Source organism: Larus michahellis, chromosome 4 (assembly GCF_964199755.1).
Source record: "Larus michahellis chromosome 4, bLarMic1.1, whole genome shotgun sequence".
Taxonomy (NCBI): domain Eukaryota; kingdom Metazoa; phylum Chordata; class Aves; order Charadriiformes; family Laridae; genus Larus; species Larus michahellis.
In genome coordinates, this window is record NC_133899.1 from 73,597,108 (window position 1) to 73,668,117 (window position 71,010).

A 71,010-nucleotide genomic window follows, 5' to 3' on the forward strand; every position below is an offset into this window, starting at 1 on the left:
ATGAAAATCTATGTAGAGAAAAAAAGGTTTTGTTGTGATTTTGTTCCTTTGTGGAGGATTCTGGTTAAAGGGCAGATCTCAAAGTGCTCTTAGGAAGAAAAGGATATTTGCCTGGATAGCTCTTCTCTACTGCCCATCCTGTCCACAGGGTTGGGGATGAAAGAAGTTTTCAGTTCTACTGTGGGATAGAGGAAGCAGCCCAAGTTCACAGAGCCCAAGGCTGGCATTTTTTGATACTACCAGCTGCCACAAAAGCCAATGGCAGGTTCATCCCTGACCTCCACGGTAGCAGCAGAAGGCCAACATTATATACTCCAGAAAATGGTTCCTCCAGGGTCTGTAAATCCTGTGCTGTTTTCCTGCTTCTGGGGCAGTGAGAGGACACCTTGTGTCACTTGCGCTCTGAGGGCAAACTATGCAGCAAGGGTGGCAATAGTGCTTTAAGCTGTTAAACTCAGTGTGCAGGGATGGAGCTAAATATCTAATTGAGAAATAGCCGTGGCCAGACCGCTGCCAGCCAGTGAGCGCCACTGTCTGTTTTGGTATTTGCAGAAGTTCATGCTGCCGCTCTAGCTGCAGAACGCAGGGTGGTGGAAAATGGTGTCTTCTTGACCTGTTAATGAGAGAGAGAAACACAGCAGCTGACACTACGGACTAACCTTATTCTTGGTCGGTGTATTGGGTCTGGTCGAGGTGGAGTAAATTTTCCCCACAGCATGGGGAAATCCCCATGGTGCTGTGTATCACACTGGTAGCTGGAAAGGCGTTCATAACACACCAGTATTTTGTCTTCTGCTGAGCCGCGCTCACACAACTTCGAGGCTGTCTCTCCAACATTCCCCCTGTCACCAGTAGGCTGCTGGAAGTGGGCGAGATCTTGGGAAGGGACATAACCAGGACAGCTGACCTAAACTGGGCATTGCCTGCTGATGAAGAGTAGAAAACAGATCTTTTCTTTTCCTTTGCTTCTGCACACGGCCTTCACTTTCGCTTTCTAAAACTGCCTTTATCTTGACACACAAGGTTTCTTTCCATCTTGTTTTCTCCCTGTCCTGCTGAGAAGGGGAGTGGCAGAGCGGCTTGGTGGGCACCTGGCACCCAGCCAAGGTCAACCCACTGCAGTTGGAAATACTGTTTGCCGTGGTTCAAGCTGAACACAGCCTCCCAACCCTTTCTGCTCTGTTTCTCATCTGCCATTATATTCAGCGTGCACAAGCTTTTTGTTATGAACTGGGACGCTACGTGAGAACACGACGTCTTCACCCAGAGCAGAAGGGCAACAGTTTCTCTGCAATGACTTCCACTTACGAGGGACAGCAAAAACATCGGTCCCGTAGCCAGGTTTGAAGGCTTTGGTTTCTCCAACTTCTACCAATTTCCTCTCTTTCAGATGCTCTGGAAATGGGTCAAGGCCAGCTGAGTTAGCAAGTGAGACGACAGAGGGGCCTGAGTGGCACTTGCATGAAAGATGGCAACAGGAGAACAGGGGAGGTAGAAAGAATGGGACCCGAACAGCGGTAAGAGTGACCTTGACAGGAGAGAACACCAGGCAGTGATGGCCCAGGAGAGGGAAGTGCAATAGGCAGTGGAAAGCGGAGACTTTGGAAAGATTAACAAGACTAAACTGTACTGAGGAGGAGGGACCTTGCATGGAGATTTCCAGGCAACTGTGCAACCATTTTGTTATGTAGTGAAGGAGATAAACACACACACCCCGTGTGACAGAGAGCAGAAATCTAAGAGTAAGGGATTTTTTTGTTTCCTGCCCCAATTTTGTGAAAAAGTTTGCCCTTTCTCTGGAGTTGCTGACTTTTCTTCTAGAAGCTACTTCTTCAGAAGGCATAGTCAATTTTGCAGTTCCCCGGAGCATGGACTTTAATTACACACGTCTGTGTAGTGCCTTTGTTTGGAGAAGTGTTGTGCAAAAAGAGAAATCTGAGTTTTTACAGCTGGTCGAGTAATAAAGTAATAATGATTTAAAGGAAATTCCCCTCTCTGTACAAATCAAGGCATGCCGAGTTCACCCCTCCCCTGAAGCTTGTGCCACCACCCGTGCAAGCAAGGCAACTAGTTGGAGCAGGTGACATTTCTTATCTGCTTTGAGGTTCCAGTCAGCGGCGGATCAGACCCACTGAGGGACTGAGAGAAATCCGTCCTGCCAGCTCTGCCACTCACTTAGCAGGTTCACGGAAGACTGCGGGGTCGATATTGCTGCACCGTTGACTCAGTAAAATTTTGAATTGCCCTAGTTTTGCTGATTTCATTCTGTCTTGGGGCCCAGAAGTGGCATGTGAGAGCTCAGGTGGTTGTTTCTTACCTTTTTCATCAAGTTCGCTCGGGTGCACATGGAGGAGTGGCCCTACTTTCCCTTTGGCGATCTAGGAAAGGTCCCGTTACTCAGCTTTGCCTCAGGGAAAAGTTGAGGATGGATTGTCTTGCCTGAAGGAGCACAAAAGGAACATGAAGCACCTGGACTGGACACTGTCCACCCTCCATATCCAATACCATCTCCCTTGGTATTTCCAGTCAGTCTCTACACTGAAAGAGTTTGGGGGTGGGCTGACGCAGCCAGAAGAAAGCTGGAGATCATTCTAGCAGCTACTGACAGGCAGTGCTTTCCTACAGCATGTGTCCCACATGGGTCACGGCGGCAGCTCTCAGCTTGCTCTGGTTTATGTGACAGCTGGCACAATCCAAGCTCAATCCAAGATCTGCAACTTCTGGGCTGCCTTTGGCCAGATGCTTCTCAAAAGCAAGATCATGAGGCTTGGTTGGATCAGAGTGACCTCAGTGAAGGCCTCAGCATTCAGAACAGATGGTCCTTCTGGCTTAAGAGCTTTGGCAGATGCTCCTGCTTTCATGTTCACTTACTTTGCGTAAGAGGGGTTGTTTAAAAGAAGACTTAAAAACCTGGACTCTAAACAAGGTGCTTTTGGTGCTGATACTTTTACCTTATTAGAAAGCTCTTTTGCCCCAAATAATGGAGGACTACCCCTCACTTCTTAGATCCTCTTTGCTGAGCTTTTTGTGATTACTTCAGACCTTGGAAGTAAAAGGAAGGCTCCTGTTAATTTGAATGATTGCTAGCTTTTGCTAGCTGAACAGCTTTTGCTGTTCAATGTCCACTACACCCTAGTCAACTGAAAGAGAACCACTGATGGCGGGAGCACCTGGTCCAAGAGGGCTGAAGAGCTGGAATCCAGGCGTTACTGATCACCACAGGCTCCGAGAGAACTTGGCCGTGAATTGTCAAGGGTTTTGCACAAGTTGTGAACATGAAAGAATAACATCATTGGCTTTATCTGCTAAATAACAAACTCACACAAGTATCATAGAGACACCCAGGACCTGACAGAACCCTTAATCATCCACAGCATTGGCTGCAGGTAAAGTAGTGAGTGCGTGACTGAGGTGCAGAGAGGAGTAAGCAAGGGGTGCTTAGGACTCGCCCTTTCTTACGCTGAATTGCATCAGAAGAGCGAGTTGGCTCTCTAGTACAGGATGTAAGAGCCCTGGGACACAGCACTACAGCGCGTGCTGAGAGCAACAAACAAGCTGTGTGTGTTTTGGCTGAGGGGAGTTGCCTCACTAATCTCAGCTGAGACCGTGGAAGAAAAACGGCAAGAGAGTTGAGTAAAGAATGGGACACTGGGAGAGAAGAAAATAAGAAAGCAATCAAATTACTACAGGGCAGTACAGTAGGGTCGAAGGGCGTACAGTAGCAGTGTGTAATCACAGCTAAGCAGCTCTCATCAGGCAGATCCACCTGCCTTTCAGCCTGCTTTTGGTTTTCGTCTCACTTATTTCCTCCTCCCCCAGCTCTTCTTGAGTCATGAAATGGACGCTCTGTTTACAGAAGTGGACGTTTCCTCAATACGAAGTGCTAAAGCTGCACGCCACTTCTCCCGGCTGCTCCCCTCTCCTTGTGCATTTGTTTAACAGCAGCAAACACTTTTCATTTAGAGATGCTGCTGTAGTTCAGAGTTTCCCTGGATGTGTCCTTGGCAGATGGATTTCCCCATCTTGTGTGTGACATTGGGTCCCAGAGGAATAGCTACTGCACAGCTGTAGTCTTCTCTGCACGGGGCATGCTCTGTAGAGTCTGTCTCTGGGTACAGAGCGTTTCAGAAACCTGGCCAAGGCAGCTTTCCTGGCACGCCACAGCCCTAGGTGTTCCAGCAAGAAGTAGCAGCCCACCTCTCGCCGTTGCTGGGGCTGCAGCTTTGATCTGCAGGCTGCTGGGCTGAGGTCTGGAGCTGCATCTGAGTAACTAACACGGCCACTCCTGAAGACCCTTGGTCCAAGTACTTTGTCAGAGCCCCTTTCCTTCTGAACCCCAAGCAGCAGCTGCTTGTCTTAGGATGGGTTTCCTCCTACTGAAATGGAGGCATCCTATCCAAATAGCCTTTCGGTGCTCTACACGCCTGGGGTGGATTGAGCTGCCCTCTGCCAGTGCTATAGGTTGGCAGTGAAGATGAATGGGTTGAACATTGGAGGAATCTCTCCTTTGAACACTGAGATGACTACCTTTTAATAGACTTCCCAACATAGAGAAGACTTGCGTCAAGTGAATTTACTTCTTCCTTCTTCTCATGTTTATGTGTTGAATTAGTATTTTCTATTCAGCAAGTCAATTAGCTGTGCCTGCCACTGTGCAAGAAACATTGGAGTTTGCTTTAATTCTTCTTTCAGAAAGTTCTGCTTATCCTGCTGATATACAAGATACCTACCTACAGCTTACTTAGGAGACCTCTATTTGCCTGCAGTGACCAATAAAGTATTTTGGAATAGCTGGTTCGTTTGTCCCTGGCAGCGTGTTCCTAACACAAACTTCATGAATGGGGCAGACGGTGGATATAAGAACTCTTTCAGAACTTGCAAGTGTTTGGTTTGGCTGATGGCATCTTGTCTTAAGTGACACAAGTGAACTTAGAGACAAGAAAGGAGATGTTATTCACTGGTGTGTTACCGGAGGTTTACACTGCTGAGTTGGCAACTAGCCCTGCTTTTATTTCCCCCCAAATCAACGCATCTACACTTCATGTCAGTTTTAGTGTCAGCTACAGTGATTTACTATCTTCCCTTCCAGAAGTGAAGTTTCTTAACCAATTATAAATGAGCAAAAGATGTTTCTTGCCAGTCATTTTATCTGTCCAGAAGTGATAACAATTAACACTTGAATGAACAGAGAGGTATTTCGCACTTGCGACAGTTTGGGAATCTTGCAAGGAAATGTTTCCTGAGGAAAAAGTATATCTTTAGGATATGGTATTAAAAAGGGCTTCATACTGTATCTCCTTCTTTCCCAGAATAGACACTGGAGTGCAAGACCTTGCTGTTCTTGGCGGTCCTGGCAGTGAGTGCAGGTCTGGTGGTTAGTGTGGTAGGGACAACCTTCTTTTACCAAACATTGCTTTGTAGAGGTGGGAAGTTTAAAAAACATGGAAAATCGGAAAAGCGCTTTGTCACAAAATTTTATTCATAATGTCTCCGAGGTGTTGGAGAGGTGGAGGAAGATGAGGACAGCATAGGGAAGATTACTACAAAAGGGGAGATGATCTTTTTTACAACTATGGTAGTTCTACCTGTCTCAGACAGGCAGCTTCTTTTTCTGGCTGTTTGAAGCTGTTGAATTGATGGGCTGCAGATGTTTGGCCTCGCTGCTGCGGAGGAGACCATCCTCTAAAAGCAGCCTGCCGTCCAAGGCACTGTCCGGACCTTGCATGTTTGGAAAGGCACTGGTATGTTGCTGACTTGTGGGATTTCCATTTCCCGGTGATGATTTTGCCTCAGAAAGGGGAACTGGAGAGATTTTGATTTGCGTGGGGCTCGGAGGGGGCACTGTTACTGTCTCAGAGAGGCAATGGGCAGGAGGACTATTTCTGTGAGAAGTGCAGACGTTTCCTAGAGTGAGATCTCTGAAGTACCTGCTGGCTGAAACATTCCAGGCGTTCCTGTGCCGTGCGGCGAAGCTCACACAGCGGCAGCTCGTACTGCTCAGGCTGCAGCAAGTGGCTCTTGCTCAGTCACGGACTCTCAGATCCACTGCTCTAATTAGCCAAGTTACCGCGTGGAGTAGCGCTGCAAGCTGTGGATTTGCAGCTGCAACTGCAAGAGAAGATGGATGTGGTTTTAGCACATGCAGTGGGATGTCCACCACGATGTTTTCTCCTAAGGTTTCCTGGGTGCTTGCTGCACCGTCCAGAAACTGTTAGTTCTCCACAGCCCTTATCCCCTCCCACAGGTGCTGCGTCAGGTTGTATTTACACCTACTGTAAGGGGCAGAGATTCACACCATCTCAGTGTCAACAAGCTTATAAATCTTCTACTTAATAGTCACAGGTAAGAAAACACAAGAAATACTTAAGGCACTAAGAAATCCGTCCCGCCTCACTCACCCTCCCCACCAAGTACTGAATCTTGTCCAAAGCTGCACAAACAGGATTCTAAGATAAAGACCTTGGGTAAGAATTAGTAAAACAAACAGAGTGTGGAGTGGTTTGTTAAGGGACTGGCCTTCTCAAGGCCAAAGGGTGGGTGTGGGAGAACACACCTTACGGAGAGGAAAGCTCAGAACGTTAAAAGAATTACATCTTGGAACAAACAAAGCCCTGCCCAGAAGTCTGTAATATTTTTATTAAATCCATGCTGCATAGGAGGAGAATCATACACGTACCGTGCGCCCTGTGCAAAATATATTGCCTGGGATTTCAGTAACTAGTAGCACAAAAACTTTCTAGAAGCAGAGGGATCCTATTCTGCTTAGCGTGACGCAGTGCAGCGGAGTTACTCAGACTTAATGCAGCTCTAGCAAGGAAACCACACGCTCCAAACTACATTTCTGTCTTTCCTTTAAAAGTGCTTTAAGAGACTTGACCAGTCATCTGCAAAGTGCCTGACTGTGAACGCAGAGAAAAGAGCAGAAATTTCCCAGTTTACCTCTTCCCTGCTCTGCCATATGCAACAAACCCTTCTGTGGCGGTATAGACCCTGGGAGCACGTTAGTTCAGTCACCGTGCGGTGCCTGTCTATTGATGACTGGCTTGATGTCAGAGTTTTTGCTTTTCTATTTTTGTTGTCGCATGGGTGAAATCCCCTGTTAGAGCACTATCTGCTACTGATGGGGGCTACATTATGATTCAAATGCACAAAACTCCAAATCTGTTCTTTTGCTAGCCTGTGGTAAGGACCTGGGGGAGATATTTGTAGGCGGAACATGATGGACCACAGGGCTGTTCCTTTTGCAAATTTTTTCCTAGAAGAGTACGTGGTCTATAGCTTTAGTCAGACCACAGGGGTAATGGCTACATCCCCTTGACTTAAGGCTTGTTTAACTTTCCCGTGCCGCTGCAGAGCCATTGTTAGTTTGCAGATAAGGCGAGTGTTATCATTTTAGCACAGTCTAAAAGAAAAGGCTAGGAGGGGGCTATTAGATTCTCCACTGTGTTACACTCTGCTTGGTAGCAGGGTTGTCCTTCACACTGATCTCTCAAATGTGGTAATAATAACAGCAAAGCGTTACTTTTACCGGTTATCTGCCGAAAGCAAAGGCTAGGCTAAACCAGAAAATGTCACCCCTTCTGCTTTTGCAGCACGTGTGCTGGGTCTTTGTGCTGATGCACTGACGCTTCTCTAGATCTTTCCTGAGGAGGCAAAGGGACCCAGAGACCTTCAGCCCATCCCAAACAACCTGGTCTACCTATCCTTGGCCTCCTGCCCTCTTCCCAGCAGGCTGATGCTCTCCTGCCCTCCCAGTGCAAACCAGCAGTACCTCCCTTCTCTCCTATCTTGCTTTTGCTATTAAGACGTGGTAGGTTTTTTACAGCTGTCTGTATCTGCCTCTAGCAGTTGCTACCTCTTCTTCCTCTGTGTGTGTGACAGTCTTCTGCCTTTTTCAAGGGGCCCCTATCGCAATCAAGTTGCCAAGTTTGAAAGCAAGGAGGAGAAAGGACGTGTGTCTGTCCAAAAAGTCCCCGTAAGGGCCAGAACTGGGAAAATACACGGACTTCTCATGCGGGCATTTTGCATCGTTCCGGAGGGCAGATGCTCCTTAAGGAAATAACAGAGACTGTCTCACCCACGGTGTTGAGGACTATACTGGATTTGTGTGTATCTAATCTCATTTGTTTATGGCGTGCTTTTAAGGAAAGAGTCCCTGCTGCAAAGGTTACAAAGCGAAAGGAAGTCTCACCCTCCTACTGGGAAAAAGAGCATGCTCCTGGCGTGCTGCCGGTGTGTGGCTTAGTGTTCCCTTCATTTGTGTGAACAGTGGGAAAATAATCAGGAGGTCAATCCTGCTCAGGCAGAATTCAGAGTCACTTTGGATGGCATTCATCTTCATTCTAGACATCCGCAAAGTACATATGTACACCCAAGCTGCCCGGTCTGGGTTCCTTTAATAGCCAACGGAAAGAAATTAGCACTTGTTTGAAAAATTTTCAGGGGTAAATGAACCTTGCCTTTGGTGCTGTTGACTGTAAACAAGAGTTTGGGCTGAGCTGATTTGCATATGTCTGTGGTGAAATCCCACCCTTGGTACAATAAATTCTTGGAGGAGATCCTCGGACCTGAGTTGTTCTGCACTGCGAAAGGAACACGTGGAGCACAGGAAGACTGTAAACGAACAATCTCTTAAGAGGAAGAAAGTCCTGTTAAAGTTGTGACTCTACCAAGCTTACACAGAGAGGGATGGTTCTCCAATAGGGAAAAATAAGCGTAACAGGCCACTGTAGTCTTCAATATGGGGGACAAAACACTGCAGACAGCAAGTCATCCATTTCAGGGCTAGCTTGCTGGATTGCGTAGCCCTAGGACGCTGATCGAAAGCCCCTGTTGGGCTTGCCAGTAAGAGTAAATGATGGAAATAGGATTTTCTAGGAAGTCAGGTGGTGATTGAATAGTGCTTCTATTTTTGATTTTTGAGGTCATTCTGTTTGTTTTGAAGTCATTCTAATTCAGGGCTGGAAGGGAGCAGGAGTTCTTTTTTTTGGCTACAAACTTTGTTTGAACTTTAACTAAGAGGTATCTTTCTGTGGCAGTTAGCCATGCAGCCACGAGGAAGGATTCCGAAGGGCAGTAAGAGGCAGCACTGGCAGTGTCCTTTGGGCTACGCTGACAGACCAGTCGTGCACAAGTGCCAGAATGGCCTGACCCAGGCTGGGGCCACCACCGCTGAGCATCTGCCTCCCATCTCCATGGGATAACAGGACGGCTGGGGCTGTACCAGGGAACACCAACTGCCTGGCAGGTACAGGGACACTGGTGTCCTCTAAGGACAAACACACAAAGTCCCAAGCCAAACAGGCTAATGACAGGGAAGAGATGGCCTGGCTCTGCTCTTCTGTTGACATGCTACGTGGCTGTGCTTTTGTCTGTCAGGCCCTTGAGAGCGGACCTCCAGGAGAAGGGGAATGGTAAGGCACAAGAAAAGAGGATAGCTGCATGCTTCAAGACGTCTTAAAACATACTTGAGGAGCATCTTACCAAGATCCCGCACAGTCTGTCAGTGTGCTAAGCAAATTATCCATCCTTGCATCAAAACGTTTTTTTTCGCAGTAACGTTGGCAGCCATAGCCTTGGCAGGCACATGTGAAAGAAGGAAACCCCTTATGAAGGCTTAAGTAGGCCTTTTCATCCATTCCCCAAGGAAAAGATTTCTTGTCCACTAGCTCCTTGCTTGGCAGAAACACTGGTTTCAAAGAGCCTTGCAAAACAATGTCTGGCAAAGTCTATGATACAGGAGTAAGACAACAAATTACCTACTTGTCTTAGAAGAGCTTATTCTTGTTTGAATGTGTCTCTGTAAGAGAGTCTCCTGAAGACCTCAGAGTGCCAGTGATCTTGCAGATATTGTGCTTCGAGTCATAATTAAGTTGGATTTTTTTCTGTTGATGCAGAGGCCTGTAATCACAATAATTTTGAGTCTACGTTGTCGACGATCTAGAATTATTTCTTGTAGTAGACCCAGTTGCTGAGATGGACAAGTATCAAAATAGATCTCTATGTCAAGCATGCCCAGAAAGCACGTCTTAACTTTTACATGTTATTGTTTACAAGCTGGGAGAAAATCCTCTAAATATAGTAATGTCTGCGACACCGGTACAAAATTGCCGCCTTTCCCTGAATCCAGGCAGGAGAGAAGGACTGAGAGGGAATTACACAATAACTGACCACACCTGGCTCACGACACTTTCTCTGCCCCAGTCTTGCACTGAGAACTGCAAAGTGGCTGAGGAGATCTTTTTTCCCCGAGCAGGAAAGGTGCACATCGGGTCCCGAGCAGCCCTTCTTGAAGTTACTTCCTAAATTAGTCGGTTCAGTGTACGCCTGATGTGGTTGTCGTTCTGCTGGGAACCACACAGCTCTAGTTCCCCCAAGCCAATGCTCACCGCCACTGAATTTGCTGCTGTGGCTTCTCCGAATGGCAGCACAAGCTTTCCCAGAGGCATCTGGGGTGCGGATGCCACAGTAATATGCAGAGGGATGGGTGCTGTGGCTGCCCTCATCCTCCCACTCAGATGCAGCAATGAACCACCGGTTCATCAGGATCTGATGATGGGCTGTGAGACACACCACGCTTTGGTGAGGTGCGTAGCTGAGGTCCCTGTCCTCCCCTTGGAAGCCGTACCAGGGAGGTCCCACACGCTGCTGGACGTCCTGTGCTCCTTCAGGGCAGGTAGATTCACCGGGCTCATGTCAGAGCCTGTGGAGAAGCTGAGGCAGATCTCCATCTGGCCAAATCCTATCCCAAAAAGGAGACTCATTTTGAAGAGAACTGGCAAACTGAACTCCTGTGGCAGAAAAGGCAGCTTCTGTAGGGCAAAAAAAAGTGGCTAGAGACCAGCTGGGAACCAAGAGAAGTTTGTTTCAGCCGCAGCAGCTAGCTTGCAACAGCAAGAAGGTCCTTAACACTAACTAGTTTGTCAGCCAGTGGACAAAAGAATTTCTTGCACGATTCCAAGCAATACGCTAGCTAACTACACGTGTAAGGAAAGGGTTTAAAATTGCACAATGTGCTGAGGAATGATACGAGTGGGGATTTTTTCTCACAGCTATTGGCAATTAGAAGGAATGGAGAGATAACTGAATTCACTCTGTCCTTCATTCCTCGGAGCGCAGGGAGGCTCAATCACAGCAGATACTGCAGGCCAAAAGTATTCAGTTTTGCACACGTGGGATGTGTCCATGGCAAGGAGAGTCTGTGCAGAGAGAAGTTCAAAGCACAGGGGTTTTTCTGCATGTGCTATGGCATAGTGGAAAGCATACCGTAGTAAAGATGTCACTTGGAGAATATTTTGGTGGGGTAATTGGATATTAGGAAGAAGTTCCTCACTGAGGGCATGGTCAAGCACTGGAACAAGCTCCCTGGGGAAGTGGTCGTGGCACCAAGGCTGTCGGTGTTCAACAAGAATTTGGACAATACTGTTAGATACATGGTTTAACTTTTAGGTTGCTTTGTGTGCAGTCAGAAGTTGGACTCGATGAGCCTCGTGGCCCCTTCCAGCTCAGGGTATTCTGTGATCCTAATTGCTCTGAAATCAGTGGCCCGTTAGGTATTGGTTCTTTACTCGCGAACTTTTAGGACTGATGTCATGTCTCATGTGGTGCGATGCTCTAAGCTTTGATGCCAGCCACTCCTCTTACAAATTTAATTAAGAAAGCAGTGTTACTCTATAAGATAAGATCACGCATAGGTTTATTTTCTGTGCCTTTAAAAAAGAAAAGCAATGAGCTAATCTAAGAGACAAAGGTGTGCCAGGCTTCCTACATTTAAAAGGTTGAGCTCTTTTGATGTAAACGTACTTATCTTAAATTGCTCAAAACAAGAACTTCATTTCTGTGGTGTAAACATTGTTCATAACAATTTGCTTAGTGAATATAGCAACTAAAGAGCCACTCTTAAACGTGAATATCCACAGGACTTGGAGGTTTAGAGCAGCTGGCTTGTGTTATTCACAGTCCACTTACTCAGACTGGTTTGGAATGGAGCATACATGCTCTTTTCTCTAGTTGCTAGCTTATGACTTGCTAAGGCAGAAGTTCCCAGGAGGCTTGGGGGAAGCTCATTCTTGTTTAGATCCGTAACTGTGAAATGTATCCAGAAGGATCTGTGTTGGTCCTGCTCAGAAGAACAACTGGGATTCAAGGCTAAGCGAAGGAGATGTCTATATTGCAGCAGAGGAGTAGATCTCTAGCGTGGATGTGGCTCACAATAGTTAGTGTAGAAACAAATGAGATGGACCACTCCTTTTCCCATGAGCTTCTTGCAGCTGATGATAGACTCCTTCTGTTTTCCAAAGCGTGGAAGATGATAGCTTCTCATTTTGTCGTTTCCTTCACCTCATATTCCTTCTTCTGGATTTTTTGGGTAGCAGTTGTTACAGCATCTGTATGTCAGGAAAACACCTGCGTGTCCCCCTCTCCTCCTGCTTTCGGTGACCCATAAAAAAATAACTTCTCGTGTCTCACTCCCCTCTTCCCAGATGTTACCTCTGTCTGGAGTGTAAATAACTGAATAACTTAGTACTTGTACATGTTGTGGTGCCTTTGGTTTTATAGCATCAAAAATAGGTTCTGATATAGAGAGTGTCAGCATCAAAAGCAAAGGGAAATGCTCTGTTCCCGTGAACTCAAAGTGAAGTGAGCACTTTGATGTGAATCTCAAATGAACAGGGAGGGAGTGGTCCTCTCTAGAGCGGTTCGGACGGCACCTGCAACCTCTTAAACTGCACTCGTATCTCTCATGTGAATCAATATTTGAACCAATATTTACTTAGGACTCAGGCATGATTTATATGGGAGTCTTGGTATTGCAACAACTGCTGTGTTACTCAACCGGATTCCCAGATGACTGGTTAATACATAACGAGCCAGATTTGTAAATTCAGTTGGCACAAGTTATCATCAGATTGGAAAGGAGAAATTCATTATATCATGTTGTATTTAGTTCATAAATCTCTTAAATACCTGTAGTGGAGTACAACATGCTCTGTTCAAAGAGGCAATGGGTTCCATTCTGTTTCCAGAAGATTTCTAACCTGGATTAATTGCTTGGTGACTGTTTTCTAGTTGTCTTGAGTAATTGTGTTATTCCTCTGTGTCAAAATGGAAAAAAAGTAGGATTAAATTAGTTAATTTCGAAACACCACAGTAAAAAAACCTTTATAGTGTGCAACACTATTCCAGTAGCAATTAACAGTGAGTTTAATTCTGTGGTCAAAAACCAGCAGCTTTGAAGTTTAGGTATATCACCAAGTCACTTTGGCTGTATATAAAATTACCCTCACCTTCAGGGCATTACCAGTGATTGTTTCTGAATGAAGGCTGTTTGTCTGGATGACATGGAGTGAATCACAGAAAAATCCACTCATTTTCACTCATTCAATAAAAAGAATATTGAAAGTCTATAAAGACCTTACAACAAGAAGATTTTGTTAGCCAAAGATACTAGGGCAAAGATACTTTGCAAATGCTATTTGATCCTTTGGAAGTGATTTTTTTTTTTTAATGAAATAAGCTAGCACAGGAACTTTAGGAGTGACGTGTTTCCTCCTATAAATGAAAATGATGTGTTAAAGCTCTTCAGACAGGCTAAGAAATCTTCAGTGTCTGTGTAAAACAGACAAGACCAGTCGTTTTCCAGGTTTTAGCCTGGAACACTTGAAAATCACCGTGTGTGTGTACGTCAGGAAGAGGAACACAGCCAGCTCCCTGAAATGCTTTGACTTCTTTACTCTGCTGATCCTCCATTATTTACCCTGTCTGCTCTTCAGCACGTGTATGCATTAAGTCCCACGACAACTTTTTTGGCATGCAGTTCCCGATGAATAATCATACTGCTGCATATTTGGAAACATTTTCTAACGTAATGACCTTCCTTTAACCTCGGGCTGCTAATTTTTAGCACTGGGAAGGAACCAATGCGTCTGGGTGAGGCTGATAAATGAAGCTATTGCCTGGAACGTGTGCCTTGCCGTAGGCTCTGCCAGCAGAGTCCCGTTGCTGCCATTGCTGCAGCTTGGCTCCCCAAAGATTTGGAAGGTCCTCTCTGCCACCTCCTTACTCTGATTGTGCCCATGATAGAGGTTTGATGATCCACAAGGAAATAACCAGCTAGAAGCCGTTCTTTGGCTTAATAAACTCTGCCAGGATGCCATAAAAACTAAGCCAATTACTTAAGTACAATCATTGCCCAAGTTGAAACTACAGCGTCTGGAATCCATATCTGGAATCCACCCTTTTACATCCTAACATAGGAAAAAAACTGCGGCATGCTTGAATAACCAGCAGTACTGGAGTTGCAAGTTCCATCACAAATCAGTTATTTCAGCTTGGTATTAGTCCATTGCTATGCATGCTCAGCATAGCAAATTGTTGCATAATGAGCAAAAGGAGAGGGGGAAAAAAAAAGATATTTTAGAAGTCTGAGTCATTTTCAGATCAGTCTGTGACCTACCTCATTGTTTTGGTCAATAATAGCTTTTAAAACATTTTAGAAATGTACGCATGTTTTTATTTTACTACTGGCTGTTGTTCAAGCAACGTATTGATGTGGGTGTGCTCTTGGATCTTTTTATTGCGTTGTATGTAAATATAGAGCATTTACTATTGTGTTAATGGCAGCTACATGAACATAAGAAGGAGGTTTTCTAATTCGCTTTGCTCCTGCTCCGTCCATGCAAGTGTCCAGTGAACGCTCTCGGGTTCTTCACAGCTCTGAGCCTTTAACACAAGCAGTGACAGTGCCCGATGCCTTGTTACAGCGCATTACCAGCTTCTTCCCACAGGATTCTCTGCAGCCTTTTATTAGTGGCCGTTATTACATCCATGGTAATTAATTCTGTGGCTTTTTTTCCCCCTCCCTAGTCACCACATCATACCCACCTCATGCTAGTCTGCTTGGTGTCAGGGGAACGTGCCCCAGCTTGCGCAGGCGATTTGCCTGTGTTGCACACTTGAAACAGCTCGAGGTGGCTCTGGCACGTTCTTCCTTAGAGCAGGTTTCTTTGGCTCCCAGCTATATACTTCCGCAGTGGAATTCACAATGCAGAAAACTATTAGTCCAAGGCCTGGCCACAGTAGACATATTGGAAAAGATGCAATTTAGCACAGTTTATGACTTTGTGAGTGTTTTCAGTGATTATTGTGGTCACTTTTAGCCCTAGGAAGAGTTGCAAAAAATGTGCTATCACAGAAAGGAGACTGTATACAGTTTCTTTTTCCACTAGCAGGCTGAAATCTATCCCAGTGAGGCTGCAAAGGATGTGCAGGTGAGCGTATGGACCAGTGGCAGGTCTGCTCTCGGACAAGGCTCCACCGCAAGCTGGGGGCAAGAAGGTGAAGCAAAGAGCTGGTTCTTCTGCAGCTTGGGTGGCTCTGTCACAAAACGACAGCGGTGGCAACCCTCATGCAGGACATCTTCCAGCAGGCGAGGTGAGCAAGCAAGGACCCCCTGATGGGTGGGAACTGCTGGAGAGGGTGCAGCAAAGGGCTACAAACATGATTAGGGGACTGGAACACCTCTCTTATGAAGAAAGGCTGAGGGACTTGGATCTTTTCAGTCTGGAAAAAAGATGGCTGAGGGGGGACCTTATCAACGCTTATAAATGCTTAAAGGGTGGGTGTCAGGAGGATGGGGCCAGGCTCTTTTCAGCGGTGCCCAGTGACAGGACAAGAGGTAATGGGCACAAACTTGAGCATAGGAAGTTCCATCTCAACACGAGGAGGAACCTCTTTCCTTTGAGGGTGGCAGAGCACTGGCACAGGCTGCCCAGAGAGATGGTGGAGTCTCCGCCTCTGGAGACATTCAAAACCTTCCTGTGCAGCCTGCTCTAGGTGACCCTGCTCTGGCAGGGGGGTTGGACTAGATGATCTCCGAAGGTCCCTTCCAACCCCTACCACTCTGTGATTGTGTGGGTGAGGAGCCCGCGGTGCCTTCCCAGAGCTCCTCCAGCCCACAGAACCGAGCGCAGCCCTGACCTGACGAGCTGCTTCTCACCCAGAACTAATAAAGCCAGAGAAGATGAAGAGGGAAGAGAGAGCCGATTCAGTGCAGGTAGAGAACCGGTTACTATAGCAACTGTTTTCTTCTTTGAGCATAGCTTGGGAGGACTCCCTTGCGGAGGGATTTCTGCAGAGTCCCCAGGCTGGGAGGGGAGGTTGCTTCAGGAATCTCGTTTGACAAAGGCTGCGTGGCTGCACTCTTGAACTCTGCTGGGGAGCTGGGAGAGGTTTGCAGAGGAGCTTGTCCAAAAGGAAAACAGATGTTGAAGTGCCTGAACTCATGGGAGAGATTACTGAACTGGGGCTGTATTAAAAGTGATATCACCTCATGGTGTATTGTTCTGTGGGTTGCAGCTACGCCTGAAGCTGTTACTGTACTGTGGTACCCTGTACAACCAGGAGTTTCAAAGCTGGAGCTTTTAAAAGAAAGAAGAGAATATTTAGCTAACTCCTACTGGATTTTTAAATCTCTCTGAGGTCCTGAGAAAGCTCCCCAGCTGAGTACCTTCAATGAGATGAAATCGGTACGGAGTAAGAAATTAAGTAACTTTTGTAATATAATAAAGGCTTGGTCAGTCTGACTCCAAGAAAAGTCATTCTCTGGGACTTGAGCCAGGTAATGTTATCTTAGCACATTGCTTGGAGTACCTGGCACTGTACGAGCTCTGGATCTTTGTGGTTATCTTAGACCAACACAGCAAATGAATGAGCATATTATCCTTTCGGTAGGGCTGCCTTCTGGCGTAACACTTCCCTCGCATTCACAGGAGACATATAAATACCAAGTCTGTGCCTAGGGTAAATCTCTCATCTTTAGCCTGCGTTAACCCTGTGTGCTCTGGCAGGTATACTTCAGGGCCCAAAGCTGCAGCTTGTTTTTTTAATGGTGTTTTGTGCTGAAAACTAAACAAACACAGAAGGAAAATAAAACAACCTATGATTATCTCAAAATTAGTCATAAAATGCTCTCTCTCTTAGGGTCAAAGCACAGAAGACATTGCGAATTCTTGTGATAAGGAATGAGCAAAGGGGACTTTGGGTGAAATACTCTGCTCCCCTATTCTCCCTAAGCTGCTTATTGCCTATTTTTCCATGCAGTATTGTTGCAGGAGACACAGATCTAGGAGAATGTCTTCTGCCATGATCTCACTACCCTTCCTATCACTGAGGAAGCGGGGACAGCTGTGCAGCCTCTCTCTTGCAGCTGCATCTTGCCTGGGTGCCTAACAGAACTTCAAATCTTCATAATCCCTGGCTTTCAGAGTAGTGTTTTGGGTTTTTTTTTGGCTGTTGATGCAGGGAATAAGAAAGAGCAGCCTTAGAGTTCGTTTACAATTCATCAAGGGTCTTACCAAACGTTAGAACCAAGGAGTGGAAAAATGAAAGCAGGCTCCCTGCTCCAAGCGCAACGTGAACGCAGAACTAGGCTTGAGAGCATTTTGCTATCGCAAAACGCTCCCCCGTGAGCGGTAGGCTGAGGAGCTGAGCCAAGAGGCTGAGGGACTCAAGGACAGCCCCGAACTCTCTCCCACTCTTGTAACGACTGCCCAGTTCCCATGGCAAAGTCTCTGGCCTCAGCCCAGTTTCAGAAATGGGATTCACAAATTCACCAGCAACCTGCCACTGGCCCGTAAAGAATGCTTATCAACAGCTGCTACTAAGAAGTCTGCAAGCTTTTCAGCTGAAGTATCGGCATCCTTCTACAAAAGTGTCATTCTCTCTGTGCCATGCGGCAGATCTGACCTTAGCCGGCATTTGATCTTGCCAGTGAAATCTGTTGCTGCTCGGTATAATAGCGAGAAAGATTTGTGGGAAAAAAAAAAATAAAGTGCTTTATGAGTCAGAATTCTAGACTTAGCTCTTTTGTGAGCAATAAGCAATTTCTACTGCACCAATGCAAGTGGGGTGAACGAAATCATGCGTCAATCCAACTTTGCTGCAGATACAAACATTACAGAAAACTGGGAAAAAAAAATTCTAATAAGCTTTAGTAAATCACACAAATTAATAAAAACAAATGTTATACCGTCATAGAAAAGAGACATATGCCCTCTCCTGATTGGATATGTGATTAAGACTGCATTCAGAACCAGTGAAAAGCAGAAATTTCCCTCAAGACTTTGTGAAGATGTGTCTCCATTACTTCAAAGGAAGTAGCGGACCCACTGACTGTTATATTCTGTTCAGCCATTGAAGTAATAGATTACACGGTCGTGGCACGGGGATGAGGGAAAAGTAAATTACAGAGAAAATAAGTGGTTTCTTTACTGTCTGTGGGGAAGGAGATTTCTGTGATGAGTAGTTTTGTCTCCCTCCATACTGACAGCGGAGATCATGCAAACTCTCAAGCCTCTGGCTCTACTCCAGAAGAGGGGACTTTAGTCCAGATTGTACCTTGCTTACAGCGTAATTAGTCACTATGTGTTTTGTTTGTGCCCTAACCCTACTTATCTCACCACTACTTCCTTCACAGGCTTTAAAGATAGGTTATCCAGGGGATACAGGCAGCTGAAGAATTATTCTCTTAATGGCTCATTTATTAGATGCTACAGTAGATTAACCTATTAGATGGACTCAGAAATTGAACACAGATATGGAACCCCTGTCTGCTATCCACAAAAAAAAAAAAAAAGTGTGCTAATGCAGCTTGGTTGCTATGGTGTAAAATCTGATATCAGGAACATGAAGACACGTTTGCCTCTTTCCATTACTTAAGACGAGGGCTCGTTGATTGACTAATCCATTGGGTAGGATATTGCATTGTTACCTAATGAGAAGGTGCTTCTAGTGCACAAGAAATGGAAACAGGGGCCAGTTGCTGCTGAGACCATAACCAAGTCTGAGTCCAGTATTCTAACCGTTCAGTCTTGGAGTGTTTGAGCCAGTAATTCAGTACTTAATTCCCTTCTCTGAGTGTTTTTTCTGATGCCTTTTAGGTTTCAATATAATCTGATGTTAGCAGAAGCCTTGCTTTTGTTGAATTTGACTATATGCTTTGACTATATCTAAGGGCAATAGATTCCTCCTTAGGAGCAGAAAAAAATCACGTGTACAAGTAGAAAAAAATAGGCTTGTTTTCTTTTTTTCTGATTGTTTTAACTGAATGCAGACATAAAACTTATGAAAAGCACCATCTTAGTAGCTCTAGAATGAGAGCCCCTCTCTCTGTTTATTCATTTAAAATACACTGCATGAAGAAGAGCAGTATAAATTTCTCATACGTTGCTGCTCCTGCGTGCTTTGAGCCAAACAGGGGAAGTTCTTGGGTAAGAGCAGAAAATTATTTATTTTCATGTTTAGCAAAACCAGAACCTATCTTTCCACATACTCCACTGGGTTTTGCATCCTGCCTTCTGACCATTCATCTCTGGCATTGCTGCCAAGGCTTTCAATACGACCAAGTCGCCACATGGCTGCCCGTCCATTCAAATCAACCACATTTGAAATGCACAATGGTGCGACAACATGGCTATATGGAACTATCCCCCAGAATTTAAAGATGAAAGCCATCTTAACCAATAATGAATTCCCTAAGCACCACTTACGTGCTGGGAATAATGAAAGAAAAATAATGTTGGCGAGTAACATGTCGATATGCCTTCATATCAACTAAACCCGCAAGCCCTTATGATTACTCATATTTATTTCTACATGAGTTCCTCTGCCGCTTTGTTCTCGCCTTTATTGCACTGTACACACTTGTGGCTCCCCAAAAGATAGATCATGTTTGTTGTAAAACATTCTGAATAGTTTTCAAGTGAGTTACACCCTTTTTGTAAACTCAACAATAGATTACAATGAGGTACTAACTACTAATGAAGTGTTAAACCAACAAATGATGTAGTGAGCAGAACAAATGTCTAAAGGAAACATGTGCATGGGCTTCATATGGATCCTGGATACTTACCAAAACAGAAGTGATTACAGGACTGAAATCTAAAATAGACTGACACTAAGAAAGGGTGTGTTGTAATCAAAAGGATATAAAACAGATAGAGCCATGATTTTTCCTATCTCCTTCTGAATTCTCCGAGGCTTTGAAAGAGATTGAGGTTTTGAAGCAAAGCTTATGACTTGATATCAACAAATGTCGGCGAAATGGCCGGTATCAAGCTGGAGTTTTCTTGTCTAGTAAAATTGGATAGAATTCTCTCTACCCAGAAAAAACACTTTTTTATTTCTCTGACTTGTCTGCCTTTTCTTTCCACAGTAATAGCAATCCAGAAAAAATCTAGGAAAAAACTCTAGGGAAAAAAATAAATTCCTGGTACCCATGCTATGACAAAGTAGTGTGAAACTTGAGCGTGTGGAAACAGAAGGGCCAGTTCAAAAGAGAGTTTTCTGGTATTTTCACCACTTCTTCCCATGTGGAGAGACATCATCGGTGTTTGTTCCCGAATGAGCCTTTCCATACGTATAACTGCTTTTTAGTATTTAGCTATTCAACATTAGTGATGTTGTCAGGTACTTCAGCAGGGACCTGCAAAAGAAAAGCCTTCTCCGCAGCCCTGTGTTGCCACCACCAGCAGCGACTGCATGTCCCCTCTCCAGCATCCTAATCTGTGCTCAGATTAAGGGATTTCATTTTGTAAAGAAGAGCTGAGGCACAAAGGGGAGAAAAGAAAATTGTGTCACTTCTGTTCCAGCTTGGCATCCCTAACCCATACATCACTCTTCCTCTAAACTAAGGTCTGGTATGCCTCAGCCGTGACGGTTTTCGTTGTGCTGAAGCTGCTTTGCCAGCACAAAGCAGTTCCAAAGCCAGTTCTGGAGCTTTCCTGCCACTTCTCAGAAAATCCCTGGGCTATTTGGGTATTTCCAGCACTGGAGTGCCAAAGTGAAGTGTGCAGGCAAGATGAAGGAGCAGCCCATGTGGTGAAATAGTCTGGCAAGGAATAAGGGAAGGAGTGTATCAGGAAGTCCCTTGCAAACCAGCAATCCCCAGCTTTAACGATGATCTCCAGGACAATGGCAACTATTATTAAAAGATCCCACAAGCTTCTCTTATAGACAGTAAAAGACCACCAAGGGACAACAGCCAAAGGTGGAATAAAGATCATCAGGGAATCAGGGAAGTGCAAAGGTAATTCAAAGCTTAAAGGCAATTTATTCTTTTACTGCTCATTTATGACGAGGTGATACAACGCATTAGGCAATACTCTCACCCCCCTCCCCGGCTGCAGGAGGGCCAGGAAAGCTGTGGCTCCCCATGTGCTGCGAAGAAGCGCTGACATTTCTATAACAGAATGTCTCTCCACCACCAAAACTAACAAAACCCCTCAACTTCGAAGCACTGCATGTGGAAATTATTTTTCTCCTCATGTCTTACCTTTCTGTTCAGGTATGAATTTCTCCTGAGCCAAGCAGTTTACCACAGAAGCATGAGTCAGCCCTCACACATGATAACTAAGTAACTCAGTAACTTTCCGTAAGAAGCAGACTTTAAATAAACATATTCTTGGTTGCTGTAATCCCCTTTGTACAGCACAGGGATTTTTCACGTGTTTTCCTGGCAAGTCACGGGAACGAATGACACTGGCACCTTATGAAGCCTTGGCTCGGCCGGCCCTGAGGGAGCACCAGCTCAATTAAACGCCCCATAACCAAAGGGGCGAGGAAGCCAGCTCCCCCGCACAGCACGCCGTGAGGTGACCCAGGCCCCGGCCCGGCCAGCTCCCTCCCTCAGTCCTCGGTGCTCACCTCCGCCTCAGCTCCTCCTCCCCCCCTCCGCGGTCGAGCCCCCGCTGTGGCCGAACCTCCCCCGTTAAATCCTCCTCAGGCTTGAGCGGCGGCCGCCGGGCCGGGGAGCGGCGGTGTGTGTGTGGGGGGGGGCGAGGCCTCAGCGGCAGCGGGGCTCCCGGAGGCGGCGGGGGCAGGGCTGCGCCCGGCGGGAAGGGGAAGCGGGGCCCGAGGGGATCTAACGGGCCGGGCGGCAGGAGGCCGGGCCCGACGGCCGCGCCGTTGTGAGGAGCTGAGGGCCGGGGGGGGGAGGGCAAGGGGGGTGTCACCTTGCGCTGCGCCCCCCCGCACCGAGCCGCGCGCGCCGGTCACCGGGGGAACGGCCAATCAGCGCGCTGCCTGCCCGCCCCTCGCGCACAGCGTCGAGGCCGCGAGCGAGCGCCTCGCGCTCCCTCGCCCACCAATCACCGGGCGCTCCGGGCGCTGGCAGGAGGCGCGCGCGCCCCCCGCGCTCGCCCGCAACTGCCCCCCCACCCCTCCCACGCCCGCGCCAGGCGGGGCCGAACGCCGGCAGCCAATCGGGATGGAGGGAACAGGCGTGAGGCCAGGGGGCCCGCGTGCCACGCGGCCTATAAAAGGCGGGGCCGGGAGCGAGCGCGCGGCTCACTCGCCGCTGGCGCTCGGGGCGGAGGGGTGCACGCGAAGCGAGAGAGAGAGCGCGAGCTGTCCCGCCCGCTCTTCGTCCGAACGGCTGCCGCCCCCCGCCCACCTCACGCTATGAAGACCAAGTTCTGTAACGGCGAGACCGACCCTTCCCCGCTCGGGCTCCTCCTCGGCTGCAGCCCCGTCTCCGGCGGGGGCGGTGTCGTCCTTCCCGCGTCCGGGCAGCCCCCCTCGCCGCTGGCTCACGCCGACCCCGAGGGGAAAGACCCCGTCGCGACGGGCAGAGGCGGGGGCGCCGCGACCCCGCCTTCCGCGCTGCTGCTACCGCCGCCTGAGGAGGAGCCGCCGCTCGACCCCCGGACGCGGCGCAAGGCGTATCTGTGGTGCAAGGAGTTCCTGCCCGGGGCCTGGCGGGGGTTGCGGGAGGAGCAGCTGCGCATCAGCCCCATCAGGTCAGCGCTGAGGAGGGCGGGGGGCGGCTGGTCCCTGCGGGGAGGGGGCGGGGCCGGGGCGGGTTGGTCGCTGCGAGTCCGAGCCCCTTCCTGGCGCAGGGGGTGCGGCGGATGAGGGTCTCGCTCTTTTCCTTCCCTTTTTTCTATTAAAAAAATTAAAATCCTTCATAAATCTGCATTTAGGAGGGCAGTAGGCGGTGGGGACCGACTGCGCATCCGCCTCCGCACTCGCTCTGTGGCGGGGCGGGCATCTTCCCCCCCCCGCCCCGGCCCCCTTCCGCACACCGGCGTGGGGCGGGCCGCGGCTGGCGGCGGGGTGAGGCCGGCCGGACCCACCGCTGGGGCGCGGGGGGGTGGGCTGGGGCGTGCGGAAGGGCCTGGGTTCGTTGCGTCAGGCCCCCCCCCGCCCGGGGGAGGGTGGCGGTGCCGGGGCGGGGGGGAGGTGTGTCTGTGTTGGCGCTGCAGCGCCTCAGCACTGAGCCGGGGGAGGGGCCGGGGCGTTGACGGTGACGGTGATGGAGCCGGTAGGAACCGCTGCACCGAGCGTGGAGCCTCCCTCCTGAGATTTAAAAAAAGTGCCTTTTTTGGCGTGGGTGCTGAAATTCCGAGGTTAGCAGGTGAATGCGGTGCATCCATGATGTGAATCATCTTTCATCATATATAGTAACAAGTACTTGTGACTCAGCATGCTGGCAGCTTGCAGGAGACTGATTTTTTGGCAGCAGAAATATGTAAATTGGGGATGTTCTAGAAGCTGTATGTAATGTGTTGGAGATCCTTGCCACCTTTGTGGACTTAAATAGTCTGGGTTTTGTATCAGCCCTGGATGCTAGTTAAACCGGTGTTATTTCAGAATTTCATTTTTACAGACTGTTTGTCTAGTGTCTTAGTGTTTGATCATTCTACCTGATCAAATGCAAAGTCGCACACAAAGGATATAGTTGTCAGTTTATCCCCTTGAGTCCTGAGTTTGCTTTCCTAATGTTTCTACTTCTGTTCACACACAAAATACATGCAAACCTACCCCTCAGTTACTTAAGAGAGCATAAACTGTTGGCAAAGCTCTGATGTATAAAAGCATAGTCAAAACCCATCATGCTCATTTCTAAATGTATTTTTAAAGCCTTATTAAAACGAGCAACTTATTGAAAGCCAGTGCAGATAGTATTTGTATTTTTAGATCAGTTCTCCTCACTTGACATGATCATCATAAGTTTATAAAGGGAGAGAATTTTTAAAAGACTGATACTGTTCCTAGACAGTAGACTAGTCTGATAATATTATATGTCTGTAATCTGGCGCTTAATTCTGTTTTCATCCTTATTAGTGTGTACTGCTGACTTTGGTACTTATTTTCTAAAGCCTTTGGTTTTAACTTCCCCTCTGAGACACCACTTCAAAATGGCTTGATGGTTTCCGGATTGGGAGGAAGAGAGGATGGGCTGAAATTTTAGGGTGTGTAAAAACATGCTAATTAGCAGTTGCGTTTATTTTGGCAAAAGTATCTTCACCATTTTTGTCTGTGGAGTACTTGTCGTCATATTGGTTTGATTCTGGTTTCACAAAAGTCAAGCACTCAGTGTGTATTCTCCACTGTCAGTATTGTCATTTTGAGTGCATTAGTGCAAATCATGTTCATGAACAGCTGTTAGATACTTGACATTTTAGGATGAAGGAATATGGTCCTTATTGTTGAGAGGAAAGAAACAGATTCGAATCTAATCAGAATGCAAGTATGTAAGCACATTTAACTGCTGTGGCTGTGATTTGAGGAAGGCTCTGTGAAGCTCTGAAAATAGGTGACCTTTTTGGAAGGGCTTACCTTTAAGTAATTTCTAGCAATAGACTGGCTGGGAGCTTTATCTGTATAAGGGTGAGAGATGCCCTGTTGACCTTTGGACAAGCTGCTGAGTCTATTGACCTTTCAGGAGAACAATACTTTTTATTAGACTCTCATATGGATTTCCTTGATTAGAGGTAACTTCTGAAGTCCTAAGTGCATAAAGTCACAGTGAACCTTCTGTTTAATGGAGTTTAGTCTCAGTGAGACACTGCTGCTTGGCTGGAGAGATATAAAAAGAGGTTCTGGGCTTTCATGCGGTGTATGCAGGCTGAGCACGTGCAACAGCTGTTTCTATAGGATTTTGAGCTCTAGTCCAGGATCTTTTTGTAAAGTGGGTTTCAGTGTGTTTAGTTCTATGTAAGTATTGATATTTTCACCAAAGTCTACAGGGGCTTGGAAAAGGTGGCAAATGTTTTTCAAAAAAACCTGTCTAGCACAGTTTAGATGAAGCCAGAAATGTAGTTGGTATAGGTAACCAATGTTCTGATTGTGTCTGAATAAGCTGGCTTTGCTCTTTGATATCCTTTCCATCTGTCCGTTTTTCCTACCTGTTCACTTTTATGGTTCAAAGTTACTTCATATCTCTTGTCTCTAAACATCCTTTTTTTGGATGCTTGCCAAGCCAGCTGGTTCTCATCTGTCTTCTTTCTTGAGCGTATTGTGCAGCTGCTGTTTTACCCTGTTTCTTGAGGTCGTTTTTTTCCTTCTCAATTGTTGCCTTTGGATATGTAGGCCAGCCCTTTTTCTCTGTGTCATCTCCCAGTAAATACATGCAGATTGTCTACTTCTTGGTAGCCTTTTTCTCCAGAAAGTCTTTACTACTTCTCCACTGTGTTGTAAGAGAACCCAGAAAACTATTTGAGAAAGCATTGAGTGGAGTATCAGGTTAGGACTAAACTGCGTTTTAGCCACCGCATTTTGGATCTGCCATGTATGCCTGGAATCAAAGCTCACTGCAAAGTAATATTAAATACTTACGTTTTGTGTGTTATGAAGAACTGCATTACTTTGTGAAGGAAATCATAACATGACAGAGGTACAGCTATTTAAATTCTAGAGTTACTGCAGTAAGTTAAGTAGCATGCTACAAGTAAAACTACTTACGTTTAAAATCTGTGCTACTTGATCCCTTTACCACTAGCTACTATATTTGGATTGTATCTGTTCTTTAAAGTTCGTTCTTTAATGGTGAGACAGACAAGTTTTTTCAGTAGAGCTGACTTACATTGCTGTTTTGCAAGTAAACCAGAAGTTTCAGTACTTTTCCCCCTTACAGTAGAGGAAAATCTTTTGCAGGAGGGAAATTTGAAAGCTTATTAATGAACATATTGATAATGAAGAAGATGCAGAAAGACAATGTAGTAAAGACAATGTGGGTTGAGTAGACTGGTGTTGTTAGTGGGCTACTAGGAATCAAGAAACTTAGCTTCTCTAATCTAGTATCTATCTACCCTGATAAACCTGCAGAAAACAAATGCTGTCACTTTTTCTTGTAAGAACACTGTTGTAAAACAGTCATTATAGGAGAAGCCAGCATGCTGGTATAACCCCTGAATGATTGAAGCACAGGACTCCCTACTTTAGAATTAAAGCAGTTCTTTAAGACAAATTTCAAAATTGAAAATGAGTCCCAAAGAATGATAGCATAAGTACAACTTTGATCAGTGATGCTGTAGCACAGGTATTCATGTTAAATCTTTGTAGCTAATTTTTGTAGCTGCCATCCCAGTGATACTGACTCTTTATTCAAACTTAGGGTTTTATACTCACTGCTTAAGCTTATTCTGACGTCTTCCTGCTTGTTTGTGCAACCAAGTGTATCAGACAAGAGTCCAGCATCACTTTCTAGAAGTCCTGAAAATAATTAACAGAAGCCTATATTTTGTCTTAGTTGCCTTGTGTGTTTTACATCAATTTGTTTGTAGCCTGAGCTGTAGCTTGAATAAACAGATCTTGATGGTGAACTATACATTAAGAAACATGAAGCTGCCAATCTTTTTACTGAAGCCTTACATGTTAGGAGCTATTGGTACTGTTGGAAAATTGTCACTCGTGAACAGAGTGGGTCAGTTGATTAGTGCATGCAAGGATGATTAGTGCACCTCTAATATGTAGAAAACAAAACATGTATGCACATCCGAAGTTAAACTTACCTTTCTCTTGATAGAGGTGGCCTCAGCAACATGCTGTTTCAGTGCTCACTACCTGAGACCGTTGAGACAGTTGCAGATGAACCACGGAAAGTTCTCCTGCGCTTATATGGTGCAATCCTGCAGATGGTGAGTACGTAGAGTGATTTGGGAGTGGGAGGGTTTCTGTAGTTTAATTGTAATATGTTTGGAGATCTTCATTTGTGACACACTGCAAGTGTGTGCTGCTTTATCCTTTTGGGAATGTGTTCTAGTGGTATTTGGGTAGATTGCTAGCTTAAAGCAGTTTTCTTTATTGTTATTGTCTAGAACTTACACTGCTTTCTATACAGATCCTGACTGGCGCATATCAGCTGAAGGCTCACTTGCTGTCTGTTTGATCAGTAATGTTTTGTTTACGGTGTTAAGTTTGGACTGTGGTGTTTCAGAAGTTATTAAAGTTTGCTTCTGTACAGTATGTAGGACTTTGGCATAACTGGCAAGATTGCAAGAGACTAAACCACTTAATCTTGGTAACACGAGTTTTGGAGATAAAAGTTGAAGGTTTTGTCAAACTTGTACAGTGCTCAAGCATTTTATTAGAGATCTCATGGGTAATTGTGTTGCTGGAAAATTTGATCTAGAGTGTTAGAATAAAAATGAAGCACAGCCATCTCATTCCAAAACATGCTTTCCTAAATGTGTGATATGCCTTGTAGCTGGCATAGAAGCTTAACCAGATGTTTGTCGAACTCTTCTAATGTTACTTTTCTTTTATTTGGTTAGTAAAATGTAAATAGCATTGAAATTTGTCAAACCTTAAGAGAAGTGGTTGGCAAATCTTTTTCAAATTGTAAGGTTTAAAATCGAGAGTATTTTGTAAAGGTGATCTCTTCCAAAGTTTACAAGCAGTTACGGTAGGACTACACAGCAAATATTCTCTTACCCATCTTTGCTAGACACTTGATTATATTGTAAATAAATAATCATAAGTGTTTAACCGTATGAAAAATTGCAGCTTCATAAAATTACATTTGGATGTTGGCAGTTGTTTCTATTTGACTTACAGGGTCTGGTTTTATTATCCATTAATTTGATATTTTCCAGTACTCAGTCACTTACTTTGAATAACTTATCCAATATCTGCAGGAGATTGACTGTTCCTGAAATTTCAGCCCATTCTTCCTGCTTCTGCTGCCTTGACTAAACTTACTATTAAATCTTACTGGATACTGTCACTTAACTGGCTTAAAGTGTTCTTTTATTATACTATGTGAGGTGTTAACTTTCCCATGGTAGGAAACTACCAGAAATATGTAAAAGATTCCAGTGGTTTGAAATAGCACAAAAGCCTTGGCTATACCACTGTATGTGTGTTGGGAAGGTTAATCTGTTGAACAAGAAAAGTGTGTAGAAGTTCATTAATTCAAGCTTAAATAGTCTTTCCTTTAGTTTAACAGAAACCAAAAACAACGTGAAAAAAATGGTGGTGAGAAACTTTGTTTTTGAAATGACTCCTAGGGTTGATGCTAAGAATCTCTTTCAGAATTACTAATGGCTTTAATGTAATGCTGACTTAATATGTAGAAGGCTTGAGTAGGAACATGGGCTGTAAAACTTCTGTAGTGGTAGAACTTCTGTTGCCTAAGAGCTGTGAAAAATGTGGCCTTTCCCTTATATTTCAAAGGAAAAGTAGACTCTAGAATTTGGTTGCCCTCCTCTTCCCTCAGGGTTTTTTTAACTTGCCTTTTCTGTGCCCCTATCCACTGAATAAATCAAAATAAAATTTTGGGCTCTAAAATCAGAACTAATTTGGTTTGAAAATTGAAAGTGTGTTCATAACTTTCTAACCTTTCTACTCTTGGTGTTGAAGGATCTTTTGAGATGTCTAACTTCCTTTATTTCCGTAGTGGCAGTGAAATTGACTGCTCTTGTTGGTGCAGTTCACTAAAGGTTAAGTAAGCAGAGAAAGTCCCAAGGTAAAACTTTCAGATTGCATTGAGGTTCACAATTTTTGTCGACAAACATTTGTCTCTTCCAGCCCCTCTACCTTAAATGCAAGATAAAATATAAGCAAACTGTTTTATTGGGGTATTTTGAAAACCTCACTTAGGATTCTTATGAATTTCTGGGTGGCATAAGCAGATCCTTATGACAAGCCTGTTAAGAGGGAGAAATTTGATATTTTTTAGTAATGTTGCTTAAGTTTAGAGCCCTATAGAAATTAAGGGACGCTGTTTAAGTAAGTTGAGTTTTGAGACCTTTTGCTAAAATCACAACTTAATTCTTGATGACTTAATTGTAACTGCCACTGGGTATTAGTAGTTACCACTTGTTTGCTTGAGCCTTTTGTAGCATGTTTTAACTCTTGTCCATTTTACTTTCTGTTGAAATTGGAACACAAAACAGGGGTAATATCAGCTCTTCTTGTTCCTTTACTGTAAATACTATAGACCTATAGCAATCTGCACCAAATTGTTGTACGTACAGAAGAGAAGTTTAACTTAAAATTTTGAATAGAAATGAAAAATAGATACCTGATACTAACTTGAAAATGAATGATACTGGCACCATAATTCTTTCAGCCACCTTTTAAAGGAGCCTTTTTTGCAGTTTGAAAATAGCCCCAGTTTGCTTATTATGAATCTTGGAAGACACAAATGTCAGTACATGAAACTCATCCAATATAAACCATGCCAGTTGGCTAAAGCTGCCACACAGGGAAGGCATTGTGCCTTCCTCTGTCATAGTTGATACGTTTAAGCCAATTTTTTGTGTGCATGACTGTTTTGGGGGGAGCTGGGGGGAGACTCAACCAAACTGGCTCGGCCATTATTATGAATGGTCGCACTGGCATGGATGTTTAAAAATCAAGGACTTCTCTCGAGTATATCCTTGAGCAGAACTTTTTTTTTAAGACAAGTATTTGTGCTTGTGACAGGTTAAAGTACTAACCACATTAAAACTCAAATGTTTGAGGCACAATGCAGATATGTTCTACATTGAAAAAAGGGAAATGTCTTACTCTGCTTCACTTATTCTTGCTCCAGCTTAGTTGCTAAATTTAAAGGGGAGCATTGAAAGTAAAACTTCCTCATGACAAAATGTCATTAACTGTTGGCTATATCAGTGTTAAAACTACTGAAACAAAAGGTTCTCCAACAGTATGCCATTTAATGTTCAAACTTCAAGATTGGATTTCATATGCAGGGCACTGTAGTGTTTCTACTTAAATTCAGAACAACCAAAACTTCCCAAATTTTAGAAATGCTGATATGATTTCAACATAAGCTAGCATCAACAAAAAAAAAAGCTCAAATTAAGGTGAATTTTTTGAAGTTCACCTATCAAAAGGTAACTTGGGGATTGATTCCCTTTCTTTTACACATGTCAAAAGAACCTTGAACTCTGATCACTGGGGCTCTGTTACTTTGCAACAGCCAAAACAAAATCTTGTATATAAATGAGGAAAACCAAACCGGTATACCTAATGTTCCTCTTTAGTCTCTCAATTTCTATGTGAGCAGACGCAAAATAAGTAAAATGGTTGCCACAGTTCTGTGGTAAATCTTTTTCCATACCTGCCTTGCTGCCTTTTATTTTTTGTAACTAAATACAATGCAGACTGCTGTGTAACTGTAATTATCAACGTCTTCTGTGGTTGTTGGTGTCCATGTCTGTTTGTAGCATGGAGTAACTACAAATCCCTGGCACTGGCAGACGGCTTGAAAGAAACCAAGCACCTCTTACGGGGATATATTTGTGTTGGGTGGAGTTAAGGGTATTCTGGGGGTAATGTACCACTTTAGTTGTATATGCATGTGTTCTCTGCTGCAGGCTTGCCCATGCGATCGTGCCTAGAGCACTCTGGTTTCCAGGTGACAGACACGATTCACGGTATAGTATGAGATCTCTGAAGTTGGAGCATTCTCTACAGCTTTCATTTTCTTTAGTACTGGATTTCATTGTTTAAAAAAAATAAGGCTTAAGTAGCACCAGCTACTGTCTGTGCATCTGAATGTTTACAGAAATAACAAAATATCAGAGTACTGCCCCTTCCTTTCCTCTGCTCCCTCATAAGAGAATGGTAACTTGACATGAAGAGGATTAGAGATGTCTTTGTGGCTTTTGTAGGGCTTGAACTGGGAATTCTTCTTCATGCTAGACTTCAGGACTTCAGCAAATTAATATCAGTTCCTTCAGGTCTGGCAGGGATCAGTGATCAACAGTGGATTAATAGAAGGAGGAACAGTTATTGATGAATCTAAAACTGTTTGTGTTCCTATACCCCAAAGTTCAAATCGATGTCTTCCAACAATTTCTAGAATTAAGAAAAGTTTCCCCTGCATAGGTAGCCTCTAACCTTTCAGGCAGTTCCTTGTAATGTTGTAATTCCTTAGTATTTGAATTCCTAGAGATTTGTCTAAAGCAAAGTATAATATAAATATAAAATTACTAAAGCTGAGTAAACTCAGAAAAATGGGATTATAATGTAAGATTTAAATTTTTGGGCAGAGCTAAGAGTTACTTGGGGAGAAAAAATAGTTGCAAGTTCCTTCTCTATACAGAATTCACTGCCAACCATCACTTGGGATTTTTGATACAGATCTCATCTGCCAGCTACAAGACAAATACATTTGGAACATTAGGGAGAAAATGAAGAGCTTAATTTTCTATGTCAAACTGCCAGATGTATAAACACTGTCTGGTCACCTTCTAATCACAGATCAGATAATGTGGAATGTCTCCCATTCTAGGACTTTCTTATACCTGAAGGTCCCTGTCTTAAAATTAATTTACATGATCACAAAGTAGACTCTATAACAACGGCTGTTGTCTCTGTACGTATAGCTGTCCTCCCTTAGTGAAATTGTAGTGAGATTTCTTAATCTGCTTTGAGAGTAAACCTTCCCACAATAAAGAAAGTACTGAACTATTAAATCTTAAAGATGTAGAACACATGTCCGTTTCTAGTTAATGTTTCCGTATAGAGAGAGTGATTAAAAACCTCCAGGAATTATTCAGTCATTCTCTTATTTAGGTAATTAAAATCTTCTCGTTGCTGTTGGAAGTAAATAGCTCTCAGAATTGGCCATAAATTACAGTGAGCTATTAGAGTTTATGGAGAAACTGAAGTTTTGGTTGGCTTGGCCAGCAACACATGAGCTAAATGTGTAGATCAAATTACCTCATGGTAGGAGATGTTTCAGTTTGAACCACTGTTCTCATAGGTGATTGTGCAGTCAGAAAACAATCAAATCCTACCACTTTAACATCTGTTAAACTGTTAAAAGCCTGTTACATAAAATTGCATCCTGCTTACTTCATTGTATTTGACCACATGTGCTGGAGACTTTCCTAATTCTAGGCTGAGTACATGGCCACTTGTGAAGACTGATCCTCTCCAAGCTCCCATTCATCTTTGCAAGTTACTTACAAATTACTTTGTATTCATTCTCCTTTGGACGCTAATGCTCCATGCTGAGGGAACAGAAAAGAGGAAGGGATGATGCAGAAGTCTCCTTTTCTGATGACTCTGCAGTACGTATCCCTAATTGTCTCATTCTAATGGCACAGTAGATGCCATTAGGCTATCTCCAACGCTAATTTGAGGTGGACTTTTAGAACTGGCTAGCTCTTTATACAGTATGACTTCTGGAAAGTGGATGCCAGTTCAGGTTCTAGGGAAAAGCCTAATCTGCTTACCTTCTGATGAACTGAACCATTCTGAGAGCACCATTAATCAGGAAAGACTCCTGGATGGTGAGTAACTTTCTGACTGTTCAAGAAAAATCTGTAAGATGCAAGAGTGGTATTGATGTAGGACATGCTTGTTCAGAGAAGCCCTCTGTAAATGACTTTAATACTATTGAGTAGTTATGCATTTAGCTTTAGTGAATATGTTTTGACTTTATTAATTTCCTTGAAAGGAATATAAACTAATAGTAGTTTTCATATTGTCTGGTTTTAAACTTATCCTAGTGGAATGGGAAGTACTTGCTGAAAGACCATCGATTCATGTTAACTGTACTTCTGTAGCTTCTGAAATACTGTAACTGCATAGTTTGTGTAAATCATTAGTTTGTTGTTTTGTACTTAAGGCAGCTGGTGTTGCTTAACTGTATTCCATTAAGTTCATATTTCCACCCTTGTTTTGGACATGTTAGAGCTTTGGAACAGAAAGGTATGCACATGGTTCTATAAATGAAATGTTTTTGTTGAGAAGGTGGAGATGCAGGCTACCTTTATGGGCCTCTAAAGCTAGTCTGGTTTAAACAGTCAACGGTGGAGTTGCAACATAAATAGCAGCCACAAACTGTCGCTAATTCTAAGCAAATATTTGCTTTCTCTTCTCCTTACCTTCAAGCCCTTTAAAGGACAAGGTTTTTATTACATTCTGAATTTTAAACGTGCAGCTCTGTTAAAAGCATGTGCCATTGAGGGTTCAGTTGCTGAGGGTATGGTTTGATACTTTGGAACTGCTTTATAATGACTGTTAACAATCCTAGCACAATACCTTATGCATGGAATTTGTTAAAGATTTGCTAGTATGCTGCAGTTCTTACCGAGATATCTTTAGCTTACATGGCCAGTTATTTGAAGAAAAATCTTGGATCTGCACGGCCAGTGGTACATTTTACATGTAGCCTAGACAGCATACTGTAAATAAGGAAATTCTAGTCACAAAAAATCTGGAAAATAAGGCAATAGAAAAAAGCAAGTGCTTTGCAAGCTTTGTAACATACCTCTTCTAATACTCCTTCTAAGGCTTTTATGTAATTTATGTAATGCATCTCTTAAGTGCTTTAGCTGCAAGAAGAATATCATCCCAGATGTCATGCAGAGGGACTTAATTTTCTGTTAATTACAAATGTTCATCTAACCTTATGATACGTTGAAATCTTGTTTTGAAATACTAGGAAACAATAAAAACATACCTGAAAATCAGCTCTCAGGCTATTTACAGGAGTAGCTTGGTCTCAGTGGCACATCCTTTTGAAAGATTTTGGAATTGTTGAAATAGTGTGGTGGTCAGAGGTCAGATGGATACTAGTGCTGTAGCTGTCACAGATCAAGACAGTGAGACATCTAGTTAATTGTAGCTGGCACTTCTACTCCCTTTGTTCTGGTGGTTGCAGGTTAATCATCTTAAATTTCATCTTCTCATTGTGTTTGCCTTTTCTCATTCATAGAGGTCCTGTAATAAAGGAGAGTCTGTACAGTCTCAGAAGGAAAATGACTTGCAAGTGAGTAATTAAATTTGCTTATTCCACAGAATTTTATAGATGACAGAGAATTGTGGCGATCCTGCTTGTTCTAAATCAGTAGTTATTCCGTGTGGTGTCTGGGCTGTGTTTCTAAAAACTGTAAACAGTAATGAAGAAAAGAAATCTTTCTGCTCATAGAAGTAATATAATGGGAGTGTCTGCATAGTTTGGAAAGATGTAAGCACTCCACATGAAGAGAAACACCGTCCCAATTCTGCCCTAAATGGTTTCTTACCATTTCTAACATTGGTATCAGTACTGCTATTTCTAATACTAGGCTCTTCTTTCTTTAGTAGAGGAAGATCAGTACTCTGCTTTACCAAATCCCTATTTTATAATACATTGATGAACTCTTCTGAGGAAAGTATGTAGAGCTGGAGAGAACTTCCTCTTGAATATGAAGTGTTTCTGATTAGCATTGAGCTTGGATCATCTGTGTTCTGCAAACTTTAAAGTTCTTGCATTTGGAACCATTTCTGCTTATGCAGCATAATGTTTAGCTAAGCGTAATTTTTTGTAAAGTCATCTGAACAGGATTTGGTAATTTAGATTTTTACTCTGGCAGTATTTTTTCAGTAAGGGATAACATTGCAGCCTGTTAGCCAGGTGCTTTGCTTGTTATGTGCGATCGTTTTTCAGCTCTGTAATGGTTTCGTCAGTGATTAGGGAGAAGTACATCTTACCCATTTGGTAAGTGCTGCTTTTCTCCCCTTTTATTTTCTGCCCTGTGGGAATGTCATCTGAAACAGTTCAAGCATTTATTTCTTTTCTAGTGAGTTGAAACTGGTTTTAAAATTTTTGTTGAATGACTGCTTTTGAAGTTTTGTTGAACTTTCAGTTAAGTTTACTGGAACAACTTCAATCAGTTGAACCAAGACTGAAATGAAAAATGTACTGGTTTGATTCTTCAGTTTTCTTCAAAGATGAAAAATGGAGGTGGCTTGATTTCACCCCTGCCCCAATCCAGTAAAAAAAAAAAAGTTCCTAAAGTTATAAGAGAAAACAAAAATCCAAACAAGCCCCACCCTGATGCCAGCAGCTCATAGTTTTGCAGTACAGGAAGCAAAGCTTTGAACTTCAGAACTGTCTTTGCTGCCTGAAAATAGTAATTCTATGATGGTAGGTTATTGTTTTCTGCTGTTCATCTCATAGTGTCAAAACTTCACTGTTGGATCAGTCTTCTGACAGGAATTCCTGAGGATGGATTTGTTAATTTTCTTGAATCTAAGTAAAAATTGTAGGTAAGTTTGATCAGAGGGGTTAATGTCCATCCTTTGGAGAGAAGAAAAACCTCTGGGTAATACCAAAATGTTCAGGATCACTAGCATTGTAGCTGTCTGGTGTTCGACAGCTGTGACTAGAGATGGAATTGTCTTCTGGCAGCTCATAAGGTCTTTTAACAGCAATTATGTATGTTTTATCTTGATTTTGCTATAGTTAGAGGTAATTTTCCTCAGAATTACTATTTCATCTGTTTTTAGTGAGCTTTTTGTTGAAGTATAGAAAGTGTAGAAACTGAAGTATAGAAAGGCTTTTCATCTTTCCTTGCCTGAATGGGAGTTGTGTACTGGAAAAGTCTTGTAAAGAGTGTTTGTAATTCTTAGGTTTTAAATGCAACATTGAGCTCTAAGTATTTGTTTAAAAATGAGTGGTCAAATCTTCTCCAGAACCTTGTTTTAAATACAAGTGCTAGTGGTTATGCCTGGTTGAAACTTGACTAAAATTGAGAGCTTCAGAGCTTAAACCAACAGATTGTTGTCTTGGTAGTGTAAGTATATTGCACACTGTTTGAAGGCATTGAGATACATAATTTACTTATTTATAATGCTTGGTCCTTTATAAAAGTGATCAGGTGAACACTTAACTGAAGAGTTAGATACCTAGATCTGCTCAGTGTCCATATGAAGTATCCTGTAGAATTTTCTAATGTCCTTTACTTAGTTTATTTACACACTTGTACTTGACAGTCGTGTGGGGACTTGGTAAAAGGCCTGTCAGGTATTATGAAGAAGCAGCCAAGCTTTTGTGCCTGAGACACATAGATGGTGTTATTCCAGAGCTGTCATTGGACTTGTCCTCAAGTGACCATTCTGTTACAGTAGAGGAAGTTCTTTTGGTGCTCTAAACCTTTTTGTCTTTTAAGAGTCAGGCCCCAGAGCATTCGAACTTGAATATTCTTATACTGCTGCTTTTAGATAATTGCCTGTGCTTTTTAATCTTGAAGTAGATCTTTCATGGAGAGATGCAGCCATCTTTGTTAACGCTGCTGGCACAGAAGTTTACTAACTCACAATCGCGTAGCTGAAGGTTCTAAATTCTTTAACGTGTCTTAAAGGACTAGGGCTAGGCAGATGTGGCAGAAGTAAACCAGAAGTGCACTGTTGAGTAATTGGAAACTTCACTATTTCTGGTTGTTGCTTCTGATGCATTAAGGGACATCTTAATGAAGAACAGGCACGTGGTATGTGGAAAAACATGGCCCCTTTAAGCTCTGCTAATAAAACATAACCAGGTTTTTGTCTGTAAGTGAAGGACTATAGAAAAAAGCTATGATTGTAAACTGGAGCTTGCTTTCATTGATGGATCCTAAATTGTTAAAATTTCTTCAGATAAAGTTACCAAGCTAGGTGAGCTCAAGGAATCTTAAGAGGGTGAAACCAGGAAAAAAACCCAGATTTTTCCTCCTGTTCTGTGGAAAGTGGATCACATTAATAGGATATTATCTGAGATCAAGAACTGAGTAATTTTGGTTATGTGTAGGATATTGTTTCTTTTCTTTGGCACTTACTGTTATCCAAGTATCATGAGTTGATTTTTCATTAAGATGTGAGAACAAGGAACTGACATCTTAATGGGAACAGCCACAGTATTGCTATAATCAGGCTTGGAAAACACCCTGGTGTTGTACCATGCACAGGCAAATTCAATATCGGCCAGTAATGGAGTAGACATTTAGTAACCTGTATCTAATTTGCTTTTTGGTTCTTGGCATTAGGCTTCAGAACTGAACTGAAAAGTTCAGATTCGTGGTGGGGGGGGCATGCGAAATGATCAAAAGTACATATTTTTGGTGCATTAGTTCTGCTTTGAGGAGTTGAGATGAAAAACCGTGGAGGACACAGATGTAATACATTCATATACAAATCATCGTAAAATCTCAATTTACATTCTTGATGCCTCTTTCACTTTTTATTGAAGTTAATGCTTGAGAACATAGGTACGTGAGTCTTTCCTGCACTTCAATATGAAATGCTAGAATTTCTTGAGAAGGTGTCAGAATAATAAGGTGTGGGCCAGTAGTAAAAATAATTGATCAACAGAACTGCCTGGAGTGTACTCAAAAATGGAATTTGGATAGAAAGAGTTATTTAGTGTTTGAGACTGCAGTGATTACAGTAATGCAAAAGGCTTTATAGTCCAAAATATCTGAGCACTTTCTTAATTTTGTGCTCTTACTTCTTATGCTTTTAAGTGCCATGGGTCAGACTTTGAGATGAGTTGCTCAAAAGTAGGCAGAGGCTTAGTAGACCTCTAGGATTTGAGTAAACCTGGATTCTGGTTGACATAATTGCTAGAAGTAGTGATTTACACTGTGACTTCTGTGTTTAGTTACTGCAAATCTTAAGCAACAAGAAAGCTATATTTTAGTGGTTTTAACTGTATTTTTGAGACTTATTTCATATTTCTAGTTTTAAACATTCGTAATAAAAAGCTGTCTGCTTGTGATTGTTATGGACTGAGTTTATTGATATAAGGAAAACACTGAAAAAAAAGTTATTGAAAATTGAGGTATGTTTGGGGACAGAAAAGGAAAAACATTTATTCACACACACATGTTCCTTAGCAGGAGTTTAAATTACTCTTTCTCTTTAAGAAAAAAAAAAAAGAGGGAAGACCTAAAACGTGCTTAATGGAAATAAATCCTAAGTCATTCTTAATGAAAAACTGGTTAGTTCAGTTGTTCGCTTCATTCACTTGCATAGTTAAAATGTCCTTTTGTGAGGCAGTGTTCCCAAAGTGTGTTAAAATAGCCAAGGATAATATTTATAGTTCCTGTGCTTCGGTAGGATAAACTCCTTCAGGAAATGAATTTAGAGAGTTCCCACAGGTTAGGAAGGAGAGGGTGTTTTGGTTTTTGCAGTTTTCCTTTGGCCTGGCCCACCAACAGTACCTGTTAAGTAATACAAATTTTCCTCCCTAGCTTTAAACTTGAAAGCAAAATATTTGTATTGCTCCCATGCTAACTACAAGTTATTAGTCAAACTTTGGTTAGTAAAATGTTGAGTCGTCTTTTTAAAGCTGGCCCTAAAATTTCTCATTTTGTAGCAGTTTTGCTGTTGTGCACACCTAAGTTCATTTCTCTGCAAGCACCAACTAATGCTTTAATTTATATTTTTTTTTGTAGGGGGCAGAAGCCATGGTTTTGGAAAGCGTTATGTTTGCCATTCTTGCAGAGAGAGCTCTTGGCCCAAAGCTGTATGGAATCTTTCCACAAGGGAGACTGGAGGAATTCATTCCCGTAAGTCCTCTTCATGGTTATTTAGTGGCTGGTAGCTGTTTTAATTGATCATGACAAGAAGGTCTCTGGACTGCCCGGAAAAGCAGAGATGTGGGAATAGAATACTTGGCAACATGTAGTAATTGCTAGCTGTAATTTGATACAGTTATAGTGGGTGTTGGAGAGCCCAATTATAGCTCTTGCCAGGGAGAGAGATCTAAAAACTCTTCAGCTGTAGCAGAGACTAATAAATGAAGATAAAAAGCCTGTTAGATACCAAACATAGCATTGGAAACTATGGAGTAACACTTTCCTTTAACAGCAACAAGAGCAGATGCTTTTGATGTTCTTAAATATTTATACCCAATCTGCTTTGAAGATATTCTTAGTGTGAGATGTGATGTTCCCCAGGTCTTGATCTAGGAGAGAATTGGCTAAGTCGTAAGTAAGCTAGGCCGGCTAACTCAGATTTCCAGACAGCAATTTCGTAAGTTCGTTTGGGAGGAAAAAAGTGTATTGCTTAAGTACTATGCTAAGTATTTTATAGTATAGTATGTAGAAGCTAATGCTAGTGTCTGTAATTAATCACACTTTTGTAATTGATTCATTAACTGTATTTTAAGAATACTATATTTTATTACAGAGCAGGAAACTAAGTACTGAAGAACTAAGTTTACCTGACATATCTGCTGAAATAGCTGAGAAGATGGCTAGATTTCATGGCATGAAAATGCCATTTAATAAAGAACCTAAGTGGCTTTTTGGAACAATGGAAAAGTAAGTTATGCAGTACTTCGAAGTATGGAAAAAACGTGACCTGTTGTAATTTTGATGAGCATTTCATTCTTCCTGAATGCCTGAGAGCACAAGCTCTCACTATACCCGGAAACTATTTCATTGTTACTTGAAGAACTTCAATTACCTTGAAGAATAGTGACACTTTCTCTAGTAACTCTTTTTTTTTTTTTTTAGACTTTCTTGATTTTAGTTTTAAATGGTATCTTGGTATGGGAAGTCTAATAAACTATTGTCACAAATGCTGTACTATTGTCTCTATTTTTAATAGATACCTAAATCAAGTGCTGAGGATTAAATTTACCAGAGAATCCAGAACAAGGAAGCTGAACAAACTCCTCAGTTACAATCTGCCCCAGGAAATGAAAAATCTAAGGTAGGCTTATTTTGTCTACCACTGTCTTCATATTTGCACAGCTTCAGTGTGAAGTTATATAGTTGTTCAAACACATTATATACTATAATACCCTATATTCATTTTACTTTACAAATTGGGGATTGGTTTTTTGGTTCTGTAACCAACCAGAGTCTCATGTGACTACGAATTAATACGATCAGTTGCTGATCAGTGAAGTCTAACTTGTTGTCCTGATCTTGGGCTTCTAATTGAGAAAATAGGGTCTTGCTATAAATGAATAGCACTTCAAATTCTTACAACAAAATTCACTCTTTACTTGGAAGTGGAACTGAACTTCGTGATTTGTTTCTTATAAGATCTTATATTGTTGTTTTCTAGAGCTATGCTTGAAGCTACTTCATCACCAGTTGTATTTTGCCACAATGACTGTCAAGAAGGTAAACTGCTAATACTTCATGACCTTGTTCAGTGATGCGGTATTAAGACTCTTCTGGTCATTTGTTTGCTTTCTGAGAGGTTGTCACGTTCTCGAGGTACTGCCCTGGCAGCTGACTTGAAACAGCAGCCTGTGCACTCCTGGTGTGCAACAGTTGGAAAGTGAAGTGCATTGGCTTCAGCAACCCTTCAGGCTAATTAAGAGAACATCTAGTATCATAACTGAATTAAGCCAAGCATGTATACGTGCTCTGTTAGTACAGATCGGTTGGTAATGGGAGCCTTGGGTGTTTTCTGTTAAGACATACCTTTTTTAGTTTTCTGCAATATCAGAATAGGGTAGGGTATACTTTAGTCCTTTTAAAAGAAAGATACTGAAAAAGTGCAGTGAATGGTGAAAATAGACTAGGGTAGTTTGACTTGGCAGTTCTCAGCTTGTACTGGTAAGAAACATTAGGAGAACCTTATCTACCTTTTTTTAGTGTTCTCTCTCTGGGAGTCACGGAGGGAATAAGAATTTTTCTGAGCTAGTTCTCTAAAGAGATGAAAAGGAGGCAGGGCTGAAGGTGTGCGGTGTTTGTGCTGCCTGTCACCTGTGCAGTGGGTAAGCTGGGCTGAACTGGAAGGATGCTATACTAGGACTGTCTGCAGGGCTGTTGTGTTCTCAGGAGTCCTGGCCTTCTTAGCTAAGGCTGAAGAATCGACCTGGAAGAGGATTGTCCTGGAGGATAGGTGCATTAGGGTAGGCAGCATGAGGGGAAAAAGCCACTGATCTGAGGTCTGAAGAGGTAGTTCAGTGGTGGTGGGGTTTGAGTTCTCGCTGCTGGTGTGGCAAGGTGTGACACTGGAGGAATCTGAGCATGATAGGGCTGGGGCAAGCTTTGGAACCTAAATTTCCAAGGCAGAGGTGGGGGGTGTGAAATACTGTGCTGCTTCTGTTGGTGCAAGGATATGGCATAGAGAACAGATGCACTAGTGGAGAGGGGAAAAACTATTGCGGAAGTTGAAATGACTATAAATTTATTTACTAGATGGCACTTGACAGAGGCAGACTTGATGTTTTTTCAGATTAATTATGCTGACAAAGTAAATTGAAAGACAGATAAAGCAATTTCCCTGTTAGGCTGAACTTTTCTATAGGTACTGGTTGTGCTACATATTAGAATAGCAAAGTGATCAGTCTGGCTTTCAGGCTGCTGAAAGGCAATTCCTGTCCCCCGTGTTGTGTGATCAATGATAGTCTACGCAGGTATGAGAGATGTTGCAGAACTTAGATCTCAAGCTGTGGAAAGAAACAATTCAGCAAGGACTAAGGCTGACAGTGTCACCCAAGTTAGCTGCAAGCTAAACACAGGAGAAGCCAGGACCCTTGGGAGAATAGATCTACCTCTGCCTGTACAGAAGAAAACTTTCGTGCTTTCAGTTTTACAAGGTTTTATAGTATATGTCTCAATATTCAATGAGCTGATACACAGCCAGTACAGTTTGGCTATTCCTGTCATTCTTCTGTGCAGATGTAAGCGATAACTGGGATTATCTGAACAATGTTTCTTAAGAGTATTGCTTTTTGTAATTTTCTGGGGACTTTATTAAATATGCTGTATTATCTTAAAAATTTCAGGTAATGTCTTGCTTCTGGAAGGCAGAGAGAATTTGGAAAACCAAAAGCTGATGCTCATTGACTTTGAATACAGCAGCTATAATTACCGGTAAATCACTATATTTTCTATTCAGCAGAAGGATGTATTGTTTTCTACATGCTACAGTGAGAGCAAGTGCTGCACTGCTGATTATGTGTCTGTTCCAGTGAATTGTGTTCTGCTTTATTAGTGGTGGACAGCAAATACAACTAGTCAAAACAGCTCTGGTCCTGATGATACTGAGTACAGGCATACACCAGAGTGAAGGTTTTGAGCTCCTTGGTTGTCCAGACTAGAGGGCTTGTTTAAGCACAAATGGCTTCTTGCTTGTGTGTTAAAATTGCTTTCTAGTGGGTAATAAGGAAAATGGTTGATTGTGTGTACATACATATGTAGGGCACGTTTGCTCTTACTGTTTTTTTATCTTCAGGCATTTCAAACATCTTTCTCATCTCTGTAGGAGAGAGTAATCTTACGGTTTTTTGCTACATGGTTACACAAAATGCTTTCTGTCCTTACCTCAGTTATCTAGTACCCTTGTTTAAGGATGAGGATCATCAAACATTTAGCATAGCTCAGACATCATGGAACCTTGAATTCTGATAATGTGAAAGTGGGATATGTTAAATACTTGGAGTATGACCTCTTTGCCTACGATAATGCTAAGATTAGAGATACGTCTGACTTCATGCTGAGAAGTAGTGCATACTCAAGTATCTTAACTGTCTTCATATGTATAAAACTTTGTAGCAAAGTCTAGTATTTTCTTGTAGCTGGCATTCTTAACTGCCCATCTTTACTAGCTGGTTTTAATAACTTGCAAAAAAAGTTGTATTCTAGTCATCAATTCTCTACCTCATTTAGCAAAACTGCAGTAGTAAGTTCTAAGTAGCCTTGTGCTTTTAAACTTGATTTTAGGCTTGCTTGAGCAAAAACAGATTGCTAGTGTGCAAATACTGAGGTATTCACCCTTTATCTCTCTTTCAGAGGATTTGACATTGGAAATCACTTCTGTGAATGGATGTATGATTACACGTATGAGAAGTACCCATTCTTCAAAGCCAGTGTTCTTAAATATCCTACAAAGAAGCAACAGGTAGGCACATAAGACATAATTAATAAAATGCCAGTGTTCACAATCTTAAAATCTTAACTCTATTTTCAAATTCTGTTTTGGACTTGTATTGTCCCAAGACCTTTTGTCGATGACTTCCATTTCCTGTAATCCTGACTACCTTTGCTTTAAAAATCATAGAAACTTCATAATAGGTATTCAGGATTTACTATGTGCTATGTAGCTGTCCACCACAAAGTCCAATAGTTGTTGATTGCAGCTGTGAAATTAGTTGTCAGTAGTGAAATGTCATGTGTTGTCCTAATATTATGGCTTTTCTTAAACCAAACTTCCAAGCAATTAGTAAAACCACCATTAATCTTAAAGCTAACTCCAGCACTGTTGGTGTTTGGAAAAAAATGACAACTTATTAGAAGTCCTGTCTAGTTCTGAAAGAAGCAAATACGTCTTGAGATGAAGAGTTGTAACTCTGTTTACTTGCCTTCCAGCTCCATTTCATCTCCAGTTACTTGTCTGCATTCCATGATGGCTTTGAAAATCTGAGCAATGAAGAGAAGTCCAAACTAGAAGAAGAAATGTTGATAGAAGTTAACAGGTAACTTGTCTTTCACAACTGTATCTTGAAACTTCCACCTATACTTGTATACCTCACTAGCTGGAGAAACTTCAGCCAAGAGACTTTCTAAGATATTTATATGTGGTGAAGAAAAATCTGTTCGTTGTAACCTTCAGATGTGTGGTATACAGTATTTATTAGTGGAGTAAACAAAATACTACTCTGTGGGGAAGCTAATGGAATTATTTTTAAAGAGTCATAGTTAAAGAAAAGGCGTGGACACCCCCAAACTAGGGAATACTATTCTAACAGGATATTGAAATAAGGTGTTGTGACTTAGCTGGGTATTTCAATAAACATAGCTTTGTAATTTCAGGTTTGCCCTTGCATCGCACTTCTTCTGGGGTCTGTGGTCTATTATACAAGCAAAGATCTCATCCATTGAGTTTGGTTACCTGGTAAGTTATTTAGTCATGGTTTCAGGTAATTAAAAATGTATACTCTCAAGTAACCTGTGATGCATTATCAGAAAGTAAATGAAATGGCCTCTCACAGCAACTAATATCTTCTAGGTGGAGGAAAACTTTTTAAAATCAATTTGTTACTATTTTGTACTATTTTCTTAAGAACATAAAGAACATCTAAAATCCTAAAAACGTCAGAAATTCTCCCCATTGTTACATAGAGATGCTATAGCCCGATGTGCAGTGGAATATAGAAATGTATATATAGCTTGCAGTGGAATGATGCCTTGCAGTGAAGTGATTCTTCTGCAATAAGAGATCCTGTGCGAGAGGGAAGCTAGCATGCAGTTAAGTGTAAATTTGGAAATTGAGTAGTCAAAGTGCATGTGTTAACAACATGTTGATATTCCGTGTGCAACAATATCAATGCCAGGGAGCTGCTTGTACTTGAGAAATGGATCAGTCTAACTCTTGATTCATGCTTACTGTACTGTAAAGTGATATAACTTTCAGATGCACTGAATATCCTGCAGGAAGTGCTGCAGAAGCTATCCTTTTTAGTGAAATCCTGACTTTTTTAGTTCCTGTTTTGTTTTTTTTTTTTCCTGACGTGCTGGCAGCAGCTAATAGTGTTAGAGTTGAAATAAGGTTGGAGGAAATCTGAGAGGCAAGAACACCTCTGGAGAGATTATCCTTCCCAAATAGAGCTAATTAATGCATTGAGATGATGGATTAGGAAGGTAACACAGTTAATACCTTCATTATGCTTCCCCATCCCAAATAAGTGAACTCAGCTGTGTTTACTGCATTGAGTACTGAATGTCCCTTATTTCTCCAGGAATATGCGTTATCCAGATTTGATGCATACTTTGATCAGAAGAGGAAGCTGAAGGTGTGAATGTGGGAGGAGTGGCCTGTTGGTTACTGTACGAAGAGGGCAGCTGGACAGAATTTACACTGTGCTTAGGCTACTGTATCTCTAACGAAGGTGTCACTGAATTCCAGTTCCTTGGAACACTGGTGTACAGTACAGAAGACTGTATAAAAATGACTTGTTTACAGTTTCATAAATACTTGGAATGAGATTGGGAGGCAAAAGTAAAATACAACAGTGCAATATCTTTAAATCTTTTTGCTCTATAAGGTATTTTATATTATGGAAGAAGCTTACAATTAGGTGTCAATACCACACGCATCAGAGCAAACAGTGTTACTGTGAGTATGTTTTCCAGGGGGGTGTTGGCATTATGGCTTGTGTTGTAAGCGGAACAGTTGTAAAAGATGATGCATTGTAGACACTGCCTCTTAATGAGAAAGAAAAGCAGAGACAACTGTTAAACTGTGAAGTAGGCTTAAAATCTTACTGTGAGAGTAGGTTCAACATGCCCCATGAACACTATCTTCAAAGCTGCTGATAAATTACACCACTTTAACCGTAAAGCAACTAAACACATTGAAGCGCTATGCTTTAAAGTGTTACCTACATATACGTGAATGTTTCTCTAAGCTGGTGTGCCTGTGAAGTATGAATGGACTTTGAACTGGCCATTCTGAAGGAGTTTGTCTTGAACTGTTCATTCCATGTCCTTCAAGAACATGCTTTAGCCCAGCCTGGTTCTCTCAAAATGCTGTGTCCTGCACAGGGGGTTCTGTGGGCTGGCAGCACTGGGAAGAGTGCCTTGAATTGCTCTAGCAACTCCCCAGATAACTGGATTGGCATTGACAATAACTTGTAATTGGATCCCATCTCTCTTCTTGTGTTGCCACAGTATATGGCTGTAAGAAATAGTAGAGCCAAAGACTGCGGAGAACACTTCAGGAAATTGCTGTTCTGCCCATCCAATGCTTATGTGGCTTGGGAGGTGCTTTTCTTGCACCTTCAGTTTTCATCATGTTCCAGCAATCCAGTAAAGTGGAGCGTCTCGTGGGGAACAATAACATGTATATTGAAACTTGAGTATAATCTGTGTACATGTCATCTAAAGATTTCTTTAGATTTTTGAGAACTTGTTTATTTTGAATGTTATTTGTTTGTGCTTTCTAACACACTGTATTATAAATAATAAACTTCTAAGTCTACCCTTTTTCACTTGTATAGCAAATACTGTTTCAAGCAGCTGAAAAAATGTGCAGCCTTTCATGTACTGTATAGCATAACTTGTAAAAGCTGTCATTTTATTCTCTAGTATAGAGAATCATTTTCCATACACTTAATTATTAATACTTTATAATAAATATAAAGCACTTAAAAACATCATAGTTCTTAAGTCTTCGTTATATCTGCAGGATAAAATAGATGCTGTTTGTGTCCTTATTCTGTGCTGGACATACTTTCTGATCTTCAAGGCAGACTAATTTAAACTTTAGGTTCAATGCTACAGGATATACCTTCTATTTAAATGCATCTTTAGCATTTGTTGTGTAACTGAATACTGTTAGAAAGTGTGGGGAAGAAAGGCAGTTAAAGCAAGTGGTGGCAAGTAGACAGAAGATGAGTTATAAAGTTTTAGAGGTGGGAAAAGGTTTAGGTTTAAACACTTTACTGTATCTGTCCTGTCAACTACGCTAAAAACAAAGGTAAAAGTTACCAGCACATGCTGAGTTTTACTGGCACACCAGATGAAGTATTTGTTGTATGAATAGCCAGGTGATTTCTCTAGGTCATTGAAGTCTTCATTTAACAGGTACTATTGCACACAGTAAAACCAAAAAGGGAAGGAGACTCAGTCACAGTAGCACTAACTGTAATAAAAGGTCGCATCAGAGGTGAAGCCCTTTCTTACCGTTGAGATTGGCTCTCGTTAAATTCTGAGAGGAAACTAAGCTGTAAAGCTCCCTGGCAAGACTGCTGCAGGTAAGTCCCAGAGCTGCAGTTGAGCTCGGGCATTACTGCTGTGATTTCTGAGGGCGAGGGGAAGGAAAGGCCCTGAAGGAAAGCCCAGCGTGCTCCGTCTTGTGCCTTTTGTAAAGTAAATTTGTTTTAAAGAGGGTAGGAATCCCTCAGGTGTGGTGTAGCAGGCTTAGTGGGGATGCAGATAAATCAAAACCAAGGAGCAGAGAGCAATGCTTAGTCTCTTCCTGGTATGATTTTTTTTTTTGGTAGATTTGCCTAATAAGGGCAAGTTCTTTAAATTTTCTTTGAGAACTTTCAGTAGACAAACCGGAACTGGAGCACAGTCTTCTCTTGCTCACAGTCCCTGAATGTTAAAGCTGACTTAAAAGCTGAGCAAGCAGCTATTTAAGTTTATCGGCACTTCTGTAATGGGATATTGTCTTGTGAAGCTGTAGTCATAAGACTTAGTATAAATGTAGTTGTAACATTTCTTAGTTCTTTAACTTCAAAATAGTTACGGTCAATCTGATTTGTTTTTTATAAAAGCAGTTTAAAACTACTGATTAATCCTCTCTTCAGTTGATTTGTAAATACAACTTGTGCTTGAGCTCTTCCTTGAAACTGCTGGGTTTTATTTCCACGTTGCCTCACAAGTCACTGCTGTTAACTGGCGAAAAGGTGACTTGATATAACAGTTAAAAAAAACCAAACAAACAAACCCTCAACGAAACAGCCTTTTACTTTTAAAGGAAACTGTCGCTAGTCTAGCCAGACAGCTAGTTTCACCTGCCACTTGGAGGTGATTCAGTGGGTGATCGGCGCAGTCTAGGGTGTACCCCCATCACTCCTATAGCCATTTATGTAAGATGAAAATCTGAATGCTCAGACTTAGGGGAAAATGTCCCACTACAGCTTGTTAAGGATCTCAGCCTGCAAAATTCAGCCTTTGCAGTCTTGGGGCCATAGCAGATGTGCTGCCTTCTCTCTAAACTGGGGAAGAAAAAAAAAAAGAATAAAAAACCAGGTGTTTCTGGTCTGAACTAGATGCAATCAATTCTTCAATTAAACATCTTTCATAGTGGTGATGCCACTAAATAGAGCAAGACTAATATTTGCAGAGTTGCTGTTCTGATAATTGATTAAGGAGACAGTTTATCAGTTTATTTCCAGCCCTGCCATCTGCTGCTGCTGCTAGATGGGAGAAGCTCGGATGTAGCAAGTCCTCAACTTCAGGGAGAGACCCACTGAGTAAAAGCAGAGGCACTGCCGGACCCCAATACGCGGAGTAGGATGGAGCATCGAACTGGTGTGGCTACAACGTGTGGTTTGGTGGTCTGTGAATCTGGTGTTGCTTGCACGGAGTTGCAATATTAATGTTATCTGGAAATGTATGCTCATTGCTAATGCAATTCCATTTGAGTGGTATGACGTGTGTAAATCATCAGGGATTGCGCGTATGTTTCTCATCTAGTGGTGTGTGTGTGCTTGTATACAGAAATGAAAAGCTTTGGCAGTGGTCTCTGTACTGCTGTAACACCCTTTGTTCTGGGGTCTCCTGCAAGAGGACATGAAGGCAAATCTGCTATGCCCTCCCTCACATCTTGCTCAACGCCAACGTGAGACGCTGGCGCTTCTCTTCTGTTTTAGGGTGTTTGTAATTGAGACCTCCTTATTGTGAAATACTGTACTAGCATCCCTAGTTAGACATTTACAGTATTTGAGACAAAGAGGGGAGAGGTGGATTTTAATATCTGCAGTTGTTTTTATCTGCTGGGACCGAGCAATTCTATATGCCAGGAAAAAGAAGAGGGCCTGGCAGCTCGGTCCCTATGTGTCCTTGGCCAACAGCGGGAGGCTAGGCAGGGTGCAAGCACGCAGTTCCTGCCTCTGCCAGAGCAAAGTCTTTCCCCTGCCCACACATGGCTTGGTGCTAGTTGCCTGTGTGGGTCATCTGTCAGGAAACGGGCTCTGTGTTTCCCGACAGCAGTGGTGAAAAGCAAGAGCAGCCTTTGTGCCCAGTGTAATGTGACTCTTGGTCTTTCAACCAAATGCATGGTTATTTGCCGGAGTGGGGAGAAGCTGAGATTACCAGTATTTTCACCAGTCACTTTCTGCGAACTGTGTTGGTTTTCTACTGCCAGGCTTCTTCACTTAAGGGTCAGAAGCTACCTTGGAAACTCCACGTTCCTCAGCACTGGAGAAACTAGCAGGAAGAATTCACCACGGCTGTTTGGCATTCCTCTTTGAGGTGTCGTAGTGTTCTGGAAAGCAATAATCTGAAAAGCAATAACCTGAAAATGTTACTTTGCAGATCAACTTTGTCTGTGTGTCTCTAAATCTGCTAATACCAGTAAGAACTTCTGCTTTTTCCTCCCTGTTAACTTGGCTGAGGTTGCACTACAGCTTAAATAGAATGAGCTGGGTTTCACTTCTTCAGATGGATGTAATTATTTATTGTAGCTGATTATGGCTGTGGAAAGCCCACATGGGCGCTGGGGCTTGCAGCCGTGTTGTCCAAGGACCATGGACCAAGGACCAAGCCATGTCTCACTGTCTAGACATGATGGTGGGAAGAAAAGAACCGAGCTTAATTCTGCAAGAATCTGTAAAAATGGGAAGTAAAGAATGCATCTTCTGACTCGCAAAAAGAGGAGAAAGCAAATAAATTAATTCTCAGAAGGAAGAAAATTGACTGTCCTTAGCCCAAGCGCCAGCACCTCTGAGCTTATGTGTTCTGCTTTACGACTGCAATGCTCTGGGTTCCGGAGGTTCAGCTGATGAGTGATGCCGTGTTAAATCACAGCGACTGAATCTGCTGATGCCTCAAGGTGCCAGCTTGTCTTCTTTGCAGACCACATCTTCAGCAAATGATCGCAGCTTTTCAGTGTCAGTAACACCACGGGTCCAGCAGCCAGAAGTCAACAGATCCTGCTGCTGTTTCTCCACCACAACCCAGCTATCTCCGTGAAATCCAGCCGGTGCAAGGAGCTGCCAGGCAGCGCAGCACAGCCCTGCGTTGTTTCGGTGGCTTGCAGAAAAGCAGGTAGGAGGAAGAAACGAAGCACTGTTTGCTGTGCCTTACAAAGACAATAAGGCTTTTAAGAATTCAAATCCTTCCTTGAAAGATCCTTGAGGCAGCCTTGGGCAAGCTCCCTCAGCAGGCAGGCGGGATCGTCTCTGAGGCCAGGCTGGGTCCATGTGAAGCAGCAAATGGAGCATTTCACCAGAGATGAATAAATAGCCGTAATGGTTCTGGACTGAAATAAAATACAGCATGCACTTACAGAGCCCTGGCAGGGAGCAAAAAGGAGCTACTGTACTTGGTACCTAGGCAACAAAGCTGATCACGAGCAAATGGGCAACTTGGTGTTTTTTTTCCTGATGTGAAATTCCCTTTTTATGGCTTCCATTTTTAAAGTACGCGGAGTTCCTATTGACTCAGCATTAAGTGCAATTGTATTATAACATGCAAACAAAGCCACGTATGTGTGTGTATATATGATTTATGATTTGTATTTGCCAGTCTCCTTAAATAAGGATTGGCCCATAAAGTCTGAATGCAGTCCAGTCTGCCTTCTAAGAATACATTGAACCCTGCCTTAGGAGAAAGCATCCTGGACCGGGAGTTGGTTTGAGCCTTGGAGTGGTGCAGCCCTGAAGTGCTTGGCTGAGGAATGGCCCGAGGAAAGGCAGGAGGGTGAGCGGAGGTGAGGGGACGTGTCACAGGCCACAGGCGCTCTCCGGCAGAGCCGGGAGCAGCACACAGCAGTGGTGTTCCAGCCCAGTGTGCCGGACTAAATAACTTCTCGGAAAGCTTTACAAACGCTGCCTCTGCTGCTAGTCCTGGGGCATGATATTTCTGTTCATTGTTCCCTTCTTATGGAAGTAAAATATGACTCGGGAGTCAGCCGTCCTTCCCAATTTTCAAAGCCCACAACTTTTGAGGTGCCGTGAAGTCAGGGCTGGCAACTGCTGTCTGAAGTGGCCCAGTGGCAGGATTTACATGGCACACAGCAGAGCTCAGGAGCGCTGGTGTCCTGTGAGGGCATCCGTGAGAAGGTGCCAATTCCCACCACGTCGGGAAAACGGCAGAGCCGAAAGCTACAAGCCTTGACGAGGGTCGAAGTGTTACCAGTTGCCTGTGTCCTGCCTTGGAGACAGAGATCTTCCCGCCTAGCAGGACACTTAACCTAAAAAGCACTGCCTGCAATCATCCCAAACATTTGCTGACCTCTGCTCCGGTGTTTGCCAACCGGGAACTCTCGGTTTCCTCTGCATGTGGTTTTTTTCTCCCTGCTATTGCACTTCCTTCTGCAGCCTGCCAGGAAGCTGACGGGCTATATTTGCCTTGACTATGGATACTGAAGGAAAGGGCGTTGCAGCTTCTGTGTTAAAAACCCAAATCTTCCCTGTTGAAGAGTCCCACCGAGCCCGTGTTCTCCTCTCTTCTTGCTGCGTCTCGCTGAATCTGGAAGTCGGCAGAGATTGTGGCCGTATGAGCCTACTGCAGGTGTAAAGAGAACAAGGAATGGAAAGGAGGAAGGAAGCCTGCTGTAATTACCCAACACAAAGAGTGTTAAATAATACAATAATTTCCTCAGGAAGAGATTACAGGGGATGGCGTGTAATGTCTCAGGTCTTAAAAATTCACTTCAGAATGAAAGTCTAATTAGGAGGCTACAGCTGTAATGAAAAAAGGGTCATTTCATAAATCCCTTGGTAAAGTTTTTTGGAAAAATACTAGTTTCTCTTTAGGAATAAAATAAATCAAACCACTCATTTACATTGAATTACGTTTGGATGAAGACTCAAGATTCAAACTTCAGGTTTTTGACATTCATTTTGAGATCTTTTCATTCCAGTTTGAAAGTGTGAACAACCTAAAGTAAAATGAAAGTTTTCCATAACAGCTTCATTTGTTTTTCTTTCTGACTGTCCCCCACCCCCAACTAGTTTTGGTGGTTTGTTTTTTTTTTTTGCTAGGTTTATTTATAAATATGCAGGCTTTGACAAAATATTTATATAAACAGGTATTTGTACACCTATGGAAGTACTGAGTAATCGACAGGTAAGGATGTTTCCCGAGAAGCAGGTGGATCTCATGCTTATGGTCCTTTCTACTGTTCAATTTAATGAAAAGAAGACAAAATAAGAACTATTAAGTCATACCTTAGCATCAGTTTCCATGGCTGCCTGCTCCAACTGCGTTATATATGAAACCACCGTTTGTGTCATGATTTGTGTTCTCACTTCCCAAGAAAGTAGAGACGACCCAAAAAGAGGAAGGGGCAGAAAAGAAAGACAAAACTGGAGACGCTGTAAATAGCGGTTGTACAAATGCCCCTGTTGCACAAATCACCGCTGCTCACTGGGCATCCTCAGGGCCTTGCTCTGCCAGGGCCCCTCCAGGCCACCATGGGTTGATGCTCCGCGCCGGAGTGAGGTGGCGACACAGCGGTGTGGACCTTCCAGGGAAGGGGCTCCCCCATCTCCGGCTCATGCCGCTTCTGCCTTTGCCTGGCTGCTTCACAGCTCACAGCCCCCCAAGCCTTTGAGCTTTGCACTGTGCAAGAGCTGGCGACAAAAGAGGGTGGTTTTCAAATGAACCTGTGATGCTGGAGCAGGGATCTCAAGGAAAGGTCCTCTGGGCAAGAACGGCCTGAGGAAGGGGAAGCCAACATGCTCACTGTCTTCAGACACCCAAACTAGGCTTCTTGCTTCCACTTGCAGCTAGATGTGGTAATACAGAATCCAAAGAAACTAAACAACACTGAAATGTTTAACAGTTGCAAAGAATTTATATCTCAGATCTCATGCTTCCTGATGACCTTCCCTTTTTATCGTCATCCGTGGGAGAGACTTGAGCGTTCAGAGTTCAACTATGAGTTGAAGTCTCTGGATGTACCTTTTTCAGTTGGACTCATCTCCATTTCCAGTACGGTTTTGTATTGGGCAGCACACACATTTTAGCACCCCTGCCTTCAGCACAACAAGCAGGTTCACCCTTCCTTCAGGGCCTTACGGTCTTCATATGTCAAGTCTAAGTCATCTCTGAACTGTGCAATCACAGACTCATAGAATGGTTCGGGTTGGAAGGGACCTTAAAGATCAACTAGTTCCAACCCCGCTGCCCTGGGCAGGGACACCTCCCACTAGACCAGGCTGCCCAAAGCCCCATCCAGCCTGGCCTTGAACACTTCCAGGGATGGGGCATATGTGCCAGATGTCTTGGCATGGATTTGACCAAATCTGTAAGGCAATTGCTTTCTGTTCTCACTGAATATTTCACCCTAGGAGTAACCTTAGCTCCAGTGTGCTTGTGCGTCATGGATTCCTTCAGTGGCACAACAGCGTAAACCTGGCAACGTGCACACATCGAACTAGCTTTATTTTGTAAGGCTGCTATTATTGCACCACTGTATAATCTCTGTCAAAACCGAATGCTCTGCAAGTACAAGCTTGCTGGCCTCTGAGAAGTATAATGCGTTGATGTGTTGGGTTCAAGATACATGTGTAAAGTTGCAAAGGCACTGGGCAGGGCATGTAGGAAGCATGGGCTTCAAAAGCCTATCTCCAGTGAGCCAACAGAGCCTAGAGATGATCCTGTGGAGCTTGGTATGCTTCCAGTTGAAGCAGAAGTGGGTGGTGCTGCTTAAAGAAGCGATTTTAATTGCTGTAACTGGTGCTCACCTGACCTGAGGGAGCAGGACTCGGGATCCAGTAGAGATCAGTGTTCCTACTTGGTTTATCCCCTTGTTGTAGCTGGAGTTAAGTGGGTTAATAGCTTATTTACACTTTTTTTTTTGTCCCAGAAATTGCAACATAGCTTTGCCCATCCTGACTCTACTCCTTCCCCAGGGGAACCTTTGGGCTTAAGCTCTGCCTATAGTTCCCGGCTGCTTTCTGGTCACTGGGAATGAATTCAGTGGTTTTCCCTACGTCCTCCCTGAAGAATGAAGGGCCGAGTCACAGGAATGGGCAGTTCAAATAAAGGCTAGCTGCCCTTTGTGTAGGATTTCTAACCCCCCCACAGAAGATGAGGATGTCACTCAGAAGGGGAAAGGTTATTTTTATGGGGCTCTCGCCTCAAGTCCTAGATAAATTACAGATCTCTTGGCTTAACCTTTACCTCCCGCCAACGCAGAGCAGGAGACCATACGCTGATCACTGCCCTTTTGATTAATGCATCTCTATTTTAATTACATCAGGGTTTCTATGGACTGCAGGCACTGACTGGCCCCTGAGATGCCGTTCAGCCCTGCCTCCTATTTCCAGGAGAAAGTTATTTGGATTCTGCATTAAGGTGCGGGGAAAGGACTGCAGAAGCTCTGCAAACAGATGAGAAAAGACAAAGAACATTTTTGGCCCAGTGATCCCGAATCCGGTCTTCATTCAGCTCCCGTGTGCCTGGCGATGGCTGCAGACTTGGCTTTTTGTTCAGTGCCGGTTTTCCCTTCCCGCTGCTGGAAACCCTGGATACTTCCAGTTGACGGCACCAGTTTGTTTGCCGAGCTGGCTCAATGTGTCCTGTGTACACGCAAACATACACATTTAAAAAAAAAAAACAAACAAACCAAAACACCTCTCTTTCCAGGCCATTCGGGTCCTGGGTGTCCTTTTCAGTGACTGATTTTGGCTTCAGTCTTAGAAAGCAAACATTCTGTGTGCGCGGTGAGGCTGTTTGTGGGGCAGCAGACACAGGCGCCGGGCTGTCAATGGGGCAGTGTCCTTGCAAGGCAAGCCACCAGCACGGCTTCTGTGCTTCCAGCTCCCGCTGGCTCCCTTCTCCTCGGTCTGAAGGAAATCAAAGCAAGCTCTGCCTTCCAGGGTCACCACGACGTAGCTAGCTGGCACTTGCACGAGGCCGTCTGAACATTTGAATACAGAAATATTAGAAACAAATTAGCTCGGGGACGCCTTGATTAAAAACTTCGTGAGTTTTTTGTGAGCTCGTGGGGGGGTTGACCTGAACCCTCCCTCCTGCGTGTAAAACCGCGGTGAGGATCTGAAAACCACCTGAACTTCAGACCTGCCCAGCAATGTCTGTATGCTTTTGGTCAAAATGGGATGGTAAGAGGAATCCAGGTGAGAAACCTTTTTTTTGGGGGTAGGAAAGAGACCAAACCAATGTCCTTGTGGGATGGGTACAGAGTCCGGTCCTGTCCTCGCTGCAGACCAGTAGCCGGGAGGGGGAAAACACCCTCAGGTGACCAAAGCAAATACATGGATGGGCTGTGGATAGTCCCTGCTCACTGCTCTCCAGGCATGCCGGAGCTGCGCCCCCATCCTGGTGGCCTTTAACGTTACCTCCATCTAAAGCCCTGCTTTCTAAACTGCAGGGAAACCGCGTATTTTATGGTTAATGATTAAGACGTTCTTCTGGGAGCCGTGACTTTGCTTGGAGGCATTGGCTTGTTCATTAACACGCATTTAAAACCAGATGTCAAGGACGTTCTCTGGAAGGCATCCATTTAGTGTGGTTTTTGAACCAAAACTCTTCCAAGTCTCTCTTTCTCTTAGGGAAAGAATCATTTCGCTTCCCGTGAGTGAGAAGAGCAAGTTTGCAGACTGCGTGCTGAGGGTATTTTCTCAAAATCCCAAAGTCTTTTGCGTCACTTAGGAAAACAGATGCATTAGGGACAGGTCGGTACAACACAGGGCTCTGGAAGAGACTGGGATGGTGAGAGGGACCATCTCTGCAACGTCTGCCCCAAGCACCCCAAGTCCCCATGCAGAAAGCCTTAAAAAAAGAAGAAAAAATAAAAAAAAAAAAAAAAAAAGAAAAAAGAAGCAGAAAGGTACTATTTCCCCTTTAAACAATCTGGAGACCAGGCTGAAAGAGCCTACCTAATCTTAAGTAAACAAAGAGAAACTATTACCTGAATTAGGCAACAAACAGTCTGGGGCACCAGCAGCGTAGTTATTTCTAAAAAAGTAAGGTCTTTATATAGCTGGGAGCGTGGGGCTGACTGGGAGGCCACTGGGGCTCGCTTTTCCACTGCAAACTCGTTTAACCAGCGTCCCCGGCACCAGTGGGGGAGCGTGAAGCGTGGGGCAGGTCAGCTCCAGGCTGAGCTGAATCTCGGAGCTGGGTCCAGGGCAAGTCTAAAACCCTCAGTTCTTAAGCAGAGGCTTTCGGCTGTGTGTCGGTGAGCACCGAGCGTTTCCACAGAGTAAAATGTGTCTTAGGGAAGGGTATTTGACGGTCGGCGGGGATTTGGGCAGACAACTCGAGAGCCTGAACTTGGCGTCTGGGCAGCTGGCTTTTATTTTGTTTTGGGCTTTAGAAATTCCTTAGGCATGGAAGGGCTTTTGAAACATTTCTCCATTATCCAAATGCTTCAAGAAAATAATTTTTCTCTGTTTTGATGACGTCTTCTGGGGAGCATGTATTCCCATTTCATTCCTGGTTAGGGGGAAACGGGTGAAGCCTTTCTCCTTGTTTTTAACTGGGAGCTGTGGTGATAGGAAAGGTGACCTGATTTTATAAAATATTGTAAAGGGAGCTAAATCCTTTAGAGATTTAGCATTTCCAAAAAGTTGTCTGTCCCTGACCAGTAGAGTGCCAAAGCTATCACCTAATGGCTTTCCTTGGCATCTTATGTGAAATTAGAGGGTGAATTTAGGTCTAATCTTGGAGCAATGTTGTCAAAATGGATGCTGGGAAGGTCAGAAAGGAGTTAGTGACCGAGATCTCCCTTTCCCAGAGGGAGTTTCCTAGGCAGGATTTGTTGGAAGGGGAAATCCAGAAGAAATAACATTGCTCTGTCTCCTTGAAGGCTTTCTGCTGCCCAGGCTCTGGACGGTTGCCATGCTGCTAAACAGCGGTACAAACACGGAACCGCTGTGGCGTCGCATTTGTTTTTTCTTTTTTAATTTACAAGCAAAGATTTATTCAAGTTAAAAAGCTCGTGGTACTATTTAAGCGAACGCTCTGGAATATGTCCCGCTGGCTAGCTGGTCTTTGAGCCGCAGGGATTGGGTTTTTGGCCTAGCTGCTCTCTCCAAGTATTTCCCACCCTGGGGCCGGAGGGGTTGGCTTCCCATCCACAGCTGCTCAGACAGCACGGACCCCGCGTACACGCAGGGCACGCTGCAGTCCGCGCCAGCTGGATTCATTCCAGGACCCTTATCAATACTTCTTCATGCTCCCTGAAATGTATTTTTCCAGCTGTCCGTCTTGCTTAACTAAAAAAAAAAAAAACCAAAAACTGCTAGATGGCTGCCCTTGGGAGATAAGGCTCCAAGACACATTTGCAGGCTTCTTTTTGGGTGAGAAAAAGAGAAACTCACCATGCATTGGGTTTGCTGAGGTGCTGGAGCAAGGCTGCGGGAGAGTGAATCCAGTGGGAGCCCCCGTGCCCGGCAGCGTAGACTGTGAGCAGAAAAGGTGCCAGCTACCCCTCGGACCCCTGCCCACGAAACCCAAACCTGTCCCACGGGTGAGAAACTCAGTTGTCATTAGCCAGCGTTGGCTAAATCTGGCGCTTCTCCCCTCCGTAGCCGCTCTCCCGGGGGGTTGTGGGTTGCGAGGGCAGAGCTGCTGCCTTTGGCTCACAGTGCTGTAATTGTCTGGAGGTCACAAGGGGCTGTCCCCGAGCCAGCACTTGGCTTTGAAGCCAGACACTCGGTTATCTTCCCGCTGCATCGGGGCCGGAGCTCCAGCCAGCCCCGTAGTGTCTCTCTTGGCCTCTCCTGATGGACTAGAAAATCTCTGTACTGTTAAAAAGATATTACAAAAACAGGCTGCCTGGACCACAGATGTCTTTTGTGTCGGTGCCGGATGCTTAAAAACGAGAGTTGTGGGGTTCGGATGCCCAAACTTGTCACTCAGGTGAGGCTTGAATTTTCTGGGGTGTAGTCAGGCTTTGGGGGGAGTTTAGGTGCCCTTAAGATGTCAGATTGGGTCTTCAACTGCTGGGGCACCAAAAAGCACGCAGTGGGTTTAATTTTTTCTCCCACTCTCGCCCAGCTGCGTTTGGATGGCAAAACTATCCCTGTAGGACCGGGGCTGGCTCCAGGAGAGGGCAATAGATGGGTTCCTTCCCAGGGCTCCCTGGGCCATGGGCAGAGCAAAGCGGTCTGTTTCTCTTCAGAGAACAAATTGAAGTCTATGCCCGGACGGATCACAGGTACCTGAAGGTATCCTCTCCCTGGAGTCTCATTTGGCTCGCCGTAACATTTCCTCCTTTTCCTTACGCCACTTCTTCCTCTCCCCGCCTCATCCCCCACACACGCACGTGGTTTCCAGCGTAGTTTTTTTTCCTGCCACGTTGTTATCCCCGTCGCCCGCGCAGCGAGATACGCCTCGAGCCAGAAGTTGGAGGGTAGGTCAGGAATCGGGTCAGGAATTCCTCCCCTCCAAGATACGTTGTATTTGTTGTCCCTGCAGCCAGAAAGCACCAAGCAGAGGTGGCCAGAAGGCTGCCAGCGGTCACGGGGCTTCCCCTGCGCCAGCTGGAAAAGGAAGATGCTGGGAGCGAGCGTGAGATCCTTGCGCCTGCTGGGACCCAAAGCCCGGCTCAGCTCTCAGGGGGGATGTTCCTCAGGCACCACCAGCAGATTCTCAGCAGGGAAGAGCTGAGCCTCGGCTCTCATCAGCTTTCACGCTGGCGGGTGTGCAGGGAGACGAGGCTACGGACAAAGCGAGGTGGATCAAATACATTGCCTTTGGCCCCTGCACCAAATCCCAGAGCAGTAAGAAACTCAGACTTGTGTTTCTCCAAAGGACACAATTGCCTTTTATCCTCTCTCCGCTCTCCCAGCCTGTTTGTTTTAAAAAGCCTCATTTTAACCCAGGTTCGCAAACGTTACGCTGCTACCAGGTAGCAACCTTCATCTTCTCATTTCTGCCACAGCCACGGGGTGGTTAAACAGGACAGGCTCCTAACGGGCGCCCCGGTGAGAAATGGCTTGTAGAGGGTTCAGCTGCGCTCCCACCTGGAGTAAAGCCGCCTCTGTCTGCGACTAAGGAAGGCAACCATGGCTCTACAGTTTTAAATTCTCTTTCTTCTTTTATAGCAGGCTTTCTGTGTGATTTCGGTCAATGTGCCCTTATCTCTTGCATGGGGTAACATTCACCTCCCAGTTGGTTTGTTGGAAAAGTTAAACCGGTCGTGAAGCCACTCAGATTCCTGATGAGACCCTTGGAAAAGGAGAGGAGTGGTGTGTGGGAAGCTGGTGCTTATCAAGAGCCAAGCCGGCCTCGGAGGCTCGCGGGTCGGGCCGATGCTGCTGTTCTGCCCTCGCGGGGGACTGACCGCTCCTCCTCTGGATGGCTGTCGTCTTGGTGGTGCTGCTGTGGGCCCTGCGAGAGCTGACACGGTGACACAGAGATGCCACCTGGTCCCCCACCGGCTCCCTGCGGCTTATTTTTTTAAACACGTATTTGCATTTTGTTTGCGTGGGGTAAATGCAGGGGGAAGGAAGCACCATTTCTCCCTGGCGGCTGTTGGTACAAGCCCCTGCTTTGCTTGCCTGGATGGGGGCTGTGGACCGCCACCGCCTGATGGAGCTGGATGAGGACCTTATGGCGGTGGTGTGACATCAGATGAGGAAGCAGTCACGGAGCTGGCCCAAGCGCACTCTACTTCTGTCCTTGCAAGCAGAGAAAAATCCTAAAATACACGGAGGGGCTCCCAGAGGGATGATTTGCCGGTGCAGAGCGTGTAAGTGATGTTTGGGGGTACGCAGCTGAGCGTGGGCAGGCATGGCCAAGGGCGCTTTCTGACTCCCTGCTTTTGACATCCTAGCGGATGTGATGGTGTACTCTTGCTCTGGGACTCCAGTTTGGGTGGGAGGTGTTGCCCAGCATTAAGTCCTGAGTGCTAGAGGCAAGGTTTGGGCAAGATCTTTGGGATTTCTGCAGGAGTGGGGCTCTGTTGGCGCTGCTGGGGAGGGTCAGCAGGGTCAGCTGCTTCTGCCCAAGGTTGTCACAAACACTCCTGACAAAGGATTGTTCTCATGAGGACTGTTTTGGCCGTGCCGGATTAGGAACAATCACATTCTTGTTTTTTTCCAGAGAAGGCATGGCCACTGATTTTACTAGTGGCAGGCACCAGCATGGCATGCAGGGAGGGGAGGAAGGAGGGGGACAGGCGGGTGGGCTGTTTCACCTCACCAGCAAACACAGCTGCACCAGAGCATCACCACGACGATGCTCAACCACTGGGACTACCATCACCGTAGACTTGATTTTTCCAGTCAGCAGCGAGGGAGAGGCACCATCCGGATCTGGCTCGGCCCTCGGGAGGCTTGACCTGCTCCCGAAGATGCCCACCCCTGCCAGGCAGGGTAGCTGAGTGTCTGGAGGCAGGCAGGCAAGCAGGGTGAGCCTCAGCATTTTTGGCTCCTTCCCGTGACAGCCCATCACAAATTGGCACTTTGCAAGATCCGCCCCCCCCCACCCCACCTCTCCACCAGCAGCTGCACAGGCCAGGAGGAGGAAAGGCCCGTGTGGGGCGCGAGCAGCAGGGTCGGGAATGACTCTGAGGTCTGGGTGGGACAGCACGAGAGGGCTGGCAAGGGTCCAGCAGCGCGGGGAGCGTGGGAATGGCGGGGGAGATGCCCGAGCTTGATGCAGGGCGCACGCTGGAGGCAGGTGCCTTTTGTCTCTTGCTTTCAACTGGGGAGACACGCCTGGGGAGCGGGACCTGCACTGCATGAAGATCGGGGAGAAGGGGAGAGGCAGGCGTCCGCTCCCTCCCGTGCTGCGGAGAGCAGGTGCTTAGAGAGGAGGAGGAGGGAGGGGAGGGTGGACATGGGAGGTTTGCCAGGCGCCAAAAGCAGCTGGGAGCTCCTGGAGAGGAGGCACGTGGCACGCGTGGGCGGATTAACAAGCTGAGGCGATCGGCGGCCGCTCAGCCCTGCGCACGGGTGCCTGGGGCTGGCTGCCAGCACCTCTGAAATGATTTTTGCCTGGCCAGTGGCTGAAGAAAGGTGCTGGTCAATGGGGGCAAATTCGTGATCATCCGAGTTTTTTGCTCCCACCAGACAAGCCCTGGTTGCAGACTCTCCTGGCTGGGGCCAAGACTTGGATGCCAGAGCGCTCAAAGCGTTCAGTGGCACAGCCTGGCTGCCTTCAGAGTCCTTCCCACCAGCTGAATGGCAGCATAGCACTGGAAACTGTGGCTTAGGGGACTTGAAACTAAATGCTGAACTGGTTCGTCCCTGAAATCTGTCTCCAGAGCTGAATCTGAGATCTGCCATAGTCTGGGGAGGACTAACATGTCCGTCTCTGAGACCAGACCAAAGGGGACCCGCGTACTTTGGTGTCTGGAGGTGCTTGAACCAGACATGTTGCTTGAAGTCCATTTACATGGTGTTTTGCTAGGGCTACCCAAACATTAATTAAAGAAGGTGCCTCCAGGCCTGTTTATAACAGAAAAGCAAAGCGTGTGACACTGTTGTCCCACCGGCACTACAGGAGCTATGCATGGCAGGGAGGACCACATCCTGATTCCCCATATGCCCCCTCCCACTCCACCATACGACGCAAGCAAAGTGCAGCTCTGGTGCCCACAACCACATGCCTGACATGGCTGTCCCCGCATGCAAACTCCTCTGGGCTCAAGGATACAAAGCCCCCTACTTCAGCCCCTCCATCCCAGCTATCCGTAGGGGAGAGCTTGTCTTCCTTGCAGTGTGTGATGCCTGGCAGAGAAACCCCAGCGACGCTGGGGCTGCTGCTGGTCACAGCTGAACTTGCCCTGGGCCCTCTGGGGTTCCAGCAAAGCTGCTGCACATTGATTTGACGCAGTTCTGCTGGTACCTGCATGACAGCCTGCCACTACAAAGCCAGCGGAGGAGCTCGGAAGAGGAAGCCCAAACCCTGGAAAAAACAAGGAATAATCCCAGGCAATTAAGACCTCTCACTGAAGCCACCCAGATCAGATGCAAGAGCCTTCACATTTGCATTCTGTATTGGTGCTGCCTTCAGGCTGTTCCCAGGCACTGCGTGGTTCCTGGGTCATTGAAACTTTTTCTGCTACTTCAGTAAGGTGTTGTGCTTTACCATCCCAAGAACACCATCGCCTGTAGCCGCTACAGGCAAGCAGGGGAAGCTGTGTAAGGGCTTGAGCCTGCAGTTGGCTTTCAGAGCTGTCCCGGGCACACCCAAACCAGTCAAACACGGCCAACAACCAGGACAAGGAATTGCACAGAAATGAATCTCCAATCCCTGCTAATAGCTCCAAACCTAAAGTTGCCAGAGGCTAATTAGAGAAGCTTTGAGAATTTGAGGAATAAAACTATCTTAATAGTTTAACTGCATAAACACACTGACTCATTATATTGAGGGTGGAATAACTGTCTCGTGAGCAGCGTGTTCACCGGTAAGCCAGAGGCTGGCTTCTTCTCCACACGTTCGCGTTGAGATGGGGAAATCTGCATGAGAAGGAAATGAGGTTATGGCTCTGTCGTTTGATGGCACTTTATTCATTTGTCCACCCATCTGTGCTCTTGTACGTATTTATTTATTTAAATATTTTGCACGTATTTATTTATTAATATATTATAACATAGCTATTTTTGTATAAATAATCTATATTTATTTATTAGCCATGTTTTCCTTCCTCAACTCAGCATTGCTTGGCTCCATCCGGAGTCAGATCTGTTGACCACGTGCTCTCATGCAAAGGCAGCAGAATGAAGGTCCTGATTGACTTCAAGTGAAATTCAATATATGGTGTTCGGGAGAGGAAAATTGTCCATTGTAGAAGACATGAGTGAGTGTCACGTCCCCAAAAAGTCCAAAGAAAGCCTCAGCCTCAGATGCAGTAACAGTCAGGGCAACAGGCGTCCTGTGTCAGGAAGGGGATGCTGCTGCTGCTGTGTCTGGACAACTTTGGAGATCAAAGCCTGGAAGGGCTGAAGATGGTCATGGATGAAAGGAAGGAGACCCCAAAGTCAACCAGACCATGCTTGGGCTCTGCAGGGAGGGGAGGACAGAGAATGAGAAAAACAGCAACTACTTTCTGTTATCCCCTTGCAGCTCTGTGATGCTGTTTGCTTGGAGAGCTTCTGCCACCCAGGGGCCACCATCCTGTCCACCTCCGGCAAGCACTCTGAGTCATCAGCTGCTCCCACCACCCTGCCTGGGCTTTGCACCTTGGCTGGTTGAATACTGTCCTCTCTGGGACACCTCATCCCAACTCGAATATCGCAGCCAGCCTGCAGCGCATCGCAGCCTTCCTCCAGCCTTCCTCTTCCAAGCCTCATCCTTCCTGCCCTCACAGGACCAGCGAGTCAGATCTGTGTTGCAATCCAAGACATTTTGTAGGGCAAGCAAACATAAGAGGAGCTGTGCAAAGGTGGGGATGGCTGCAGGAGCACCCATTTCAGCTTCTCCTCCCTCTCCTTTTCTACTGGCCTCCTTTCACTTGCTTCCCACACCAACATAAGCCTGTGTGACCTAAAACTTTTTTTTTTTTTTTAGGTCATCCTCTATGCAAAACCCATCCACAATTTAACAGATTTCTCGGAAGGTGAGAACTTACATGTCTTGTGACTGGGGCAGAGGGGGAGGATTTTCAAGCAGTGCCACTAAGAAAAAATATCAAACAAAGGAAAACTGGAGTTCCAGCCCGCACCTGCCTGCAGGCAAGGCAGAGGATGGCTCTTATGTGAGGGAATTCTCCACTTTGAAAGCCTGGGAAATCAGTCAGAAGATGTGCTGGGAGTATAGGAAATCACAAAAGGGTCTCTTGTATCAGGCCAGGACAGGGACATAAGTGAAAGGAAACTTTAATCTGTGAAAAATCTTTTTTTCTTTAATGTATTTTCCCCTACGACATGCAATGAACATGGCCCAGGAATTCCCAAAGGGCAAAAATACATCAAGATTCAGAAAAAGACTAAATGCATATGGACAGCAAGAATATCCACGTTCATTGGAATTAATGGCAGTAAGAATGCCAGCAGGTACACTAAACTCGCCGCTTCAGGCTGCAGGAAATGCTCAAGTCGTCAGACCCAGCTGGAGTGGAGAGGAAGAGGGTGGGAAGGCAGCTCCAGCTCCAGCCCTTCTCCAGCCTCCATCAGAGGTTCCTGTGGCAAAAGGATGATGTGAGGTGGGCAGATGGCTGACATGTCTCGCTTTCGTGTTCCCTGTGTCCGGACATGGATCCAGGGCAGAGCCCTGTAGCTGTGGTCACCTTCCAGCGTAGCAGCCGCCCTCCCGGGTGCAGGGAGCAGCATCCTTCCCTGGAGGGAGATGTCTCTTCCCAAGCAGCATGAGAAGCTGTCTCTGCTCGGAGGTCAGAGAAGACATATCACCCTCGTGCCCACAGTGTGGGGAGAGGTGTCCGTGTTCAGCTTTGGGATGGCTGTACTGCTAATGAAAGCCTCTGGCTGGCATCTCGGAGTAGAGATGGGTGGCGCTTTCCCATTAGCAACCTGTCCTGTGCAAGCACAGTGGTGCTCACACCGAGACAGCTTCACTCCAATAGCCCCAGGACCTCTGTTTTCACTCTTTCTGCAACAAACTTGGAAGTTCTAACAAGCCAAGCCTGGGACATTACTAGGTAAAAAATGGTGATGGCTTTCTGAAGTGCTGGAGAGGATCTTAATACAAATTCAAGCTCCCAGCTACATTTCTTGTTTGAGCTTAGACAAATCAACTAACCTCTTAGTGCTTTTCTATCTTACAAATAGGATCGTTGACTCCTCCTCCTTCTCATCCCTTTTTCATCTTGTCTATTCATAGTGAGTGCTCATAGTGAGCAGGGCAGGCTATTTCCTTTCTGAGGTACAAACCTTCTCCAGCTCAAGGCGCTACTGAAACCCTGCTGCTATCCTATAGATGTCATGGGATCAGCAAAGATGGAGGAGCAGCAAGGAGCAGGAGAAAGCCAAAAGATCGTTACAACTGTTCACGTCTTCGGGAGCATGAATTTCAGGCTCTGATCCATTTTTTTTTTTAGATGTACCCACTGTGAGCGCTGCCTTGGCTTGTCTTTGTGACAGAAAACCTGGCCAGATTTACCACATGCAACTGCTGCAGAAGACATCCCCTCTAAATGAGCAGAGGATGCCATTTAGCTACGGGCTGCTGGATGGACTTTATCATGAGGCCCCAGTGGTCGGCAGCTTCGCTCGCTCTTCTCTTCCCCAGGGTGGCCTGTCCAATGAGATGCCTGGAGTCTGAGTCCACTTCATAAATGGAGACCAGGACCGTACAGTCCCACGCTGGAGGCTCAGGCATGTGGAATAGGAAAGTCTCGTTGAAGATGATGAGCGGTGTGTGGGCCCGTGGCCTGGACTTCTGGTGCTTTTCTCTGTGGCGTCTGCAGGAAACATCTATCCTCGCATATACATCTGGGATGGGGAAGAGAAAGGAGAAATGAAGCATTGGGGTATCTATCTCTGTCCCAGAGCTGGGCATTTCAAATGTAGACATAATAATGCATAAAGTAGTCATGCTGGAAAAGGGCTGTGTGTTGATTAGAGCTGAATATTGCAACTGTTCGGGCTTGATCCCACATTTCTCAAAGCTTGTGCTGCCTTCGGTACTGCTGGAAATCAGACCACTCGGCCAAGGCAATCACGTCTTGGTAGGTACATAGCTACTAGAAACTAGTAGAACTTCACCATCCTGTAATAGTAAAGCATGATTAAACAAGGACTACCTCAGAGTAGTCTCTGTAGCTGTGGAACAAGCTCTGAAGTTGTAGAAACAGGGCGAGGGAGGAAAGGATTTACTCCTGTTAGCCCTGTAAGTGCTTATGCTGAATCCAACACCTGCAGCAAAACTCAGAAAGAAACAGAGAGGAGGCTTTGCAATTGCTCTGCCTGTATTTAATTAGTGAAATGGAAAACAGCGGCTTTAGAGGTACAGACGAGAAGACCTTTTGAGCATTTAAGGCTGTGGGAGGAGTTCAGCCCAGAAGAGACCAGCTCAAGAATTCAAAGTCTGCTGTGCTTCCCCCAGTCCCAAGGAGAAACCTTGGACATACAACTAAGAGGAAGACCAGGACATGAAGTGAGGCAAGGTAAAGGGCTGCCTACCTTCTCACTGTTTGTGTGCTGAGCACTACAGAAGGAAAATGGCTGCATCTTCCCCTCCCTCCATTCCTCCAACTAGCTAGATGCTGCAGGGGAGAAACCCACGTAAGACAAGGGCCCAAAATTTGAAGCATTGTTGTGTTGTGTATCAAATATTGGGTTACAGGAGAAAAAGGTTGTTCTACCTCAGCCTTCTCAGGGTAGGGAGCTCTTTACAGCTCATCTGCAATGCAAAGCATCTCTAAGGCTGCTCTCAAGTGTCCATGGCCTCAGAGGGCCATCTCATCAGTGGAGATTGAAGGATGATAGTGATGCTCTGGTTACATCCCCAAGGAGCACTGTGCATCTCTGCACTGCCCCCACCCCACGGTAACCTCAAGAGGAAAAACAAATTGGCTCTATAATGAGGGCAACAGGACTGTGATGAAGTTTGGTCTTCAGGTCTCTGCAGAGCAGAGAAATGGGATTCAAGTCCTGCGATAGAGGGAAGAAGAGTGGAAGGCATTGCCTGAGAGAAGTAGCTGGGCGTTTCATTAGTGTGATGAGGCAACAAAAGCAGTTCCCATGTCAAAACTTGTGGGACCTAACATCAGATGGCCACCTTGCTGAAATGAGCTGGGGGCCGTGCACCAGCTCATGGCAGCGCAGCAACTTTCCTGTGAGCAGCAGATGGAGGCAGCGAGGTCAACGCTACCAAGGGAAGGTGGTTCTTCACAGAAGCGTGGTTTGGTGTGGAAGTCCCTGACACAGGGCACTGTGGATGTTAAATGTTAGTAGCACGGGGTCAAGGGGGGACCGAAGGAGTGCAGGGAGGAGAAACACACTGGGGATTTCTAAATACGCAGAAGCCAACCCCAGCCCAAGAAATCTCTAAGCCATGCATTGGAAGAGGCAGGGTGAGTAGAGAGGGGGAGTATCTCTTACACCTGTCTTCTTTCCATGCTACTTTGTCCCTGTCAGAGACAGTCACTAGGCTAGAGAGACCTGTGGTCTGATTCAGCAGCGCTGGTTGGGGTGCGATGGGCATATAAGGGACCTTTCTCTCCAACACCTCCCCATCCCTCTGGGTGGGTAAGGTAAAGGTCGCAGGCAGCAGAATAAAGACTGGAGTAGCAACAATAACAGATATAAAAACCTTACTGTTCTCTGCAGTGCTTCGAGGGGATGTAGTTTTTGCCTTGAGCAGCCCGACCTCTATCCTCTGAGAGATGGGAAGGCACTTTAGGGACACAAGCACTTCTCCCACAACGTCCTGTGAAAAGCGTATGGGCATGTGGTGAGCAGACATCCCGTGCAACAACCTCTGCAGCCGCCAAGGCCACACGTCAACCTTGCTGCAGCTCATGAGTGCGCTCTTGGGGCCTCAGCAACAGAGACTGAAGGGCCACCACAGCATGCTGGCCAGATCCTGCCCTTCAGTGGTTTTCTTGAGACTGCATTTTAGCTTTTTAACTTTTTAACAGTTGCTAGCATCCTCTCTTTATTTGTTCGGCATGGCAGCTTCCCTTTCTCCTAGGGAGGAATGGAAGAGCCCCTGTTCTGTGCCTGGATAACTTGGATGTAAGGGTGTCTTCTGAGTTTTGAGTCCCATCAAATTGAGGTAGTACAATAAAGACTACATCCACATGCATCTGTGCTAATTTTATGGTACTAAAGTACTAACCCTTCTGGCACCATGGTCTTTTTTTCTGGAGGGACATGGGAAAGCCCACAGGCTGTAGACTTTGCTATGTTAGGGTACTATGAGAACTAGGTCTGGAATTAAATTCGTGTTGTTCACATTTTATATCAACTTCCCATATATAAGGAACAAATAGCTGTTTCTTACAAACAAATTGTTCAGGTTGCTGGACTTGAGATGCCACTTGTTCTCTGTTGTAAAATACACTACTGTCATTAGAAACCACTTAAAATACCCCTCTAACATCTAAAAATTACTATTAATCCCTTATTGGAACACTTCACATGTCTTCATTTTGGGCCATTAGTTTCTTTAAACAGACCAAATGGCCACCAGTGTAATGTACAATGAACTCCTGTCTCTGTGGGTGGAGAAGGGAGAAGGTGCTGCAACATAAGCTCGGTCATCAATATGCCTTCATCCTTCCCTGGAGATCTCACCTTTAAGATGCATTTTCAAACTCCATCCCTGTAAATCCCTGTCTTCCTGACGACCCTACCTAAGAGTGTTGGGAGCAGAAGGGATCTGCTGCCACGAATATCATACAGAAGGTCCCCAAGGATGCAGGGTGGGGATTTTTCATTAATAAAATGAAGGGATGGCTGTACTGACATGCAGCTCCCTGGACACTGTGTGGGCACACAGGGCAAGGCCATGTGATAGAGTCATCACCTTTGTAGTCTTCTGCAGCTCTTTACACAAAACCAAACTTTGGGAAGCCTTTAGCTCGCTCAGGGTGACCCTGACTTCCCCCAGCACAGCGTTTCTGGAGTATTTGTCAAATCGTTGAACCTGCAGGAGAGAGGGAAAAAGCATGTCCATGGGAGCGAAGTGCATGAGGGAGCTGTGCCACAAGTAGATCCACATGGTCCATATCTGAGCCTCATTCAGGGGGACCTACCTGCCTTTATATCCTATTTTCATGTGTTTCCATTCTCACCTATGGGCTTTTGTGGGAGTCAGGATTAGGCTGTCATGATAGCAAAGAAGGTCCATGCCAAGGGGTAAAATTCAGATACTTTCTTTCAGCAGTATCACCTGAAAAATCTCTTCTGCTGTCCTTCCATCTCAGCTAACGCCCTTGGGCATCTGCCTACTGGAACATCAAATGGCATTTCCTCACCCTGTCCCCCTTCTCAGACCAGCTTGATCAGGCTGGGTGAAGCCTGTCCTGTCCCATAGGACATGTATGAAGTCCATGGCCCCTCTGATCTTGTTGAGTCCTGCCCTTCCTCCATGCAAACTTTGCTCCCTGCCAGGGCTGGCCGGCGGAGCCGGAGGGTGCTGGAATCCCCTTGCACAAGGGCATGTCCTCTGCCAGCTGCCCACACTTGCTCACGGCAGCTTGGGGCCATCACTACATGTGCTCACACATGGCTTCAGTCTCCTCTTTGTGTCCCTTCTCCACAGCTGTTTCTCCAGCATGTGGCTCTCCAGCATGCGGCCATTTCCCACGTCTGGCCTAAGCTCCCTGGCTTTGCTGCTTGCAAAAACAGGACAAATTCATGGCCAAATCGAAGGGGCTTTGAAGTAACATGCAACTGGACATTCATCAAGGAACATGAGATCTTTTCAACAGGTGGGAACCACCATTCAGGTTCAGACCTACAAGCCACTTAGTCCACTTGATGTCTTTTGAAATAGCAATTGCTGGCTGCTCCTCAGAGAGAGGAAAACCTGCCAGAGACCATTAAAGGATTACAAGACCCCGGGAAAGCCATCTACCCCAGGCTGATTACACCTCTAGCTAACACCTCGAGACTGGTGGGTTTGTACCAGCTTGGCAGTACTGGTTTGTCTTTGTCCTGCTGTTAGTGCAACTCCATATTTCTAGGTGATCCGCTTCCCTCTGCCTCCAGCTGAGGTCTTGGGCACCACGGTATAATGTGGCAAGGGGGTGAAAATACAAAGACTTCCAGCTTCATGCCCTTTCTTACTGATGGCTCGTGGTGTCCGCAGATCATTCGCAGGGAACAGTTGGCTGGAAAATGATCTGTATGCTGTGGATTTCACCAGTAATGTCTTCACTGCTGTCCCCTCGGCACACATTTCAAATCCATCACAGCCTAGAGGATGTCTCACAGCTGTCTGTTGCCAAGGCATGGTGTACATTTAAAATCCCTGGGCATTCACAGGTACACCTGCAGGGTTACATCTGCAACTAGACCCAAGCTAGCTCTAACGGAGACACGTCAGAAGCAGCCAAGCAGGAGTCACAAAGACTTCGGGAAAAGAGGCTAACAGTAGCTGTAGGCTGCTTCTGCTCACCATGTTGTCTCCATTAGAGCCAGCTCTGCTCTCCCTGCGCTGTGCGATAGCCCTCAGCTCACTCACTGCAGGGCCACTCATTTACCCCAGGCCTCAGCTTTTATGGCGCATCCTGCTGCAGGACTGTGCATCCAAGCCCATTTCCACAGGGAATGCCTGAGGCAAAGGATGGGAAAACACAGAGCACTGGGAAACACAGATTTCAGGGAAATCAAATGCCCCCTTACATCAATGCTGCACAGCCCAAAAACAAAATGCCCAAGATATTAGTAGGGCACCCCTTTGAAAGCTAAAGTGTTTTAGGGGTTCTAGGCTTTCTGACCCTTCTGGCTGCTGCTGCTGCTAACTGGAAATCTTGGTCTTATTCCTGTTGCCAAAGGGCCCAGATGGCTGTACTCTGAGAAGACCTGGTGACTAAGCTCCTCTATGTTCCTCAGAGGGGTAAGAGAAGGAGACATCTCCAGAAGATATTACACATATCTTCTCTGGTCAAGGCACCCTTCTTTATGTCTACTGAGCTAGCGCCCTGTCTCACCTCCAGCTTCAGGGTGCTCTTCTCCACCTCGGCATCCTGAAGGGAAAAGACAAAGTGGTCCCCAAAGGCTGGCCTGCAGCAGTTCTTCACCACCCGGCTTTTCCACTCCTGGACCATGCACTGGAGACCAGGGATGTGGGATGGGATGTGCCTCAGCAGTCGGACCCGGACGGCAGACTCAGCACACTCCCGGCTAGGCAGCCCCCAGGCCTCCAGGCCAGTCAAAAGCAGCTCACATCGCTCTCTGCAGTAGAGGAGAGAGAACTTCAGTGTGCCCCGGGAGCGGGGCAGGAGCCCCAAATCACTGCTCGTGCTGCTGAAGTCCTCGGTCCTGCTGGAGGAGGAGATGAGGCAGGTGCACGGCGCGTCCAGCTCAGTCTGTAACACCTCCACCTAAGGAAAATGAGGACGAGAGGAAAAGAGAGATCTGGGTCTTTTATAATCTGGTAGCGTTGAACTTCCCTCCAGTTCCTACAATGGTAAGAAGAGAAGAAGGTGTGTTGAAACCTGGTGCCTTTGCAGTACAGCCACGGGGCCTGTGAGGGCTTGTGTGGTACCACCAGCACCCCACGCGCTCCCCTCTCCTGGCACGTCAGCTCTCTGTCGCGGTGCAAGTGTCTAGTCCTGGTTCAGACCGTGGGGAAGCAAAAGCTGGGAAGAGCCTGGCCTGGCTCCGGAGCTGCCTGTAAGCTCAGGCTGGACCATGGGTGAAACACACAGCAGAGCCCAACAGCTGTGCTGCAACAGGGAGAGCAAGCACACCAAAGCAGCTGCTTTCCTCGCCCCTAGTCATGCAGGCCGGGCTCTCTTTCAACCCTTTTCCCCCCCTCTGGC

At 45.0% G+C, this 71,010-nt stretch overlaps 1 protein-coding gene and 1 long non-coding RNA gene across 3 annotated transcripts; one reads left to right on the forward strand and one right to left on the reverse strand.

Moving 5' to 3' along the window:
• Positions 1 to 5,456: 5,456 nt before the first annotated feature.
• Positions 5,457 to 21,982, reverse strand: LOC141742680 (uncharacterized). Its single transcript, XR_012586805.1, has 3 exons — positions 21,703 to 21,982; positions 12,967 to 13,094; positions 5,457 to 6,108 (listed from the first exon to the last, which is right to left on the reverse strand). It is a non-coding gene; the product is annotated as an uncharacterized LOC141742680 (long non-coding RNA).
• Positions 21,983 to 22,344: 362 nt separating this feature from the next.
• CHKA (choline kinase alpha) lies at positions 22,345 to 45,946 on the forward strand. Of its 2 annotated transcripts, XM_074585565.1 has the most exons (12): positions 22,345 to 22,796; positions 26,807 to 26,918; positions 33,962 to 34,015; positions 38,442 to 38,555; positions 39,178 to 39,311; positions 39,601 to 39,705; positions 40,066 to 40,124; positions 41,744 to 41,831; positions 42,750 to 42,858; positions 43,326 to 43,432; positions 43,770 to 43,851; positions 44,696 to 45,946. In XM_074585565.1, exons 1-12 carry the CDS (start codon positions 22,459 to 22,461, stop codon positions 44,753 to 44,755), a joined length of 1,362 nt encoding a protein of 453 aa, XP_074441666.1. In that variant the 5' UTR covers positions 22,345 to 22,458; the 3' UTR covers positions 44,756 to 45,946. The 2 variants fall into 2 exon arrangements, with proteins under 2 accessions (XP_074441666.1, XP_074441667.1); XM_074585566.1 differs by lacking the exon at positions 33,962 to 34,015.
• Positions 45,947 to 71,010: the final 25,064 nt, after the last annotated feature.

Bases quoted from the DNA above. Each gene is read 5' to 3' on its own strand.
- CHKA (XM_074585565.1), top strand. From the start codon at position 22,459: ATGAAGACCAAGTTCTGTAACGGCGAGACCGACCCTTCCCCGCTCGGG. The intron at 22,797-26,806 runs GTCAGCGCTGAG...TTCTCTTGATAG, and splicing joins CTGCGCATCAGCCCCATCAG to AGGTGGCCTCAGCAACATGC. The intron at 40,125-41,743 runs GTAAACTGCTAA...TAAAAATTTCAG, and splicing joins CCACAATGACTGTCAAGAAG to GTAATGTCTTGCTTCTGGAA.